We start from the raw sequence: 63,815 nt of genomic DNA on the forward strand, positions 1-63,815 counted from the left end.
GTGGGGGGCAGTCACCCCCCTCCTTTGAAACTGCTGTTCCTCTCCATTTGCTGTCACAGATGCCAACACAATTCTTGCTGCATTAATTTGGCTGGGAAAGTGAGGAGATGGCAGCGGCATTAATTAAAAATGATATGCCACCCAGGAGATCGCTTGAGATCACTCCTTCTCTTCATATTCCTCTCCATTCCTTTCCTTCCAACATAGAGCTGATGCTCTAGAGGTGCCAGGGAGGGGAAAACGTGATGTTCAGTAGAAAGATGACAGAAGCGTGAGAGATTTTAGAGAGGGGGCTTCAAATGTGATGAGAAACTTCAATCTCAGAGGCATCTGTAAGGCAGATTGTTGAAGGCACTGAAGAGAAGAGTAAAGAAAAAAAAAAAAAAAAACATTGGGGAAATGATTGAATTCCTGAAGTTAGAAGGACAATGGAAGGACTCAGAGAAAGTGGTATAAATGGATACTTTTAAAAATAATAAAGAGAAGCCCAGTGGTTAAGACTTTGCCTTCCAATGCAGGGGTGCAGGTTCCATCCCTAATCAGGGAGCTAAACTCCCGCCTGCTTCATGGCCAAAAAACTAAAAACATAAATAAAACAGCAGCAATTTTGTAACAAATTCAATAAAGACTTTAAAAATGACCCACATCAAAAATCTTTAAAAGGAAAAAGAAATCATTTAATATATTATCTGCAGTTAGGTACTTAAAAAATAGTAATAATAAAGAGAAGTTAGTACCACCCTTCAAGAAAAGGGCCACAGTCTCTTTGGAGAAGTGGCTGAGTCTAGGGTTAGGGAAGGAAATACATAACTTCATAAGAAAGTCTTAAGGGGTTGAAAAGTAGGGAAGTGTTCAAAAACAACCAAAAATTCCAATGGCAGCGTGTATGTCCAATGGACCCAAGAGTCAACTTGAAAGAGCTCCCGTGGGCAAAGCTGGGCCAATCTGATCAAGAAAATGAATAATTGTAGTTTCAGATTATAGCCTTAGGGATAAATACCTGTAAGTTCGTACTGATGTAAACAAATGGTTGAATATTTAAAAAAAAAAAAGTAGTGGAGGAGAAAAGACAGATCTCTTGTGTAGAAGAATTCCAAATAATTTCTGTATGTGCACCCCATTCACGGGGTGAAGAGTAAACCTCCATTCCTTTCACATGACCTGCGTAGTGACTTCCTTCAGAAAAGGATGATGTGAAGAGAGAAAAATCTGACGAACGTTCCCTCCGCAGCAGTGATCAAGTCAATGTCATTATAGTTAAAGCATAGTTAATAGCTTGAAGCCTTGATACTGTGAGAATGATGCTTAACCTCGGGGACCTTCCTCCCCCAAACCCATAACTCCAGTCTAACCATGAGAAATATCATCAGACAAACACAAGTAGAAGAACATTCCACAGAATATCTGTCCCAAACTCCCCCAATCTGTCAAGGTCATCAAAGACAATGAACGTCTGAGAAAGTGTCACAGACCAGAGAAGCATAAATAGACATGATGACTAAATGTCATGTGATACCCTGGATGCAATCCTAGAACAGAGAAAAAGGACATTAAGGGAAAAACTAAAGAAATCAAAATCAAGGATGAGCTTTAGTTAAAAACAATGTATTGGTATCATTGCTTAGAACCATCAGCGACCACTACAATGTGAAACTAGGTCCAGACTGAGAAGAAAACTCTTCCAAGTGCCATCCAAGCCCTGAAGTTTCACAACCACTTCCATAACCATGCTTACGTTGTAAAAAATTATGGTGGCTGCAAGCTGTGGTTTTTAAATTTAATGCCATTCTAAATGCCTATAATTTCAGGTAGTCTCCTTTGGAAGTGAAAGCAGTATTTTCAGCATGCCAATTTATTTGTTCTAGGCTTGTTGACAGAGTAGGATGACTGAGCTGTAGCAGGAGACAAGCAAATTTGGGGAAGGATCCATGGAGTTGACACATGTATTATTCAAAATTAAACAGTCCTCATAAACTCACATGTCTCCTGCTGCACCCTACAAAGTGTGTTTATTCTTTTCCTGACTAACGTTTTCCTCTTCAAGTTGATGTTAGTCAGGAAAAGAAAAAACACACTTTGTAGGGTGCAGCAGGAGACATATGAGCTATGAGGGCTTCCCTGATGGCTCAGTTGGTAAAGAATCTGCAATGCAGGAGACTCTGGTTCGATTCCTGGGTCAGGAAGATCCCCTAGAGAAGGGATAGGCTACCCACTCCAGTATTCTGGCCTGGAGAGTCCCACGGACTGTATAGCCCATGGGTTCGCAGAGAGTCGGACACAACTGAGCGACTTTCACTTTCACTTCATGTTGAATTATTGACTATAAAGTTATTTTCATTTCATTATTATGCCTGGATTTCAGGGGAATTTCTAATAAATTCGGTCCTTATCAGTTAGAAGCCACCCTCCATTTCACGGTTTGTCTCCTGCGTGGCCTTTTGTTTCCTAATCAAAATCACAACTTCTAAACAAAGCGAGAGGAGAGGATTTCTGTTGTCGCAAACCCACTTGGCACATGAGCAAATCAGAAGCACGCTGGGACTGCCACCTCTTTATCTGTCATGTTCACCAATTAAAAGGTGTCACTCTCTTGGTAATAAAGTGTACCCTCATCCCTCTGGGTCCTCACTCTGGCCTCTTTTGACCTGGCTCCTTGTTTAACTTGCCAGCTGACATCACTCTGGTCTCAGGCTCCAAAACCATCCAGGGCTCCACTTAGGTCAAAGCCCTTTGCTGTTGGAGGGAAAACGTCGAACCCTTCCACCCTTTATTCCTAGATCACTGTCGCTGGAGCTGGTCACACGGTCAATGCCACATACACAGCTAATTCTGGAAACCTCTTAGAAGAGTCACGGCACAAAGGGCAGCTGTCCTCACAAGGGCTGTGCCCTCAGGAATGTTCATTCACCAGAAGGGAGAGGCAGGACCAGAAAGAAATAGTGGAGCAAGAATATATTATCATATTAGTTCAAATGCTCAGATAATTGACTGAATAAACTGGATAACTGCCACAATGCCTGTGTTCCCCATGCATCCATACACAGAACTAGTGAGGAATTCAGGAAGACTTAAATATCATTAGAGGATATGGATGTGCTTTGAAAACAGCACGTTCCTCGTTGCCAGAACTGGTTTGGTTTGACTTCTGATCCAGCCCTTATGTTTTCCCGTAACTGAAAGATTTGGCAGCATGAGAAAAATGAATGCTTTTATTGAACTTCCGAGTTTCCGATATTTTATCATTTATGATCTCATTGGATCCTCATGACCCTGTGTTGTAAGGAAGGTGAGAATTACCTTCCCTATTTTACTGCAAAAGAAATTGTGCCCCAGGAGGTCACGTACTAGTCACTGATCTGGTAAAAAGTAACCTGAGGACTGGCACTTAGGTCTCCTGAACTTGGTTCTTAGGGTTTTTGTTCTTTACTAATGGTTTTATTTTTCTTCTGGGGTTTGAATTCATTTGACTGTCTGATGAAGTGTCTCCTAAAAATAGTGCACTTGCATGCACATACAAATTTGCTATAATTTCAAGAGGTTCCTCAACACGCCCAGGTGGAGAATCACTGTCCTACTCTGTGTCATCTTCACAAAAATGACAGAGCAAAAAACCAGGAAATTCTGAGATAGGACAATAAGCAACTTGAAGATCAGAAACGAGATCACATTCATAAGTTCTTTTGCCAAATTTTCTTTCTCCTCCTGGAGTATATTATCTCTCAGAGAGACTAGCATGTCTTGAAATTAAATATGTTAAAAAATACCCTGGGGGCATATATGTAGAAATGGGAAGATATTGACGGAAAATAAAAACCTGAGAAGATCTTGAACTGAAACAATAGAGGGAATGGTAAAATGAAAGGGAATAAAAAAAATAATGGTCAATTACGCATTGTCAAACATGAACGTTGTGCAATAAGCATGTTGTGCATGCTTATGAAATCCATTGCTGGGAGTAGTGCTGTGCTGGGAGTAATGGAGGACATTGTTTGCTGTTGTTCAGTCACTCAGTCGTGTCTGACTCTTTTGCAACTCCATGGACTGCAGGATTCTTGTCCAGGCAAGAACACTGGAGTGGGTTGCCATTTGCTTCTCCAGGGGATCTTCTTGACCCAGAGATCAAACCCGAGTCTCCTAGATCTCCTGCACTGGCAGGCAGATTCTTTACCACTAAGACACCTGGGAAGCCCTCTGGGCTGACTGCCTGGTGCTAAATGAACTCTCTGCATCACTCTTCACATGCAATTTCAGAGTTTGTGCTTGTTCTAGAAAGCCTGAGCACAACTCCAGGGCTGAGTGTCTTGGGATTACCCTGGTCCCAGTTTCTCTCTTTGATCTGTACTGTCTACAACCCGGGAGCTGCCTCTGTCACCATCCCAATGCTATCAAGACCTTGTTCAAGGTGACTTTCTCCTATACAAGGCTTTGGAGGGAATTCATCTCCATTCCCTAATCTTGGGCTTCTAGGAGATGGAGTTGGGGCTGGGAGCTGGGAAATGAGGATAAAATGAACAAGCACCATCAGGTGCTGAGCCAGGACTTGAAAAATAATTAGAAAACCAGACCCTCAAGCAAAGGTCAACAAATAGTCATCAGGCTCGCTGGCCAACTGTCCCCAGAAATTCCCCTGCCAAACGTCTCAGGCCAGCCCTCCCTCCTTTAGTTGCTCCCTGGCTCCTGCAGGACCCACCTCCACACTCGTTATGTCTGCAGATGGGATTATTCAATGTCTTGATCGAGACTGAAAAGGTTAGAATGGACCTCTGTCCACAGAAGTCACTCCAGGATCAAGTCAGTAATTTTGAAAATTGACAGGAGTTAACAATAACAAAATTGGTCCTTTCAGCACAGTTACCTCAGTTATTTTAATGATGGCACCCGTCGATTTGGTGATTCACCCTTAATTTGGCACTCGCCCAACAGATGGTCCATCCAGATACCGTCTACATCCTGACACAGAATCAAGAATTGCTGTTTATTCATTTGGCTGTATTAACGACCAATTCGTGCCTAGCCAATTGGATTAGATCAGTGGGTGTGATCCAATTAGTTAATTCAAAAATTTTTTCTCTTTAAAAGAAAAAGCCACACCAACCATTTTTGGTGGGTATTTTTTTTTTTTTAATCACATGTACCTATTCTATTGAAAATATCCCTGTCTATGGCAGGTTTGACTTCCCAGAAGTCAGAAACAGAATTCAAGATGACCCACATGACAACAGACACAAAAGATGTGATCTGAAGGTAGGACACAGAAGCATGAAAAACAGTTTGTACTGACATAGAACACAGGTTGATGAGAACTCTGTGCCAAGAAAATATCACATCTATGTTTAATGCGCTCATAACAGGCCTCCTAGTTTTATAGGGAAATATACTTTTGTAGGTTAATTCATCGTGGTTTTGAATAAAACATCAATAAATTGCAACCGAAGAGAAAAACGGAACAGCGATGCACAGAATCTACACATGAGTATCTTCAAGAGGCCGTAACATGATTATCTTTGGCATTCGCTTGGCAAACTCTTGATTATCACTCTTCTCAGGAAGTGCTAACCCAATGTGCATTTCTTCGAGCTGTAAATCAGTGACTTCTTTCACTAAAAAGCACATAATGACCAATGACGTCAGTGTCCCTTGCAATTCTCACCCTCTTCCTTTCATAAATGTTTCAGTTTGGGGCCATAAAACTGTATAATTGGAACAGAATTCTAAATCCATGTCTACAGAAAGTAACAGAACTATGCCTGAGCCACCCAGACTGTCACCTCTCACTGAGCTGTTAGGCAAATAGGATTTATTTCTTGTACTAATTCCAACGATAGTTAATCCCTGCTGGCTTTTTGGAGCTTTGTGTGTGCAAGGGCTTTCTGAGGCTATGCCTGGTCTCAGCAGGAAAGGGTTCCATAATTGATTAGTGATGTCTGCCATGGGCACAGAGGGAGGGCATCAACTCAGAGATCCCTGTCATAGTCTGTCCTCCTGTAAGGAGTGACTGGATGCAATGCTATGCAGAGAAATCACATTCCGTAGATCCAGCTACATGTGACCTTTGAAAATGGCTCAGTACATGTTTACCAAGGAAATACACAACTAAAATGAGTTGCTTTGTGACTCAATCAATACAGAATGGCTTTGTATACATGGAAAGGGGGAAACCTCAAACTCCTCTCAATCGTTTAGTGCTGTCATCTGATCTTATTCTTAAGACAGTCACAGTAGCCTGACTGATTCTGACTGTAGAGTCCTACATTGGGGAAAAAGTGGAAAAATGTATGCATACTCACCTATTTTTGCTAATAATTTTGCAACAAATGTGGAGAAAACCACATTGGATAGCCCTACATAATCACAGTGGGAAAGCAGCCCCTTAAGGAAAGCCTCTTCTCAAGCGGTGTTAAGACAGAGTTCACAAGCAGCTCACACATTAGACTCTTCGATTGTGTTTCCAGAGCATCTCCGACGTTGCTTTGAATCTGCTAAGGCATCCTCCTGGCTGTGCAGCTCACGGCCTAACTAAAAGAATCTGTGTCCTAGGGAGTTGCTGGACACTCAGCTAAGGGAGAAACATTTCTTTGCTGTTGTTTAGTCACTAACGGTCTAGCTCTTTTGGGACTCCAGGGACTGTAGCCTGCCAAACTCCCCTGTCCATGGGATTTTCCAGGCAAGAATACTGGAGCGGGTTTCCATTTCCTCCTCCAAGGGATCTTTCCGACCCAGGGATTGAACCTGCCTCTCTGGCCTCTCCTGCATTGGCAGGCAGATTGGTACAGTAAGTGATAAAAATTGAATAAATGAATGCAGATGTGAGTTAATCGTGAGCCAAGCTAGCCATGGGGATAATCGTTTTTGCCCTCACTTGTCTGGGCAACTAGAAGTCTGCTTAGAAAAAAGTGTCTAGAGGCTCTGAATTCTTGCAAATTCTGAAATGCTACAATTCTAGAGTTCTAACTACGCAGGATGCAAACTTCCCTAACTCCACCTTTAGGTGGGGACCGCCAGGGGAAGACAGAGCACCCTTTCCCACGCTTCCTATTTGGAATCTCTCTTCTTTCACTACAGCAATTGCTTTCAGTCTTGAAGAGGGTGTGAAAAAGAGTACTCATCTCCAACATGGCCTGAACTGCAATTCTCTAACATCTCTCTACTGAAAGATGGCAAATCTGACTGACCTCTCTTCTTTCCTTCTTCATTTGCACACACATTTTCATCTTGTGTTGTACAGAGCACATCACCCTTCCATTCATCACATGTGTGGGCTGAATGGTGCCTCCCCTCCTCCACCCCCAAATTCATAATTTGAAGTCCCCACCTCCAGTGCCTCAGAATGTGACTTCATTTGGAGACAGGATCTTTACAGAGGTAATAAAGTTAAAATGAAGTAACTGGAGTGGGCCCTAATCCAAAATGATTTATGTCCTCATAAAAAGAGGGGAATTCAGAGACCCACATGCATACAAGAACGTCATGGGTACATGACAGCCATGTACAACCTAGAAAAGATCCTTCCCTCACAGCCCTTAGAAGGAACCAACCCTGCCTGTACCTTAATTTCAGACTTCCAGCTTCCAGGACTGTGAACTCATCATTTTCTGTTCTGCCAGCCACCCAGTTTGTGGTCCTTTGTGAAGGCAGCTCCAGTAAACTCACATAGCAGCTCATGAAAAATAGCTTCAGACATCTAGTGGCCAGAAGTTGCAGCTCATACATTCCTGTTCAGCGTCTATGCTGTGATATGTGAATTGCCTTAGCTGTCTGTTGTGTTGTAATAAACCATCACAACACTTAGTGGCTTCAGACACCTACAACAACACTAATCTGTCACTTCTCATGATTCCGTGGGTTGTCTGGGGCTATGGATGATTCTTCTTCTGGCCTCACTTGGGTCCAGTCCTCTCTTCACTCCACTGGGAGCTCAGTTGTGAATCAGATGCCAAAGGTAGCAAGCATCTCGTCTCCCCAGGGTTTCTCTCTACGTGGTGGCCTCACTCCTCACCACTGAACATAACAGGCAGCCTGTGCTTCTCATACAACGGCTCAACCTCAAGAATGCAAAGGAAGACATGGCCAGGCCTCGTAATGGCTAAATTCAGACTGGCTGAGCATCACTTCCGCCACATGCTGTCAGTCAAGACAAGTCACAAGGCTGGCCTAGCCTCAAAGGGAGGACAAACAGATGCCACATCTTGCGAAGAGAAGTGGCCATTGTTTGTCTGCCATAGCTAGGTGGAAACCCTAAGCCAGAATGGAGACAGAAAATACATGATCTATCCGTTAGGATTACCTTTGCCTGCTTGTAGTAAGAACTCTGGATTCAAAGAGCTTTGACATAGGAAGCTTAATTATCTCATGTTATTGGAAGACTGGCACTGTGAGAGCCCTGGGCAAAACTCCCTGAATGGCTCCATGACGTCCCTTCTGTGAGCTTCAGTGTATCACTCAGGATGTGTTAGGATACACCGCAATGACAGACCCAATTCCAGTGGCTTTAAGAAAAAAATGTGTATTTTCACTTAGGCTGCACGTCTATGGTGGGGCACTATTTTTATTAACTGTGTGGCTCTCCTCACTGACATCATTCCAGGCCAACAAAGCCACTCCCACCTGGAGCATAGCTGTTCGCCACACCAGGAGAAAACGAGAGCTCTACAGTATCTTAAAGCAGTAACCGGATGCTCTGGTTCAGAACTAACATGCACCATCTTTGCTCACGATTTCTTTTTTTTAAATTTATTTACTTTTTATTGAAGGATAATTGCTTTACAGAATTTTGCTGTTTTCTGTCAAATCTCAACATGAATCAGCCATATATATATATATATATATATATATATATATACCCTCCCTTTTGAACCTCCCTCCCATCTCCCTCCCTACCCCACCCCTCTATGCTCATGATTTTTGACCAGTGGTATATTAAGTCACTCTCCCCTCCTACTCACTAAAGGGCCAGGAATTGCAATTCTTACCATCTGCCTGGAAGGGCAGAGATATTTCATAAGTAGTACTAATGACTACCAAACTGAATGGCAATTTCAACTAATGACCGGTTTCTGTCCCTCCTTGGTCCACTCTCTTGCCCCCATAAGGTCATAACATCCATGGAAACAACACTTCAAAAAGCAGAGCAAGAAAAATGTCCCCAGAATCTGCCAACAGTTCCCACACTTCACATTAGCCAGAACTGGATCACATGTCCATTCTTAACCAATCTGGTAACAGGAGTGGGATTATTAGAGTTGGCTCAGCCCAACTGGGATCCACCTTCTAGAGCCAGGGGTTGGGTCACTGTCTCCTGAGCCTACGAGCCATCTGAAGTTGGTACAGGTGTCGAAGAAGATGATGCTTCTCAGGCACTTTTTCGTAAGTCACATACATCCACAAAGGAAAGATGTTTCCATACTATCAATGACTCAGGTGTTGAAATTAGAAGGAGAAAGAGGATAATGAGTATTGGTGGACCATCAGCCTGGTCAACTGCAAAGGGCAAACTGTCAGTAAAATGTAAAGTGTACTGCATACGGTAAGAGTTGGAACTCTTGTTATTGTTTAGTCACCAAGTCATGTCCAACTCTTTTGCATCCCCATGGACTATAGCCTGCCAGGCTCCTCTGTCCATGTGATTTCCAAGGCAAGGATACTGGAGTGAGTTGCCATTTGCTCCTCCAGGGGATCTTCTTGACCCAGGGATCAAACCCATGTCGCCTGCATTGGCAGGTGGATTTTTTACCTCGGAGCCACCCCAAGAGTTGGAACAGATAATCCCTAACATCCTGTTCAATTCTGAGATCTACTATTTTCTGTGAGATTGTTGATGCTACCTACCATCTACAAGTGTAGGGATTCAGAACATATTTGTGAGGGTGGTCTGAAAAGACAAAAGCAATTTTCCTTACTAAGTGCCACGAATCAAATCTTGTTAGAGTCCCACATGAGGAAGGCATATTTCCATCCATTGCTGGGAAGCTCCCAGATACGGAAGAGGCAATTTTGGAATAATGACAGAGAGGTGAAAGCTCTGGGAAGAGAAAAGGAAGTGATTGGCTTTAAAATCGCACATAATCTGAAAGTAAAGAATATGTTTTCATGATTCCCAAATGCACAAGCATATGTTATGATTCTCAAATGTATATACTTTTCTTATCTGCTCTCTTGAGCTTAATCCTTGTGCTGAATTGCAACACTTAGGGCTCTTTAATGGCCCTTAGGGCATATCAACATGGCCATTGCTAAATGCTGTCCTGAACTTGCCCTCTGACCACTAACTACCAGAAACCTACTTCATCCCTTCATCATGTTTTACCTGGATTATCAGAAAGGTTTTCACATCTCTCTTTTCAGAAGAGTCTGAATCGAGTGTTCCTTACTCCAGCAGACTTAGAGATCCAGGGAACACATAAATCTGACAGTCTTCGCTTTGAGTAAAACCCACCAATAGTTCCCCATCGGCTGGAGGATAAATTCAAGTTCTTTGGCAGGGAATACAACCCCCTTCTGCCAGCTTTATTTGGAAGACTCCCTCCAAGTTTATGCTCAGCTGCTGTCTCCCAGGCTCACATACCCTCATTCTTTCCTGTCTGCTGGGTTTTGTGAGCGATGGTCCCTCTGACAGGGAGTGCCCTTTCACTCTTGTTGGCTGTGTTAACTTTCAGTCCTTCTTGAGACTCTGCTCCTTACCTCATGGAGAAAGCTGCCTTTGACCCACCTTTTCTCTCCTGGGGGCCTCCTGGAGCACCCTGTGCCCCCTTTGTCATGGGACATAAGCAGGGATAAGGTCCTCAACCTGTTATCTGCCTGCCCAATGGTTTACAAGCTCCTCCTCCTTGAGGAAACAGGCTGTCTTGTTCATCTTTTATTTCAGCGCTTAGCGCCTGGGTAGAATAAGGATTGACTAAATAAACGCTCCTTGAACGGTCATCAAAAAGAAGGCAGTGGCTGAGTAGAGAGAATTGGGGGTGCGGTGGGTGGCACAGGGTGCGGGGGAAGAGGGAGGAGATGGAGAGATAGTAGCAAGTGGGGGGCTGCCAGGGGAGTTTGTGAAACCCCCCATCCCAGGATCCAGACTTCCCTCTCGTGTCTGGGGATCGGGGTTTCAGACCTGTTGATGCATTCCGGATTGGGGAAAATGTGCTCTGCCTCTCCTGCACTGGGGTCCTTGGTTCGGGTCACACTTGGGACTGTATGGACAGCTTTAGGGACAATCTCTATTGCCCACACGGGGAGGATCTGTCCCCTGCCTTCAACCTAAGTACCTGGGCACTTGCTCACCAGGCTGGGACCGTGGGCAGAATTTTGGACGTTGCTTTTCGTTCTCATTTTCCTTTATGCCCACCGCCCCCCCACCCCCACCCCCAGCCTCCACCCACACACATCACGGTCAGATGATGATTATAACTCCCCCTTGGGTGGCTTCATGGCTTTGAAGTTAGACCCAGGCCTGCTTTCTACAGACCCAACCAGTAACCACGCAGGAACGCCCCCTTCTCCACCACCCCCACCCCCGGCCGCCGGCCCCCAACAGCTAAAGCGAAGGCATTTCAAAGCTGAGTCTCAGAGACTTTTTCTAACTCTGCCCCGATGCTCTGGAGAAAGTCTCAGAAAGAGGAAACGAGGCCTGCCCAGGGCTGCCCGTATGCACGAGGGGGGATGGGGGACCAGTGGGAGAGCAAAGTGCCAAGGCGGGGAGCGCTTAGGCCCCGCTCGCCGGTGGCCGGGTAACCTCAGGCGAGCCACGTGACCCCAGGTCTCAGTTTAGGAACCTGTAGCAATGGGCCTGACCGCGTCCCTCAGCTGCGAGCGTCGCCACTAGGGAGAGGCAAAGGCTCGCAGACACCCCAACACCCGCTCGGGTCGCGCACGCCCGGACCGGGGAGAGGTGGGAGCGGCCACGAGCTCTGGGCCGGGCCGGAGCTGCCGGGCTCCAGAGGGGACGCCCCCCTCCCCACACCCCCCGCTCCCGGGCCCCTCTTCGCCGTGGGAATGAACCGGAGTCCTGGGCTCTGGTGACGCGGAGCTTCGGAGAGGAGCTCGCGCTGCGAGCGGGCAGCCACGGAGAGGAGCGCCCCCTCCCCGGGCGCCCGGGAGCGCAGACGTGGGCGGCGGCGAGCGGCGGCCCCCCTCCGCTCCCCTCCCCTCCCCCGCCGGCCCGGCCGTCCCCTCCCCGCGCGGCGCTCCCGCGTGTGCGGGTGTGTGAGTGCGAATCTCCCTCGCTCCTCTCGCACACGCTCCGGCACTAGTGCAGGCGGCCAGCCGGCGGCTCCGGCTCGCCCGCCCGCCCGCCGCGCCGCCGCCTCTGCAGTCGCAGCCGGGCATGGTGAGTGAGTGAGGTCGGGCCCCGCGCGCTCCCCCGCTCGCCGCCCGACCCCGGCCACGGCCCGCTCCGTCCCTGGGAGCCGGCGGGGGCGCGCGCAAGCGCGGGGCCGGCGGCCGGGGATCGGGCGGCCGGTGCGCCCCGGGGCCGCCGGGCCCCGTCTCGGGAGCGGGCTCCGCGCCCCTCCCGGCCCCAGCCTCGCTCCTCGAGGGCTGCGCGCTCCCTCCCCGCCCGCCGCCCGCCTCCCGGTCTCCCCACCCCGTGACCGGCTCTCCGTCTTGTCCCGCAGGATCCGCCCGGACGGGACCACGCCGCCGCCGCCGCCGCCCGGAGCCGCGCTTCGGGTCCCGCCTGAGCCGAGCCGCGCGCGGGGCCGCCGCTGCCGCCGCCGGCGGGGGATGGGGCTGCCCGGGAGGCACGCCGAGCCCGCGGGGGGAGCGCGGAGCCGGCGCGCAGCCTGAGCCCCGGCCGCCCGCGCTGGGCTGGTCCGTGCGTACCTCGCGCTGCCGCCGCCGCCGCCCGCCCGCCCGCGCCCCGATGGCGCCATCGCCCAGGCGCCGCTGACCGCCCCGCGCCGCCCGCCCGGCCCGCGCGGCCCCCCTCGGAGCCCGGCCGGCCCGGGGAGCGGCCTGCCGCGGAAGCCTCCCGCGCCCTCCCGCCCGGCCCCGCCATGGCGCTGCGGCGCCTCCTGCTGCTGCTGCTGCCGCTGCTCTCGCTCCAGCCCTTGGACCTGCTGCCCGGAGCCTGGGGCGCCCGCGGCCGCGCCGCCAACCGGACCCTGAGCGCCGGCGCCGCGGCCGTCGGGGGCCGGCGGCCCGGGGGCGCTCTGGCCCGGGGCGGCCGCGAGCTGAACGGCACCGTCCGGGCGCCCGGCGGCCCGGAGGCGGGGAGCCGGCGGGGACAGCCAGCAGCGGCGGTGGCGGCGGCCAGCGCGGCCGTCACCTACGAGACGTGCTGGGGCTACTACGACGTGAGCGGCCAATACGACAAGGAGTTCGAGTGCAACAACAGCGAGAGCGGCTACCTGTACTGCTGCGGCACCTGCTACTACCGCTTCTGCTGCAAGAAGCGCCACGAGAAGCTGGATCAGCGCCAGTGCACCAACTACCAGAGCCCGGTGTGGGTGCAGACGCCCAGCACCAAGGTGGTGTCGCCGGGGCCCGAGAACAAGTACGACCCGGAGAAGGACAAGACCAACTTCACCGTCTACATCACCTGCGGGGTGATCGCCTTCGTCATCGTGGCCGGCGTCTTCGCCAAGGTCTCCTATGACAAGGCCCACCGCCCGCCGCGGGAGATGAACATCCACAGGTGAGCGCGGCCGCCCGGCGTGGGTAGGGGGGCCCGCCTGTCTCCCCAGCCTCCCTCCCGGCGGCTCACCCCTCTTCTCAGGCTTCCCTGTCCTCTTGGCATCTCACCCCCCCGCCCTCCTCGGGCTGCCTCCACTCTCTTAAGTCAACTTCTCTCCCCTGCCTCTTTGACAGGCAATAAATCAGAGCCTTCGGCGCCCTCTGCTCCATTTCTTCAGAACCGGACACGCACGCTTTGGTTGGTAGGGGCATTTACAGGGCCAAATAGGTATTGGTGGAATCCCCGAGTTTGAGTGTAGCAATTGTGCACCTTCCCGTAATCCAGGGTGGGGTTCCAGGGTGCAGGTTTCATGGCAGGTGGGCACCTCGCTGTAGGCGCTTATTGCATTTGGTTTTCTGAATCAAGCCGGAGCAGTCATCTTGGATATAGGGAGCTGAACAGTGTTGGAACCTTACTGAAAAGAGTGTGGACTGACTGTTCCCGGGTGTGTAGAGAGATGGGGGTGATAGAGAAAGGGAGCCTCCTGGGTAAGCAGGAATTCAAATCTGTCCATTCCTTCTTGACCAAGGGCAGATGGTTTCTTTTCATTGCATCCTACCCGGCAGCCGGGTAGGATGCTTATCTGCCCTGCTGAGACTGGAGGACTTGTTCTTTTAAGCCCCGTGGGCAGAACTCAGAGTGAATGCTTCTTGTTATGTTCAACGTGGTGGGCATCTTTCACTGCTTACACCAGGGAGGCAGTGGAGGGCTGCCTCCTGCCAAAACTTATGCCAAGGGCTCAAGATATGGTTGTCAGGCTTCCACCCTGACTGCCTCCCACCCTGCCACCCTAGCTTCCGGAGCACCCCTTGGGAGGTCAAAGCTGAGGGAATGGAGAAACCAGTCTCTCTTTACAACTCAGGGAACCATGCACCCAGGGGATGCAAGCTCAGCTCTGATGAATGGCTGGACATGGTTCAGCAGAGTCTTTCAAGGAACGAACCCTGCTCTGGAACGTGCCTCCGTTTCTGGCACAAAATGTGGGCACTGCCCTAGTCATGGAGACCACCCCCTAGACCAGCCCTCCTTCTGAGTTTGCCTGCAGGCTCCCACCCAGAGTCCTAGAGCTTCAGCTCATCTCTGCACTCGGCTTGTTATCCTTTTGGCCTGAAAACCTTCTTCCCTTACTGCTGAGGACATCAATCACCTGCACCTTGATGAAGAGAGAGAAAGGCAGATAGAAATTTCTGGGCATCTCTTTTTCCCCCCCTGGATACTGAGGGTGTTGAGAAAAGATGATGCTCTGTGGCTGATTTTGAGTCAAAATCCACAAAGTATGGGTACTTTAATATTGACAAACTCGAGTGTTGGAACTGAGCTTCCGAAAGGAGATGGGTTTATCGTCATCGCTCATTAACCCTGAAGCACCGTTGCTCTATCCCACCCCCACCTTGTCTCTCAGGGAGTAAGTCAGTGGCTAGAGGGAAAATGATGGAGGAGTTGTGACAAATAGTTTGTGGTCAGTCCTGGCTCTTAAAAGCAGAGGATTGGGGGGTGGAGAGCAAAATAAGGGCAAGGCACTCTGTCCTTTGGGTTTCATCTGGCAAAGAATTCTCTCTCTTGGCTCCCCTTCCTGAAGCAGGTGTGCTGGGTTCTTATTCCTCTGCCTCTGCCTCCAGGTCCCCAGGGTTGTCCACCTTCTCTTTCTTTGACTGTTTTGGCCTCTCATCACCCCTTCCAGGCTGGCTGTGGTCTCCAGCTGGCTGATTCCCATGAAGCTTTCTTTGGGTTTCTCTCGTCCCCAGGCCGTTCCTGTCTGCACCCCATTGGGAAACCTGTCCCTTGCCTTTTCCTCTGCCTCTTACTGAGTTTATTCATCATCCTCTGGGAGGATGCAGGTGGCCTGAGGAGGCTGGCGCTGGCCTCTGTCCTGTGGGCTGTGACCTTGGAGGGAGACGTCCCTGTCACCTCACCACACTGAACCCCCAGCCCACCCCAAACTAGGGTGACTAGTGTGTGTATGGGTGTGCGGCTCAAGGCGATGCCGTGGGGGCCGTTTTCTCTCCGAGCTTGGGGGAGAGAGGTAGCCATCGGAAGGGTGATGAGTTTCGGCCCTCAGACCATTATGTAAATGTGGGCTGTTTCTCCCTCAAATTCACCTCCTGATTTTATTCAGTTCACAGCACCTCTTCCAACAGCTGCAGGCTCGCCTGATCAGTGCTTGGGAAGCCGTCGTGTTGATGCTTCTTAGGTAGGGGACAGAGCCCGTCTCTGTGTTTAAGGGGGTGGGGGAGGGGACAGAGCACAAGCGAGCCATCTAGGACACTCCCCGAGTGACCTTGGGCAGATCAGAGAAACTTATTTTTCAGTTCTGGACCACTTAGGGACATCGCAGCCCACCCCGACCTCTCCCTCACCAGGCGTGGCAGGGTGAGTTTGCACATTAGCAGGAGCTTCCCACTGACTCCCGGGTATGCCCGCGTGGTACCACCACGCTCCCACTTTGCTTGGAGGTTGATGCTTGCTGTCCCAGGGAGTTTGGGGTGCAGATTGTCTTGTTGGGCAGGGGAGAAAGAGAGGGTGCTAGAGAAAGAGATAAATATTCACGCTGTAATGAGTCCTCCCTGGAGAAGGTGAGGGAGAAGGAACGTGTATCCTCAGAGGCCCACGGAGGAGGTGGGACGTGGGCTCTGTTCCGGACTCCTTGAAATAGTTCAGCAAAGGCATTTCCTTTCTGAGACGGCAAAGGTTATTTGACTTGTTCCAGCGTGTGAGCCTCTGTGAAGATGGTAGATGGGCAGACGGGCTGAGCGGGAGGGATGTTTGTGGGAGCGATAGAAGGGTCAAAAGAAGGATGTGCCTCAGGATGGGCCATCTGCCTCCTCAGGTGTCCGAGCCTGGCTGGCCCTCCGCCGGCCCTCTGCGCACCCCTCAGGGTGGGCCTCCCTTTTCCCTCTCCAGCCCCTGCAGGGAGGAACAGATTTAGTCTTTTCCAGAAGCGATTAGACCTTGCCGTCTGTGTGAGCCATCGCCCTGCGCCCCGCATCTGGGGGGAACCCACCAGCTCTCACACCGGAGCACGTGAGCACGGACTCTCAGCTGGACCCCAGGGCGGGGAGAGAGGTGGCCTTGGGGACCAGAGGCAGAGCCGGGCTCTGGTTCTGGAGAGCCCTGACATTGGCTGCCTGCCACCCGGGACCCCACTTCCCATCAGGATCTCAGCCTCATCTGGCCCTTCCTTTGCACCTACCCAGGCTGAGACGCAAGCTGCCAGACCACGGGGCGTCCCCGCCCGGAGCTCAGTGTTCGGAAGAGCTTTGGCAAGGCTTCCCTGGGGCTGTCTGTTCAGTGAGGGCCTGCTGAGGCCCCAGGGGCAGGGGCTCTGCCCAAAACATGGCTTCAGAGAAGGGCTCCTCAGTTCTGAACCAGCCCGCTCACATTCCCACCCGTTCCTTCCTCCTCCTCACCCTGTGTTGATTCATTAGAGTCTTAGAGATGAGAATCATTCTGAGGGAGGAACAGTGTGCCTTTTTTTTTTTTTTTTTTTTAATGGCTAGTGAGGTCAGGAAGCTTTTAGGGTGCTGTAGGCGCAGTGGGTGAGGCCAGAGATGCCCAGGGTCCTCACTCTGCCTGCCCAGGGATGAAGGGTGGAGGAATTTAAGGTGCAGATGGGCGTGGAGAAGTGCTCAGGGCTGTGGGAAGAAAAACCTGAGCTGATGTCATTAGGGAGAAGGAAGCATATTCGTGACCCCAGGTAACCTAATCAAAATGGGCCTACATCTTGAGTTCTTCTGCTTATTTCTAGAAACATCAAGGGAACACTGTGTCCTACCTTTTCCTCCTACAGAAATTAATTACAAACCTGAAGAGCCCTGTTTTGTCCGCATAGGCCACGTAATTGCGGCAGTGGGACCACTCTGCCAACTGATTTAGTGAGTTCTCGTCCCAGGTTCCTGGGCAATGAATTGTCAAATCACTTCAAACACTCCATGTTTTGAAGCACCATGGGCTCACTAGAATGAATTGATCTAAACCGAGAGTCAACTTGTATTTTGGTTTTTTTTTTTAAACTTCAAATATAGCAGTTTGAGGGAAAGGAAAAAAATGCATCTTGCCTTGGACTGAAAGTCTTAGCCTTGCATGTTTTCCATTTTCTTGGAGTAAGAAAAAATGCAGAGAGTGAGAGAAGTGAAATTGTGGAAGAATTTAGGAAGGCTTATGAGGGGAGAGGTCAGGGGAAGGATACCAGGAAGACAGAAAGGAGCAACAATAGGAAAGGGAGGAAGGTGACCAGGTGCCAGCATGGACTGCATTGCCCAGATCCCCAGCGCTTGGTTTCCTCCTGACCCTGCAGCCACGTGTATGTGTGTTCATTCAACAGATGAGCCCTGCCCACCAGCTATTGGCACAGAGCATTTCAAATCATAAAATGTAAGCCTGTTACCTTTGACCTATGAGGCTAAGCAGAGTTCATTCTTAAAAAAAAAAAAAAGATATATATATGTATATATATATCTCAATTCAGTTCAGTCGCTCAGTCATGTCTGACTCTTTGTGACCCCTTAGACTGCAGCATGCCAGTCTTGTATGCTGGATTTTAGTTGCAGCATGTGGGATCTAGTTCCCTGAGCAAGGATCAAACCTGGGCCCCCTGCATTGGGAGCTCAGAGTCTTAGCTACTGGACTGCCAGGGAAGCCCCTAAGCAGAGTTCCTTTTTGATGGAGTGGGTCAGCCATGCAAAAATCCTGGCGCTTGGGGAGTCCTCCCTGGAACGTTGTTTGCTGTCTTCCTGGGTGCTCCACCCCCACCTCAGCCCTGGAAGGCATGCATTTCTGTCCCCTTTCCTGCTCACACTCAGAGCACGTTCATTTGAAGAAACCTTCTGCTGTGGTCCTAAGAGTTGACCCACAGTTTCCAGCTGCTAGGACACAGGAGGAGAAAGAGCCCAGTGCATTGTTTTCAACCTGTTTTAATGAGAGATCAGAGTGAGCATGCAGTCGATCTCAGATCAACTATGCAGGAAGCAGTGGTTTAGAGCTGAAAAAGTGAGCTGACCAAGAGATGATCCCAGATGGACAGGCCCTGGGGCCTGGGAGAGAAGGGAACGACTCAAAAAGAAGCTTCCTCTTCCCAACTCCTCTGCCTGTTTCTCCATGGCCTGAAGGGATGGTCACAAGGTCTTCGGTCTGGCTCCTTCCCTAGAATCAGTGAGAATCCCCAGCGAGTGGTGGAAGGAGCTCCCAGCCCCTGGCTGCTGGGTATCATCACTGGCCTTCTCTGCCACCCCCGTCCCTCCACTCAAAGTCCCGCAGAAGCTTATTTTTGAAATTAGGATGAATTCAAGTGCATTTTTGTCTTACATCCTTTGACAATATATATCTCATGGAGCCACAGAGTTGTGGTTTGAATTTCCTAGTGTCAAGACCATCTCAGATGGGCGATGGGGACAGGGAACTTTAATGGACTTGATGAGGACCTGGGTTGCGTTCATTTCTGTGCGCGTTCTCAGGCGCTCAGTCGTGTCCCATTCTTTGTGACCCCATGGGCTGTAGGCCACCAGGCTTCTCTGTCCTTGGAATTCTCCAGACAAGAATACTGGAATGGGGGTTGCCATTTCCTTCTCCAGGGGATCTTCCCAACCCAGGGATCGAACTCGTGTCTTCAGTATCTCCTGCACTGGCAGGTGGCTTCTTTTACCCCTGAGCCCAAGTTTATGTTTGAAATACATTTAAAAATGTGATCCCCCCGCCCTTTTCTCTATCTTAGGAAACACCTATTTTTTTATTTCTCCCCAGGTCACATTTATGACTCCACACTCCCAGCATCTTCCTTTTCAGTTGCTGCAGACAGGAACGAGGGCTTGGTGGGAAGCTTTATCAGTGACCTCTCAGAAGGTCTCAGTTCTTTGGCCTTGAGCAGGCTTATTTTCCACCTATTCAGGGCACATTGCTAACCTCGTCTATATATATACATTTAAATTTCTGGAAGTAAAACCAAAATGCTCTGAGAAGTCAGAGTAGTACTTTCTTTTATTTTGTCATCCATGGGCACAGAACCATAGAATTTTTATTGCAGTCTAGTCATTTAACTTAGCTCTGTAATTTTGTAAGCCAAGCAGCTGGAGCCCAGGGAGGCCAGATGACAATGCCAAGGGCCCCCAGGGAGGGAATGAGCGATATTGAACTAGAAGCCATGGTGCTGGTGTCCTGGGCCACCAGGTCAAGCCTCGTCTTCTCACCTGGTGGGAAATCTCTCCTATTTTACTTTATGTACATGTGTCTTTGTCATCACCAGATAACTTTCAGATATTTAGAGATGTGAGTGACAGCCTTCTCCCTCCTACTTCCCTATATTTTTATTCAGCCCTTTTCTCATTCATTTTTTCTGTCCACTAAAATGACTTGCGTTTACTTCCTTGGTCCCTGGCAGTTTCTCCGAATTCCTTTGTAAAGGGCAGTACCCTGCTCTGAGGTTATTATTATGATCCTTTAATAATAGCTGAGTAATGCAGACCATTTGAAGAAGGAAAATACAGCACAAGCCACAGAGTTGTGAACGAGAGCAGTGAGTTGTGGATAAAACTGTGGGCAGAAACTTGTAATTAAACACACGGGCTGTGAATGCCTTCTGTCTCTCCCAGCGATGGGTGGGAATGCTGGAACCCACCAGGTAGATGCACGTTTCAGTTTTTGCCAGAGACCAGAGCGCCCCTGATAGCTCAGTTGGTAAAGAATCCCCCTGCAATGCAGGAGACCCCGGTTTGATTCCTGGGTCAGAAAGATCTGCTGGAGAAGGGATAGGCTACCCACTCCAGTATTATTGGACTTCCCTTGTGGTTCAGCTGGTAAAGAATCAGCCTGCAGTGCGGGAGACCCGGGTTCGATCGCTGGGTTAGGAAGATCCCCTGGAGAAGGGAATAGCAACCCACTCCAGTATTCTGGCCTGGAGAATTCTATGGACTGAATAGCCCATGGAGTCGCATAGAGTCAGACACGACTGATTGACTTTCATTTTCAGAGTGCCCCCAGACATCCCTTGGCCCCCAAAGTGGGTGATTTCAGGTCTGTCCTCCAGGATGGCTCCTGCATGTAAGACAGCTCTATGACTCATGGAAGCACCTTCACTGGCGCCCATCTTGCTTTTTCTCAGCTCTGGGCTGAGATATTGCAGGGCCAGGGTGTATACAAATTGAGGGGACCAGAGAAGCTTTGAGGAGGATGACTGATGAAGCTGGAAACTTGGGTTCCATCATTCTGTTGAAATTCACCTCTGTGGCTTGCAGTTTGGGGCTTTCACCCGCAACATGCCCAAGTCCTCCTGGGAAAGAAGCAGGATGTACCTGTCCTTGTGTGTCATCCTTCTCGGTGGTCACCTTGGGAAACCACCTGCTGATTCTCCCCAAGAAATTTTTGCCACGGTTCCTCTCTTGGAAGTGCTTTCAGAGCCCATGTGTGTTGTTTTGACTTTTCATCATGCTAGCATATTTTTATCCTCCTAGGGTAGATGGTTATAAGCTTCGATGTCACGGGGCTGAGGCTGATGAATGAAAGAGGTGTTCAGCTGGTTACTGATCAGAAGGGAGGGAGACCTGCTTGCCCGGAGGCCGCGTCAACTGCCTCCAAAGGCAGGGGCCCAGAGGAGGCATCCTGGTGCTGAATGCATTCGAGTCCTCTGCTCATGATGACCGCTCGGAAGGGGCCCCTCCCTACATGGAAGGGTGATTACTGCCCTTAAGAAAAACAGCTTCGTGCTCTCCCAGTGTGTCTTGGCAGACAGCAGAGGAGCTGGGAGAGGGGGAAAGAAGGGGTTTGGTGTGCAAAAAAGGGCTCAAATAACCCCCTAGAAAAGATTAAATATGGTCCCACATTTCTGCATGAGATAGTAGACAGGTAGCCCAACTTTCCTAGTTTGATTCTGAGGGTAGAGGGACCCAGTTTCTTTGGGATGCATGCGGCCAAGCATGGGGGTCAGAGCCGGGTGTCTGCCATGCCCTGCCTCCCCTCCCCTCCATCAGAACGCCAGCACCTCTGCAGTCTGGCACGCAGATGAGGTCACCGCTTGGGCTACACAGCCACTGATGAAGCAGAAGTGTTTGCAAGCACAGAAAGATGGGGTTTCCGGTGAGCATTGCTGGGAGAGTCCTCGTGTGCTAACTGTGCCTCCCCAGACTCCCAAAAGTACATTCATTCCACGGGGTTGATCACAGAAATGGAGCCAGGATGGGGCAGGCTGAGTTTCAGGGCAGGTGACAAGGAGCCATCAGGTGTAGCAGTTGTGGCCAAGTCCTGTTCCTCTTTGGTGCTGGTGAGGCAGTGGGCTGCGCTGCTGTGCCTTCTTCTCGGGAGCCAGTGGGTGCTGAGGGGCTGGGGCAAAGCCTTTGCTCCCACCAACCCCTCACGGCCACTCTGGAGCACTCTGGGAGAGGTCAGTTCTGCTCTGCCGCTAGCCGTCCCCCTCCCTCTGCTCAGGCGTCCGGAAGTGGAGAACTGTGTCTCCCTGGAGCTTCTGATGCCCGACCCCATCACCTGTCACTCCAGAAAGCCAATGTTTAGGACCTGAGAGCTCAGTTAGGTGAGAACTCAAGGTCACGTGGATGAAGCAGGAGTTGTGGGGAATGGGGAAATACTCAGAAGAGCACCCCTCCTCCAGGACTTCCTTCTGTACCTGGCATCCTGTGTGAGCTCACTGCATCCTTCTACCACCCTGAGTCTGGAGCCGTTTCGCAGAACACAGAATCAACTCAGAGAGGCTTAGTAACTTGCCCAAGATCACACAGCTAGTCCATTGCTGGCCACTGTCTCCTTTGCGGGCCAGCAGGGCACCTGGCTCTCACCTTCCTGAATGTAAACGAGTCAGTGATGCTTAGACTGCTTGAGAAAGCAAAGAAATCATCCCCCGTTGTTGTTATTCAGTCACTCAGCTGTGTCCGATTCTTTGTGACTCCATGGTCAGCAGCACGCCAGGCTCCCCTGTCCTTCACTATCTCTGAATTTGCTCAAACTCGTGTCCGTTGAGCTGATGATGCCATCCAACCATCTCATCCTCTGTCGCCCCCTTCTCTTCCTGCCTTCAATCTTTCCCAGCATCAGGGTCTTGTCCCCTGAGATGTGTCATTTCTGTAAGGGACCGGAGGATGAGTGACCTAAGGACCAGGGTACCTAGATTCTGGGCTGGTGGACCCATTTGCATTGCCTGCAGGCATAAGGTGCCCGAGGCAGTGAAAAGGGCTTCTTTTTGAGAATCATTCGAGCTCATAATCTACTTTTCGAGATTTTACTGGTGGAGGATTGTGAAGACAATACCAAGAAAAGGTAAAAAGTAAAAACACACAAAAACACACTGGTTTTAATTGGAGAAAAAAAAAAAGACCGTCAAACAACTTCCCCCTTAAACCTTTGCAATATTGAAAGGACTCCCCCAGAGCAATTCTGCAGGAGTCCTGGCTCCTGAGAGTAATGGGGCACTAGAGAAAAGAAGCGAGTTGAGGGGTGAGAGGATGGACCTCGTGCCATTCCCAGTTTTAATTACAAAGACGTATGGCTCACAAACAGCTCCATTTATCACAGCTCCCCACTCTGCCCCATTTATAACATCGAGCACAGTGCTCGCCAGACCCAGAATCCCGGCCAGCTCACCCTGCCTCCCCGCTCTACTTCTCTGAGCCCTGCGTTCTCATTCCTCAATCTTCACCAGAGTTTCTCTGCTTTTCCAGGCCTCAAGCCCTCTGTCCCGAAAAGCCCATGAAAAGGAAAGAGCCCTGGGGTTTGCTCTCTAGCTTCAGCCATCTTGACTGCTGGTGGTGGTCCTGCTCACGGTCACAGCTATGGTGGTGGTCCCTGGCAGAGCTTACATTCCCGGGTCTGCAGCTTAGGTCCTTGACCCTCCGATCAAGGCAGGTGTGGGAGCGTGGAGGTTTCTGGGCACTGTTTGCAGCCCCCACCCTGGTCAGAGGGGCAGGAGAACCCTGGACCCTCCTGCCCTGGTCCCACCTCGGGACCCATGGAAGCTGAGTTCCAGCCAGGCTCTGGGTAGCCGCGAGCTTGGCCCCGTTCCCCAGCGTTTGGGAGGGGAGTCACAGCTTTCTGCAGGCTTCACAAACACTCTCATTCTTCCTTGCTTTTTTGGCATTTGGTCTCGTGTACTGTTCCCATTAGCTCCGACATTAAAGTCTCATTACTTAGGACATCTGTCCTCTGGACAGAGTCGCTGTTCCCTCAGCCAAATGTCCTCTTCTGGGAAGGAGGCTTCCCACCCAGACAGTCAACACTTCCCTCTTCCTTCCATCCTGCTGCTCCAGCGAGGAAGGATTTGAACCCTGGGAGTAGGTGCCAGAGTGAGAAGGAGGGGAATATGTCCAGAACCCACCCACCCTGGACTCTGAGGTTCTGGGGTACAGACCCCTGGAATCTGGGGCAGGGAGGGGGCCGGCCCCCATAATAGCAAAGAAGATGTCTCCAGGAGAGCTTTGCTCCCTCAGTCCTCTGATCAGCCTCAGATCCTCTCGGTAGGAACTCTGGCCTCGGTCACCCCCATGTCTGGGCAACTGAAGGTGGCCCTATGTTAACCCACCTCCTGAAGTGACTGGGCAGGAAGCCCAGCCCACGTGCTGAGGCTGCTCCAGAACTTTTGGAAGAATCTGGACTCCAGCCTCCCTCTTGGACCTTCTCTGCCTTTTTATTGTATCCTGAGAAATCTGCCTGAACATTCCCAGGAATGCTGTCCCGTCGGCTCGGAAGGCTCTTCAGGCTGTGGGAACTCACTCAGCTCTTCTGTCCTCAGAGCCTCAACAGCCAGCTTCTTACCCACCTCTGTGCCAGCGCCCCCTCCCCCACCCCCAGCATCTGCGACGAGAACCCGGCTTTCAGCAGAGGATCTGCTGCTTGTCCCTCTGTCTTTTAAGTCACATCATTAAAATGTTGCTTCTTGTTCCTCTCGGTGTCTTTGACCACCGAGGCCTCTGTCTCCATCTGTCCTTCTTTTGATTCCTCCTCTGTTGAGAGTTCTTTTATTCCTTTCCTCACTTCCTCTAGTTCTCCTTCTTAAACTTGTCCTGTCCTGCTGTAACTTCATTAGACTGCATCGATTCAGACTCTGCTAATTCAAAATTTATCCAAATGGGACTTCGGCTAAGTTGCTTTTCTTTTCTCTGTCTGATAAAAAGCTGTGACGAACAGATTAATAGCTCAGACGAGACCGCAGGGATGGTACAGGGTGCGTCCACCAGGCAGAAAGACAGACTGTGTTCAAGCAGGCCCTTCTGCAGACAATCGGCATGCTAATTACAAATCATTCTTATCTGTTCAATAAAGTAGCTCTCCGAAGATCAATTTTTTTCTTTTCTTTTTTTTAGCCTAGTTGGTAATCCTGCGATGGCCCAGGAAGCCGTAAAAATGCATTTCCTTTCAAGTGTGTTATAATTTCCACGTCTGTGTTATTGAGTGGCATTACTAGCCCAACCCCATGTTATTGAGTGGGATTACTAGCCCACCCCATTACTAGCCCACCCCCAATCTGCTGGATTGGTGATGCTTGCCCATCGGGCTGCTTCAGATTCCCTTTTGAATTCCCTCTGGGCGCTCCTACTAATTTCCCTTCTTTTTGTTTTCTGTTCTTTTGTATTTCCCTGAGGTTCTCAATCTGTAAACTCTCTCGCCCTCGGCTTTGATGGATTATGCTACCACGTGGGGTTCCCCTCGCTCCCTTGGGCCACAGGAAGACCAGCTGGGCATGAGAGGCTAGGGACCTAGAAGCTGACAGGACGACTGGCCCTGTCTCTGGGTTTAAGAGGACAGATCTCTGTCTTGCCTCCGTCCGTTCTTCCCCTATTGTCTGTTCCCGCATTGCTGTCCCGACACCACTCTTTGGATTGACCAGGCAGCATTGCACCCACTATAGGACAAGACAGGATGTCCTTTGTTATTGTTCAGCGGCTAAGTCTTGTCCGACTCATTCTGAAACTCCATGGACTGCAGCACGCCAGGCTTCCTTGTCCTTCACTCTCTCCTGGAGTTTGCTCAAACTCGAGTCCATTTAGCACACCACTCCAGTGTTCTTGCCTCGAGAACCCCGTGGACAGTATGATAAAGGATGTCCTTAGAGGCACCCTTACAGGAAAGGACCTTGGCCTCTTTCCCTTGGCCAGCTTCGGTGGCTCTCGAGGGACCCCTAGCTAAGCCCCCTTCCTCTCACTCCTGGAGGTCAGCATCCGTCTTTCTCTGCCTTAGAGCGTTTCCTGAAAACAGGAAGCAGGCTCATGGCAACTTCTGTCACTTTCTGTGCCCGTGACCAGGGCTCAGCCCTGCTCTGGCCTGTTGCCCTGCTCTGGGGTGGGGGACTCTCCAGTTGTGGAGGCGTGTTCTTCTCCGGCCCCTTCTGTTCTCAGCGCACCTGGGAGGCTCAGGTCCACAGAGATAACTCGTATCCTTACACACGCGGCAGCCCCGGGCTGCAGGAGAAAATGCATTTTCCTCGCACACTCCACTCATATAAGAATGCTCTCTGCACGTGGCCTCCTGCGAACGCTTGTCTTTAACATCTTAAACTCATGGACCCTCTTGGTTCCCAGGGGCAGATGATACGTTTTAGTGCCTCTCCCTCTGGGCGCCAGATGTGTCTAGAGCTGGGGTTCCCTCTCCCCCTGGAGGTGGTGTGTTCCCTTCCTCGGACGCAATTCTCGTTCAGTTAATTCTTGTGGGAAGCCAGGATTCACTTTCCTCTGAGGTCTGCCCACTGGAGCATGGGCTTCCCTGGTGGCTCAGCTGGTAAAGAATTCACCTGCAATTCAGGGGACCCTGGTTCGATTCCTGGGTTGGGAAGATCCCCTGGAAAAGGGATAGGCTACCCACTCCAGTGTTCTTGGGCTTTCCTGGAGGCTCAGTCGGTAAAGAATCTGTCTGCAATGCAGGAGACCTGGGTTCGATCCCTGGGTCGGGAAGATCCCCTGGAGGAGGGCCTGGCAACCCACTCCAGTATTCTTCCCTGAAGAATCCCCAAGGACAGAGGAGCCTGGTGGGCTACAGTCCATGGGGTCACAAAGAGTCGGGCATGACTGAGTGACTAAGTACAGTGGAGCAACCTCCACCCTTGGGTACCCCACCCTTTCAATAGTTGCATTGATGTGAAGGTACTTAAACTTGGAAATGACAACAATGTTAAAAAAAATTAAAAAAAAAATTTTTTTTAAAGAAGGAAGGAAAGAAGAAAGAGAAAAAAAGAAAAAGGGATGTAGGAAGAAGAAAAAAAGAATTACTGAATCTTTTGCAGAAAATGTTGCCCTGATCCGTTTAACCCATTTGCCCTTTTAATGCCTGGACAGAATCCTTGTTTTGCTTTTTGCGCCCTAGTGGAAGCCTGACTTGTGCTGGGCTCACAGGGAGGAACGGGCACTCAGCACTTGGCTTGCAGAATCCAAGTTCAGAGTTTGGCAAAGCTGGTGTGTGACCAGATGCATTTCTGACCTCAGGCCTGAGTGGAAAATATGGGCTGTAGGTGGTCCCTTCCAGGATGACCCGTAGCCACAGGCCTGCCATGTGGCTCCCTCTCCACGGCAGGCGTTTTGCCATCTGGCTTGCCTGAGTCAGCTGCCCGGCTCCCCTCTTCCACCTGTATACATGTGCTTTCCTCGTGGTGCTATCGGCTGAGCCTCTGTAGATCCTGGGAGGTTGTATTTGGATTTATTTATTAGTCAAATATTTAGGTAGTGCTTACAAGGTACCGGGTTCTGTTCTAAGTGCTCTACAAGTACAAACTTGTTTAATCCTCGTAATAACCCTAAGAGCTGGACGTTATTTTGAGGCCTTAGCATTTTGGCCTTAGTTTTTCAGCAAGAACACAGAACCTCAGGGCACTTAAGCAGCCACCTCATGATCACCAATATCCTGAAAGTGAAGTGAGAAGTGTTAATCACTCAGTCGTGTCCAGCTCTTTGTGACCCCATGGACTAGAGCTCTCCAGGCTCCTCTGTCCTTGGAATTCTCCAGGCAAAAATACTAGAGTGGGTAGCCATTCCCTTCTCCAGGGGAATCTTCCTGATCCAGGGATCGAACCTGGTTCCCCTGCATTGCAGGCAGATTCTTTACCGTCTGAATCAGCAGGAAAGACCCACCAATATCCTGGGTTGTCAGAATTCTGACCCAGGTACTCTGGCTCCAGACTCCCATATTTAGCTAGTAGGTTATAACCACCTTCCTCTTGCCTCTCCTATAGATTTATGCCTGTGCTTAATAGCAAATCAAGAAGATGACTCCAACAGTATCAACAATAAGAGAGGCGGCAGGTTCATATATTAGCTCATCTATCACCTGGCTGCCCAAGTGGTCTTGCTAACAGATCTTGGTAGCATTTCCATTTTCCCATTTCCAAAGGGTAGCTGCCCTTCACGCATTCAGATCTTTGATGCATGCTCAGACAATCCAAATGTTTCCAAAAAAATCTGCGCTTGATGTAGATGCTACCGCATTTCCTAGGCCTGGGTAGATTTTCACGTGATTTGTGAGACAAGGGGTGGTGCGTGGGGAAGAGACACTATTAGGGATGAATCACGGTTCCCGGGGATGTGCGTCGACTCGGTGCCAGGCCTGAGGCTGACCGTGGGGACAGGTGCCCACGGGGTTGCAGTGATTGCTCTGCTGGCCTGAAGAGCAAAGCCGGCCAGCTGAGCTTTCCCTTGCTAAGTTCGGCCGTGCTTATTGGCCACGATGAATTCCGACTGGGCCGGGGACAACTCGGACCTGGGGAACGGCTGGGCACAGATGCACAAACATTGTTATCACAACAAAAGAGATTCTCGCCATCCATTCGGAGCCTCTGTGTATGTGGAGAGCAGTCTTGTGCGCACACAAAGCTGGCAGCTGTGTTTTTCAAGTGGACTGTGAGAGACCCAGGAAAAGGGAGAACTGAATCAAGCCATTCTCCTTGGTCCGTGTTTATTAAAAATATATTCACTTCAATTGTCTGGAGTGTGTGTTTCAGAGAATAAAAGCACCCTGGCTGCCCAGTAGATAAGAATGAAGCTGAGGGGAGAGAGGATGCTGGCTATTTCCTGAGTGGCAGGGTCAAGTAAAAGCTCAGTCATCCAGGACTCAAATAACCAGGGTATTTCATTTAACCGGAGTAGAACATCTACCCTCTACTTTTAGGAGAAATAGCATAGAAGTAGCAATCAGAATCTTCCATGGTTCATTCCACAGTTTTTATAGGAATTCCATTTCCCAGCTTGTCTCCATTCTACTGAGTTTTCTCTGTGAAGAGAACTAAAGATTAGGTTGGTGGCCCTCTCATGGAAGAACCTTGCATTTTTATAAGTAATTATATTCAGTATACTCTACTTAATTAGGCAGGAATGCTTTTAGAAAATTCTTCAAAAACAAGAGTGTTCTCATTAGTCGTTAGGAATAAAAAAACATTAACCAGAATAGCTTATTCATGGAATAGTTCATCTCTTTGGCCTTTTATCATCCCGATCCAAAAGCATAATTTTTTTTCCTGCTCCTCCGGAAAAGAGAAAGGTCCTGATTAAGAGTCTCAGCTCTCCAGCTTGCCTTGCTCTTGATACTGAAAGATGCAATGAACACCAGCTAGACTGATTTCCTCCCTTCCATGGTATTTATGTGGCCCTGAGAGCCAGAGACTGGCAGAGGCAGAAGGCTGGTTTCCATTTGTTCTGCTTCAGTGAGCAGAAATATACAGGAGATCTTCATGAAAAGTATGTTAATTGAGATCAAAAAGACTTCTGAGATAAACTAAGTGTTCCTAGCTTCCCCACTTCATTTAAGGGGAACCTAAGTTTTCCTTTCTGCTCAATGAGTGGTAATCAGGACAAAACAGTTCCAGGTATTTTATGTGGCACTCTTCTGCCACATTTATTTTAAACTTGGAAATGCCACAAAGTCCTGGGACTTCTGGATGGAGGGCAAGAACTCCATAGAGTAGGGCTTGTGCAGAGCAGGGGTCTAATGAAGTGTATTGGTGTCCTACTCAAGGGTTTCATTTGATGGAAGATTGCCTGCGAGCACAATGTAAAAACTTTTATGGCTGTTGATTTTGATGGTGATGAAGAGAAATGGGCAGTTGGGTGACCACTGAGTTCTGTCTGGGTAGATTTTTCTACTAAAGATTGAACACACTGTACAATGTCATATTCAGAGACCGTTGTAGGAACACAGTAGGTGAAAAAGTAAGTATGATTAAATGATGGAGGATTGGAAGGAAAGATGGATGGATGGGTAGATGAAAGGATGGATGAATGAACTGATGGAAGGATAGGTAGGTTGATGTTTGGGTAGATGGATGGGACAGATGGATGGATGAATAGATAGACAAATGGGTGAATGGATAATTCAGTGGTATAAAGTCAGCCTCTGTAGTTGAATCCACTTACATTTGAAATCAGGATCTACCGCTTATTAGCTGTGTGACCTTGGGCAAGATATCTAACATTTCTTAGTCTTAATTTTCTCATCAGTAAACTACGGTTACCAATAGCATGTACTCTATAGGGTCCTTTTGAAGGTTATACAAGATCACACATCAAAGAGTTTAGCACTATGTCTGGCACATAGTAATTGCTCAGTAAATTAAAGCCTTTAATTTCCTAAGCTGGCAGAACTATGAAGCAGAGTTATAACCAAGGTTTTGTTTACTTTTCTAATGTTGAGGGAATCGTTTGCCATTTTGAGACAGATTTCATGTCTTGAATGCAAGTAGCACACATCAGAATGTTGACTGGGCTTGGTCCCTACAGGGGTTGTGATAACTCAATACTTAGGAAGATGCAAACGCACTTTCATTCCTTGAGACCACTGACAACATTAACCAAGGTGTTAAGCGAATGAATAATTGGTCTTGACCTGAACACTCATTGACTAATTGTTTCTCCACGCCCAAATATTAACTGGCATTTGCTAAATTAGCAGACTCAGCTGGAGAGACTGGGAGAACTCATTCAAGCTGACAATTCCTAGGAAAGGGAGATGTATAAAAAAGGCAGTCGCAGTGAGCAGAAGGACATCAGAACTCCAGCAAAGAAGCCCTGGGTTGAAATTTCAGCTCCATTGATGTTTTGGTTCTAGAATTAGCCTGAGCCTCAGTTTCGTGTTTAAAATTGGGGTAACCATAGCTGCAAAGGTTCCAGGTTTGGTACAGGCACCGTGCTGGACAAGGCAGGTGAGGCCCTTAGAACCTGTTCAGTGTTCTCCACGTGTAAGATGCAACTCAGCTCAGCAGATGGCTAACACACAAACAATGAGTCCTGAAGAACATGAACATTTTCTGGCTTGAGTGATCAGAATGACTGTTTTCCCTGCTCAGATTTGCTGTCCAATTAATTAACTCTCCCCTGCTTGCCACACATTCACGGAAGCCAAGGAATCCATGTGCGGCGAACCAAAACAATTAGGTAGATAATTCAGGCAAAAAGCATCACTTTGTTTCCTGTATCCAGATACTGCAGCGAAGTGGCTCTGGGGGAGGGGGAGGTTGGGGAGTTTGGATGAGCAGGACAAAGAACCAGATTCAAGTTCTTAAATTAGAACCTCTGTAGTCGGCATGGGGGGGTGGGGGGGTGGGGCTGCCCTTGGCTGGGAACCGGCTTCAGTCCTCACTGGCCATTCTCTCTCTCCCCCCCAGATTCTCTTTCCCTGGGAAGGTCTCTCTCTGATCCCTTCTCCCCATCTCTTGCCTTCTGGATCTCTTTCTTTCTCTGAGTTTCTCTTTGACTCTGTGTCCCATTTTCTCTCTGGCTCCATCTGCCTGCCTGTTTCTGACCCTTTGATTCTGTTCCCTGCCCCGCTCCCCGTCTCATCGTCTCTGTTTACTCCATCATCTCTGAATCTTGCCCTCTGCCTCTCTCTGGCTCTGAGGCTCTGACTCTCTTCCCAAATATTTGGCTCCCTTTCTGTCCATCTCTCCCCCACCCCCACTTCCGTTCCCTCTCTTTCTCTACCTCTGTCCCTCTGTCGCTCCCTTGCTGTCTCTCTGTCACTGTCTGACCTATCTCCCCAGTCTCTGCCCCTTCCTCCGATCCCTGAAAGAAACGGCTACTCTATCGCAAAATCCCCTTCATTCTTCCTCAGTGACCAATTTTCTTTCCTACGGTGAGAAAGTAGCTCAGGCCTTAACCCATTTCCTCCGGCGTATCCAAATTAATTAGGTGAGGCTGGGATCGCACATTTCAGAATTAGAGTAATATTTATTGAGCACCCTGGAGAGAAGGGGATGGAAAGTGGAGAGGAACAGGAGTGAGGAGGGAGGTCATTGATTTGAGGAGCTGAGGGAAGGGGGTGTGAGATGATAGAGGGGGACCCAGCACCACCTGGGAACAAGGACCCCATTCCTAGCTGCCTGAGGGCTCCGGGCAAGGGGGAACCCTAGGGGGCGGTGCTCATGGAAGCAGAGAAGCCTGCTGTGGGTGTGGCCTCCTTGGGACCACACAGTGCAGGGTCCCTGCAGCCTAGCTAGCCTGTCTGTTCAGCACGTGTCCTTCCCTTTCAACTGGGCAGCCCAACTCAGCCCTGCCAACAGGGCACCTGGAGAGGGTATCACGCAAGTCATTACCTTCAGGAGGAGACAGCATGGCTGTAACCCAGTTAAAACTCCTTCTCCAGCAGCAAGCAGGGATGCTCTGGGGCACCTGATGTTCTCCAGAGAGGCGTCTTCCCCCTCACTTCTCAGCCCTCCGCATCGGCACAACTTCTCAGGATTGAGTACCGAGAGCCACCCCCTACCGACCCCCAACCAACCCCAAGAGTCCTGATCCTAGGTTGAACATCTCTTCTCTGCCGGGTCCCCCTTGGCCAATAAGCCTGGAGTGAATCTGCTGTGGGCTTGCCATTTACACTGTCCATATGGACCAAAGGGATGCTGGGTTGAAAGCCCTACAAAGGCTGGGATGGAGATACTCTTTGCTCCTTTCTCTCTTTGAGAGAGAAATGGCTGAGCAATGTGCCAAGAAAGACCCAGAGATACACTGACGGGTCAGACACACAAGATCCCCTGAATTTCAAGATGTTCGTCTCAGTGTTGCCAGCCCTACTTGTCCCAGAGCCCAGCCCAGCGTCCCATCTTGGTAGATATTGCAGGAACTAGATTGCATTGCGCGTTAATCAAAGACCTGCTTCACATAGTGCTAGGTACATGTGGCTTAGAGTTTCTCAACCTTGCCAGCACTCTGGGTGGGATAATTCTTTGTGGGGGGTGGGCCGTGTGGGATGTTCAGCAACATCCTTGGCCTCCGACCACCAGTAGCCAGTCGACTTCCCTCCCCAGTTTTGTGGCAACCAGAAAATGTCACCAGCTATTGCCAAATGTTCCCTAAGGGGCGAAATCACTGTCATTCACGTAGATTTAGTCTTGACTTTCCAAAAACATGGACTTAACCACTTGACTCTGTTTTTCCTTCATAGATTTCCTTCATAGATAAGAACTTGAGAGGCAAGATAAAGACAGAAAAAGAATATAAACTTTTTTTTTTTTTGGTAATAGTCACTTTATTGAGATGCAATTCACCTACTATAAAATTCATCCTTAAATTTAAAAGTGTTCAGTTCAGTGATTTTTGTACATTTTCAGAGTTGTCCAACTATCACCACTGTCTGGTTTTAGAATATTTTCATCATTCCCCCAAAGAAAACCCATACCTATTAATAGTCATTCTCCATTAACCCCTCCATTAGCCCCTAGTAGGGCTTCCTTGGTGGCCAAGTGGTAAAGAATCCGCCTGCAAGTGCAGGAGATGCCGGTTTGATCCCTGGTCGGGAAGATCCCTTGGAGAAGGAAATGGCAGCCCACTTCAGTATTCTTGCCTGGAAAGTCATGTGGACAGAGGAGCCTGGCAGGCTACAGTCCACGGGGTCACAAAGAGTTGGACACAACTGAGCAGCTAAACGGCAACAACAGCCCCTGGCAACCACCAGTCTACTTTCTGCCTCTATCGATCTGCCGAATCTGGGTATTTTATATACATAGAATCATAACCCGTGGTTTTTTGTGACTGGTTTCTTTCATGTAGCATGTTGTTTTCAAGGTCATTCATGTTGTAGCATATATCAAAGCATCTTGCTTTTTTAAGGCTGAATAATAATACTTTGTGTGAATACACAATATTTTATTAATCCATTCATCAGAAGATGGGCATTTGGGTTATTTCCACCTTTTGGCTATTGTTAATAATGCTGCTATGAACTTTCATGTACAAAGTTTGTGTAGGCATATGTTTTCATTTCTGTTGGGCATATACCTAGGAGTATTCTAATTGCTGGGCCATATGGAAACTCTATGTTTAATATTTGGAGGAACTGCCAAACTGTTTACCAAAGGGCCTGCACCATTTTGCATTCCCACCAGTAGTGTATGAAAGCTCCAATTTCTCCACATCCGTGCCAGTTTCTTTATGACCAGTGTCTTTTGGTCATAGCTATCCTGGTGGGTGTGAACATGTATCATATTGTGTTTTTGATTTGTACTTTCAAATGTTGAGCTACTTACTTTTCATGCCTGTACCTTGTTTGGAGCAATGTTTAATTATATCTCATCCATTTTTAAATTGTGTTGTTTGTTTTTTATTGCTGAATTATAAGAGTTCTTTAAATATTCTGAATGCATATCTCTTAGCAGAAATGTGATTTGCAAGTATTTTCTCCCATTCTCTGGGTTGTCTTTCATTTTCTTTGTGCTATTTTCTGATGTAGAAATGTTTTTAGTTTTGATGAAGTCGAGTCTGCAAATTTTTTCTTTTGTTCCTTGTGCTTGGGTGTCATATCTAAGAAACCTTTGCCAAGTCTGAGGTTATAGAGACTGACTTCTCAATTTTCTTCTGAGAGCATATAGTGTTAGCTCTAATATTTAGGTTTATGATCCATTTTGAATTAATTGCTACATATGGTGTGAGGTGAGGGTGCAGTTTTAATTCTCTGCGTGTGGACGTCCATTTGTTGAAGAGACTTCTTTTCCAGTGATCATGGCGTCCTTGTCGAAAATCAGTTGAACATAGGTTTATTTCTGGACTCTTCAATTTGATTCCACTGGTCTGTACTTCTGTTGTAACTTTTAACTCGCTGTTTCCTTACCATGGAAAAATGGTAGGAAAGTGTCTTTCATAAATAGGGTGAAGGAGTCTAGGTAATTTGCGTGGATGTATGGTTAAAAAAATATATATAAAATATTGATCACATTTTGGAATTAAAAGGGATCTTCGAGGTCATGTTAGTCTAAACCGTTTGTTTTGCTGCTGGGGAATAAAAAGATTAAATTTCAATTTCAGTGGCTAACAAATCTGTCTGAAGATTCACAGCTCATCAGTGGCAGAGCTGGTATTAGAACCCAGATCTCTCGATTTTGTGGGGCAGTGTTTTTTTCTTATTGCCAGGCCCCAGGTCTGCCCGAAGTTCCTTTACCAAGCTAGCGAGGTTCTGTCTTCGCCTCCTCACTTCTTGGTCCACAGAAGTGAATGAGGTGGTGACGTGTGTGCGCTTTCCCTCCTAGAGCCTGAGGAAAAAAAGCAAGCCAGCATGGGGAAAGCATTCGGAAAATCTGAAATTGCTGTATAAATGCCACTAAATGATAAGATTGCCAGCTTGCTGCTCCTCTCCTAGGAAGGTTCAGCATGTCAGAGGCAGAATAATGAAAGGAAACAATTCACTCTCAGACTCCTTTTTAAACTGCTGTGGTTGTCACTTTTCAAGGAAGGGGGCCGAGTGCGGGGAGCTGGAAGGAAGCCTCGGGGTGGGCTGGGTGTGGCCCGATCTCAGGTGGGCTGGACTGGCTGGGAGAGGGCTGGAAGCACAGTGCCTCACCCACGCGTGAGGGACAGCCCAGGTACATGGAAGAGTCCTTGCCTCGCCCATGCAAAAAACTGGGCACCTGACCCTGAAATGACCGTGTCCGATGGTGGTCCCTTGGGTCTCCTGAGAGCATCCTGTGTGTCCCCGTTTTCTACCAACAGTAGTATCACCTGTGATATTCACCTGCAGAGGGAGTCTTGTTCCAACCAGGTGTGGGAATGATTTCCCCTAAATGCTGAGCCCCTAGATGGTCAGAACTGTGTTCTGTTTACCCTGGTCTCTGCCGTGACTGAGGCACACAGTCCTTAATTAATGCACATTTGGTGTTGGGTGAATGAAACCTGCTCCTGTGGTGCTGGGGCCCTTGCAGAGGGCGTGGACCTCTCTAGCAGCATCTCTGTACATGTCTCTTTCCTCTTGTGTATTTTTCTCTCTCTATGTTTGTGATTGCTCCGTCCTCTAAGCTCCAGCTGCATTCACTGCCTGCACCGTCCTTGTATTCTGATATTTATCATTTTATCTGTACGTCCTGTCTGCAGCTAAAGCACCCCTTTCTGGACCATGGGAGCTGTGTTTTGTACTTATTTAGGTCACCCATATAGATACACTCTCCTCGGTGTGTGTCGTTCGATGGGGAGGTTGATCCCCCTGATATTAATTACTTGCCACTGAACTGGAGGCCAACAGTGACCACCTTTCACTGCAGTGGCATTCCTCACGGCACCTCCTGTAGTATCTGCCTGGCATAGGGGCTTATTTGGGGAACCAGCATTTTGCAAGTGTTCAGAGTTCATTGGTATGAAATGAACCAAAGAAAGAAACCACAATCACAACCTTTTAATACCTGTCCCACCAGGCATGGCAGCCTCTCCCCTATATCCCCACTGGGTCCAACACCAGATGATGCTGTGGCTGTAGCTGAATACTGGGTCTCCATCCATCAAAGGGCCAGTGAAAGTCACCCACCCAGCTTCCTTTGTGGTTGTGCTCACTGGTTTGGTGAATCTCACTGTGTGGTCTCTTTCTCTTTCAGGGCTCTGGCTGACATCCTAAGACAACAGGGACCAATCCCCATAGCACACTGTGAAAGAGAAACTATCTCGGCCATTGATAGCTCTCCCAAAGAGAACACGCCGGTCCGATCGTCCTCCAAAAACCACTACACCCCCGTGCGCACGGCCAAGCAGACTCCAGGTAAGTGAGCGCCGATCACTTTGCGTCTCTGCTGAGGCTGGTGAGAGGGTTCTGTGGTGTTTCTGCTTCAGCCGGGCAGGTCGTGGAGCCCCGACCTGGTGGGCTTGTGGAAGAGTCTGGGGACTGTCCCTCCTGGGGAGAGAGTGGCATGGGAGACCGCCGCCAGTGAGTGTCTGGGCTGGAGGAGAGCTGATTGTTTAGGGCTTCTGTGATCTCGTGAGTGTCTGCATAATTCTCTTCCCTGGAAGGAACTTGCGGCAGCCTTGGGGGTGAGGTATAGTCACCGTCTTGCCCACGTGGTGGGAAGGCAGATCTTTCACAAGAAGTGGCTGCAATCAGAGACTGCTCCACTGTTGGAATCTCAAAAAGCATTTCCTGTGGGTAGGGATTACGCCTGTGTTGTAGGATAACCCTTTCCTGTGCTCTGTGGAATCTCTGAATATGTGAGTTGCTGTGTGATAGCAATATGCTGGTATTCTTCCACTTGGTCATCACTGTAACCCGTATGGAACAATGAACAAAACAAGGCAATAACAATAAATAATGTAACCTCACATGTATGGGGATCTTGCTGTGTGCCAAGTGTTATGCTGATCATTTTACATGAATTGTCTTACTTATTTTTCACAGCAGCCTTTGACGTGCTTATATTATCCTCTTTTTATATATGGAACAGAAAGGCTCAATGATTTTCCCAAGGACATATGGTTAGTATGAAAGCAAGCCTGGATTCAAACTGAGGCATGTAGGTAACAACAGTCAGGTCTAGAAAACCCTAGTATCCTAATCCAGTTTAGGACATTACTTTCTCAGAGTTTCTGAGAGGACTGTCCCCTTACAAGAGTAACTGGGAAGGTCATCTCTCATTGTGAGCATTACCAGACAGCCTACTACTAACCCCAATCTCAGACATGGCTTCTGTGTTGATACTTGGATCTAAAAGTGCCACGTCTGTCACCCTATAGCTCTTCAGAGGCTGTAGGGTCTGAACTAAACCTGCAATAAAGATATGCAGTCACTAGGTGGCAATAGGTATGTTTCGAATTCAAACTGTAGCAGACATGGTATTGAGACCAAATTTATTAAATGAGAAGTCACATACTTGCCTATGAGGTAATAGAGTTAAGTCTTTTGAGACTGTGATAAAAATCAAGGACATTCACCTCCCCCAAATATACACATATGAATATATATTTGATCCAACATGTTGTGTAGGGTTTACAAGGTTCTTCCAAAGTTAAAAGTCTCTGATTTAAAATTAAAGATGAGAAATCCACCCTTGCAAAAATTTTAAGGTGCATTTTTAGCCTGAATATCATAAATGTTTAAAATGTAAGTAATAGAAGGAACTGGCAAAAACCTCGAGACCAGTGATTATCTCCCTTGCTGCATATTAGAATCACCTGGGGAAGCTCTTAAAAATGCTGATGATGCTGGTGTCTGGGTCCCACCAATTAACCAGAGTTTCTGGGGATGCTGCTGGCAGCAGTATTTTAAAAAATCACTCGAAAGTGATTCTAACACACAGACAGAATAAAGAGCCACTTGTCCAGATGGATTCCTTTATTTTATGAATGAAGACACTGAAAGGCTGTGCCAGTCGTCCTCAAATTTGGCTTCACGCTGGAATCACCTTGGGAGCTTTAAAAATTAAGAGTACCTGGGCCTCACCTCCAGAGATTATAATTTAATTGATGTGGGGGTGTGGCCTGAGCAGGAGGTGGGGGGCATGTTTCTTTCTAATAGGTTGTTGTCATTCAGTTATGTCCAACTCTTGGTGACCCGTGAACTGCAGCACTCCAGGCTTTGCTGTCCTTTACTATCAGAGTTTGCTCAAACTCATGTCTGTTGAGTCGATGGTGCCATCCAACCATCTCATCCTCTGTCCCTGCATTTCTCCTCCTACCTTCAATCTTTCCCAGAGTCATGGTCTTTTCCAGTGAGTTGGCTCTTCGTATCAGCTGGCTAAAGTATTAGAGCTTCAGCTTCAGCATCAGTCCTTCCAATGAATATTCAGGGTTGATTTCCTTTAGGATTGACTGGTTTGGTCTCTTTGCAGACCAAGGGACTCTCAAGAGGCTTCTCCGCACCATAGGTGATTTTAATATGGAGCAAAGTTTGGGGAAATCACTGAGCTGTGGAAATTGCAGAAAGGTGCCATTCTAATTTATTGTTGATTGTCTGATTTAAACTTGGTATTGTGACCATCTGCAAGGGGGCATTTCTGTTTCTCCAAAGACTCATGGTTTGAAGTCAGGCTCTTCCAGAATCTTGTCTATGGTTTTGGAACTTCAGGTCACTCTGGTTCCCAAAGCATTCCTGGAAGTTTATCTTCATCCCTGTCTGTTCCGCTTTTCTCTGTCTCATTCACAAACCAGATAGTTGCCAGTCATTGAGTCTAGATGAAGTGTACAGTCTTGATTTGCCCTTAAATGCCTTTCACTGGTCCTGAAGATCTGTCATTTCTTCTGGTTTCTGTATATATCCTTTCCTCTGTTGATCTGAGAAGAGAAGCTTATAGTTAAATGATTCACTCCTTTGTTTTGAGAAATCCCTCCCTGTATTTCTCAATTTGGAACTCTTCACTTGGCTTTTAGAGATGTGAATTGTTCCCTGGCCCAGAATGCATTCTCAATGGTGATACTTAGATTTAAAAGCAATTTCATAACCATCTGCAATGTCTACAACTTCTAATGGATGCAACTGCTTTTCTAAATCCTTTGCCACAGAAGACTGCGTTTTGAGCAGAAGTTTAAATAGAACTTTGTATAAGTGTTCAAAGTAGAGACGTGTTGTGGTTTCACCACTGGTCAAATCAACAGATCACTGATCAGAGGAGTATTGTGGCAAGAGTTTTGTTGGGGGATCTTGAGAAGACATCCAGAAATCTCAGGAGGCATCATAGCCTATGAGTCTGGACCAGCCACATCAGTATCACTTGAAAGTTTTTGAGAAATGCAGAATCTCAGGCTTCCATCTCACCTGCTTGAGGAGAATTTGCATTTTCATGAGGTCACGTAGCAAATAACATTTAAGAAGCCCTGACACAACATGGCCTGTGACATAAATACCTCAGTTTTTTTTCTTTTCTTCCCCTTTCACATGCTGCGTATGTGACTTTGGCAAGTTTCTTTGCCTTTCTAAATTTCTTCATCTGCCTTGAGGCTAATAGTACAGCTGTGTCAGTTCAGTTCAGTTCAGTCACTCAGTCGTGTCTGACTCTTCGCAACCCCACGGACTGCAACATGCCAGGCCTCCCTGTCTATCACCAACTCCCGGAGTTTACTCAAACTCATGTCTATTGAGTTGGTGATGCTATCCAACCAGCTCATCCTCTGTCGTCCCCTTCTCCTCCCACCTTCAATCTTTCCCAGCATCAGGGTCTTTTCAAATGAGTCAGTTCTTCTCATCAGGTGGCCGAAGTATTGGAGTTTCGGCTTCAACCTCAGTCCTTCCAATGAACATCCAGGACTGATTTCCTTTAGGAGGGACTGGTTGGATCTCCTTGCAGTCCAAGAGACTCTCAAGAGTCTTCTCCAACACCACAGTTCAAAAGCATCAATTCTTTGGCACTCAGCTTTCTTTATAGTCCAACTCTCACATCCATACATGACCACTGGAAAAACCATAGCCTTGACTAGACGGACCTTTGTTGGCAAAGTAATGTCTCTGCTTTTCAATATGCTATCTAGGTTGGTTATGACTCTTCTTCCAAGGAGTAAGTGTCTTTTAATTTCATGGCTGCAGTCACCATCTGCAGTGATTTTTGAGCCCCCCAAAATAAAGTCTGTCACTGTTTCCACTGTTTCTGCATCTATTTTCCATGAAGTGATGGGACTGGATGCCATGATCTTAGTTTTCTGAATGTGTAGAGTAGTTTAATGAGTTAAACTAAGGAGATCACTTAAAATAGATCCTGAACGTAGCAAACCTCTATATCAGCCATAGTGGGGCTATGGAAGTATATTCACAACTCAAGGCAAATAAATCAAATTAATGAGAGAAATATAGGCATTGGTGTCCTTAGACCAGGAAGGATCCATGTGGCTGTATCCAGGATGAAAGCCCCTGGCCCTAAGCCTTCTGTGCTTGCCCCTGCCTGCAGCACATCCTCTGAGGATGAAGGGGCTTTGGAGGGCTTTCTGGGGCTCTTGCATGTCGAAAGCACAGGCTTGTTTGGTTTAGGGAGTGGGATGAGGGTCCTGCCTTAATAATAGTAAAAGCAATGATACCACGAATGTGGAGTACCCACTCTTTCTGGCTAGTCTGTTAGTTACTTTATTTATAATGCAAAGGGGATCCTGCAACATTTCATAGCTATAACATCTCTTATTTTCACATTGGCAGAAAATTCCTCTTTCCTTCCAGAAGAGTCCTTTATCTTAACTCTTCTGGAAATCCCTCTCCAGTTTTAAAGGGAGCTTTAATACTGGACAGTTACTTTGGACACGGAAAATCAGTGAAGCCCATCTCCATCTCCCGCCTCTCAAATATGGCTGCCTCTAGACTCTCACTACTCAAAGTGTGGTCCATGGACCAGTAGTGACTGCATCCCATGAGAACTTGTTAGAAGTGTAGACTCTTGGACCCGTCCTCTGACCTAGTGATTCAGAATCTGCATTTTAACAAGATCTTTAGGCAATTTGTACACATATTAAAGTTGGAGAAGATCCCATTAGAACCACGAGCCTCAGCCCTGCTGACACACAGGAATGATGTAAGCAATTCTGGTGACACTAATGCCTGGCCCTTACCTCCCAGGATTCTGATTGAATTGGTCTGGGGTAGAATCTGGATGTTAGTATTTTTCAAAAACTTCCCACATGATTCCATTGTGCAACAAACCAAGAACCAGAGCTAAAGGGAGATTGTCAAATAAGAAAAACGTCCTCAAGGACTGCAGAGTTTGAATTCACATCAAGACTCACAAAGATGGTGCTTGGCTGGTCCTTCTTAGTGAGCTGCAGGGGTAAGTCTTCTCCATGGCAGGTGGGCTGAAGGAGTGGAGGATTTGGGCTCATCTGAAAGAGGGAGGGGTCAGTCTGTAGCTATGAATGGAGACCCCTGGGCAGAAGTAGGTGTGAATAAAAATACAGGAGCACCCCCCTCCCCCCACCCATCCATGGATTCAACCAAGCTCAGATCCTGTACTGTGTTTACCATCCAAGGTTGGCTGAATCCTCGGATGTGGAAGCTGCAGGTACAGAGGGTTGACTATGGGACTTGAGTATCCATGGAATTTGGCTTCCCTTGCAGTTTCTGGAACCATCCCTTGGATACCAGGGGCTGACTGCATCAGAATTGAATGGCAGACCGGGCACAGCTGGGCATCACGATATGTTCTGTATCTGGAACTGCAGGTCCCTGAGCCCAGGATCTCAGAGGCTTGCAGAGGGCTTGCGTGACCTTCAAGAATGGGGAGGAGTGGGGACCTTGCTTGTTCAGCTGGTCTGATTCACTCCTAAAGAACCTGTCTTGGGACAACTCGGGGAGAGTAGGGGTACCCATCCCTCGGATATCATGTGCTGGGGTTCCAAAGTCTTGATAACCAACTTACCATCATCAAGAGTGGCGTCTGCTAGAGGGAATAAATATTTATGCCGCAGCTCCACACCACTGGGAGTTGTGTACGTTAGTTATCAGTCCTCTGCCTCCTGTCAAAGCCGCCTGCATTAATGGCAGACCAAGGGAGCCAAGGGGCATGCCTCCAAGCTTCATGGAGACCAAGAATGGGGCTGGACAGTTGACAGAGGGGCTCTCAGTTACAACGCTGCATAACCCGGCCCCTCAGTGCTTTCTTGAGCTCAGACCCTATTACCTTCTGCCTTTCTCTCTGGGATCTAGACATCTGACCCTCTTCAAGTCAGCATGTTCTTGCCTTGGGGTATTTCCCCTTCTCTTTGGTGGCCAGAAACTATCCAGCATCAGATATTTGTGCTGTGAAAGTTGATGCTCACAAGAGGTTGACGACCTTTCCTAACCTCCTCATCTGCTCCCGTCCCCTGCTTCATTTTCTTCTGGGCACCTACACCATCTAACACCATAGATTGATAAGATCACTAGTTTATTGTCTCTGTCCCTATCAGAATGTAAGCTCCATGTAGGCAAGGGTTCGTCTTATTCTCTGTGGCATATTAGATCCAAGAGCATTCCCTGGAAGCTCATTGTAACAGCTCAGTGAGTATTTGCAGGGACTGTCAAGATGGTCCTTCACTTGGAAAGATGGAGGAGCCAGACCGCAGGCGTTAGTGACCTGCCTGAATGCTGCAGAGATCTCATCACGGTTGTGTGACCCTCTGCTGCCCTGTCTGCAAAATTAGCGTAGAGTTGGCCACACTGACAGCCCACGGGGCTGGTTATACAGTGGGGAGCTGAGCTGGGAGATGCCCAGGCTTCACCCCACAGCCTTTCTCCTCCCATCCTGGGGCTGACCCAAGACTCCAGGTTCAGTGTGGCCAGAGGGTAGGAGCTTTGCTTACTTCCATCTGTAGAATGGGTTAATAGTAGTGCTTCCCTCCTAGGGCTGCTGTGGGGAGTAAAGGAGTGTTAATACCATCAGAGCAGCATCTGATAGAAACACTGTTTCAAGCCTGCACTTCTTCCTCTGGTGGTCACCAGGCCACGTGTGGCTGTTTGTGGAGCGCTTGAAATGTGTTTCAGAGCCTCACAAGATTTCAGAGTCAGTGTGGAAAAAGAAAGAATATTAAAATAGCTTCATAATTTTTTATATTGATTACATTTGAAATGATAATATTTTGGATATATCAGGTTAAATAGAATCTATTATTAAAATTAATTTCATCTATTTTTTTTCATTTTTTAACATGATGACTAAGAAATGTGGACTTAGCTATGTGGGTCATATCTATGATTTGCATCTCATTGACACTGGACGGGGCTGGTTTAAACGTTAGTAGTGTGGGGACCATCCCTAACGGTCCAGTGGTTAAGACTCCATGCTTCCAATGCAGGGGGCATGGGTTGGATCCCTGGTCAGGGAAGTAAGATCCCACTTGCTGCATGGCCAAAGATTAAATAAATAAAGTTTTACAAACGTTAGTGGTGCAGAGTGTCTCTTTGAGTTAAAATTTCGGTCTTGAATAGAAAATCCTGTCGGTTTGGGGAGCTTACACTGTAATGGAGGAGATGTCAATAGGTAAATAATTTCAGAGAGTGCGAAATGCTCTGGGCACAGGCAGGCAGGTGATGTGTTAGAGGAAGGCTGGGGAAAGGGAGGCCTGTTTTTAAAACATTTTTTTTTCTTGAAATATACTTGATTTACAATGTTATGTTAATGTCTGTGGTATAGCAAAGTGACTCAGTTATACCTATGTATGCATTCTTTTTCATATTCTTTTATGTTATGGTTTATCACAGGATATAGAATATAGTCCCCTGTGCTATACAGTAGGACCTTGTTGTTTATCCACCCTACATATAATAGTTTGCATCTGCTCATCCCAAACTCCTAATCCATCCCTCCCCACCCTCTTTCCCTTGGCACTGTGATAGTGTGGTCCTAGGAGGTGGCATTTGAGCTGGTACCTGACTGACAGGGAGGAGCCAGCCATGGGGACATACAGAAGAAGAACATTCTAGGCAGAGGGAGCAGCAAGTCCAAAGGCCTTGAGGCTGGAGCGCACCTGGCTGTTCATGAAACCAAAAGCAGACACAGGTGTTGAGTGTGGTCGGTGAAGGAGTGGCAGGTGCATGTTGAGAATGGAGGGGTAGACATGGGCCAGCTATGCATGGTCTTGGAGGCCATGGTAAGGAACGTGGATCTAATTTAACTATGCTGATCTGATGTCTGGTATAGTAAGATAGCCTTGGTTGCCGAGTAGTAGACGTGGACTCTGTTGAGAACCAGGATAACCTGTTCTTGTAGTTTACTTGCTAAGTCATGTTTGACTCTTTGTGACGGACACAGCGCCTTAGACGGCTCGGCCATCCTGACACATAGGATAACCAGTTAGCATTTCTAATAGAAAGGTGGGTTAATGAGAGAGCTTTCTCTGGCTACTTCTCCTGCATGAAGACGCCCTCACTGTAAAGAAGGCAGGATAATGCAGTGACAGAACTGGACAAGCCAAGACCCAGATCCTGCCTGAACTTGGACCAGCTGATAGACCTTAGTCCAGGGCTGTTCAGCAGGGCTTGGCAGACTTTTTCTGAAAAGGGCCAGGTTGTAAATATTTCAGATTCTATGGCCGTAAGGTCTCCACCGTAGCTACTCAGCTGTACCACAGAGATACGTAAAAGAGTGAGCAGCACTGTGTTCCCATGAAACACTATTTATAACAGTAATAGATGGTGGGCAGGGCTGGGCCCATGGCTGTTGTTTGTCAACCCCTGTTCTTCATTTCTCTCTGAAAGCCCCAGGCACCTTCCAGGCGACCTCTGCTTCCATGTGACATGTCAGTGGGGGAGACACATCCCTCACCAGGATGCTGTGAGCGAGTCAGAGGCCAGCGCAGAACTGTGACCCAGGAGTGCCCCGTAAATGTCAGGCCCCACTTCCCCCCTCCCTTTTCTGCAACTCTGGCCAGGGTTTTGTTGGATCCTAGCTTTGCAGCAGGTACAATGAGGCCTAACGAGAGCTAAGGAATTACCATGTCCCAATAGAGGCTATGGTTTTTCCAGTAGTCATGTATGGATGTGAGAGTTGGACTATAAAGGAAGCTGAGTGCCCAAGAGTTGATGTTTTTGAACTGTGGTGTTGGAGAAGACTCTTGAGAGTCCCTTGGACTGCAAGGAGATCCAACCAGTCCATCCTAAAGGAGATCAGTCCTGGGTGTTCATTGGAAGGACTGATGTTGAAGCTAAAACTCCAATACTTTGGCCACCTGATGCGAAGAGCTGACTCATTTGAAAAGATCCTGATGTTGGGAGAGATTGAGGGCAGGAGAAGGGGACGACAGAGGATGAGATGGTTGGATGGCATCACCGACTCAATGGACATGAGTTTGGGTAAACTCCGGGAGTTGATGATGAACAGGGAGGCCTGGTGTGCTGCGGTTTATAGGGTCTCAAAGAGTTGGACATGACTGACTGAACTGAACTGAATAGAGTTCAGGGTCCCCAGGCGGTTCAGTGGTAAAGAACTCGCCTGCCAATGCAGGAGACACAGGAGAGGTGGGTTCTCTTCCTGGGTTGGGAAGATGCCCTGAAGTAGTAAATGGCAACTCACTCCAGTGAGTTGGATAGAAGATTCTGGAGAGCTACAGTCCATGGGGTCTCCAAGAGTCAGACATGACTGAGTGTCTGAGCATAGGAGGAGGAGACGTGGAGACCAGGGTCCCCAGCCTGACCTTCTTGGTGGTTTTATTCACCATCTGGGTGATGGTGTAGAAAGTGTCCTGACTAAGGTGATGCATCACCAGGAGGGTGCCCGGCACCCCCATGATGGCAGGCTCAGGGTTCCAAATGTCTCCGTGGGTGTGGACACCCCCAGGTTATGTCTACTGCCGGCAGTGCCTCCTTCCATTGTGTCTCAGATCCCGTTTACTTCTGGTCCTCAGATGCCCTGCTCCCAGGATCCACGTTCCCGCCCCGATCTCTACCAGCTCAGTTCCTTTAGGTGTCAATGTGATCCTCCCACCTTAAGGCAGGAGGGGAGCCCTCTCTCCATTTCACCACCGCTTCCCATCCCCTCGCCACCTGCTTTTCTCCTTGACAGCCCGGCAGAAGAGTCGTCTACACCTGCTGCCTCTGCTCCTGGCTTGCTGATTTCCATCCTCGTCCCTGCATCTCGGTGGCCGTGGGGGTCCCAGGAGCAGGCTCTGCTGGGCTCTGTGGCTGGAATGGGCCTCCCACCCCTCCTTCCACCAAAACCAAGGCTCTGGCCACCTGGACCTACTCGGATTTGGGGCATCAAGTCCTCCCTGGCTTCACAGGCTTCCACGATGCTCTGCTCTTCACTCTGTCTGGAACATTCTTTATGTCCACTCTGTCTCAGCCTCCCTGTTCCTCCCGATCTCGGCTCCCCTCTCGCTGTCCTGACTCCTGGATGGGTCAGCCCCTCCCCAGGGCGCCTGGCACTGCAGAGTCGGGGGCGTGGGTGTAGGGAGTCAGCCCCAGTTTGGACCTCTATCCTATGACATTTCCCTAAGACATGACCACTCTCAGCCCAACTCAGGGCCGGGCACACGAGAACTGTGAACAGCACACTGACAGTCTCGTGTTTGGGGTCAGAACCTGTGTGTCCCACGTGGTGGGGAGCAGGTCATACGAGAGAGTCACAGGGGTGTAGTTGACCCTGTGTTTGGTGTGAACAAAAAGAGCAGATCAGTCGGTAGCCTGGAAACAGCAGTTTTCCAATTGCATTGAAAGAACCTTGGGTCCGGATCTAGGGAGGTGACTGGCCTGTCTTCTTAGTGTGTCCTGCTCTTAGACACCCATGCCCTGTGCTCCCCAGGGAGGGATGCAGCTGCCAGGAAGCCTGAAAACCCTGGTCTTTAAAGGATATTCATAATGGATGATGCTTTTAAAATAACTTTTATCATATTTTTATTTTGTATTGAAGTATAGCCAGTTGCCAATGTTGTGATAGTTTCAGGTGAGCAGCGAAGGGACTCAGCCATATACATACACGTGTATCCATTCTCCCCCAAGCTCTCCTCCCATCCAGGCTGCCACATAACATTGAGCAGAATTCCCTGTGCTCTATAGTAGGGCCTTGTTGGTTATCCATTTTAAATAGAGCAGAGTGTACACGCCCACCCCAAACTCCCTAACTATCCCTTCCCCTCATCATCCCCTACAGCTCCGTGGATCCTGTCTCCTGCCCCTGGGTCCATGCCTGGCCCTGGCTGTCCAGTGCATGTACTTGCGGCTACAAGGAGGACTTTAGAGGAGGCTAATGGTCTCAAGACATGAGCCTCTCAGCTCCAGGACGGACCGCCCTGCCACAAAGGGAGCATTCACCCCAGGATGTTTTGAGGAAGGGGACTGGGAGGAGCTACTGGGCATTTTTAGCAGGGAGTCGGTGGGGATGAGGGGTGGGTGCTGGCCTCAGAACCTCTAAGGTTCTCCCTTTCTGAGAACGTAGAGGGTGTAGCTGGCATTTGAGGGCTAACCCTGCTCACAGCCTACTCCTGTGGGTCCTCCCATCCCCCAGCAGGTAGGGGCTCGGGTGGGGGCAGTGGGACAGCCAGTACCCGGGGCCCGGCTGGCATTGGCACATGAGTAGTCAGGAGGCCTGATTCCAAGCTCACTCACCTAGTGGCTGCATGCATGCATGGTCAGTCACTTCATTCGTATCTGACTCTTTGTGACTCTATGGACTGTAGCCCACCAAGCTCCTCTGTCCATGGGATTCTCCAGGCAAGAATACTGGAGTGGGTTATCATGCCCTCCTCCAAAGGATCTTTCTGACCCAGGGATCGAACCCGTGTCTCCTGTGTTGCAGACAGATTCTTTACCCACTGAGCCACTTAGGAAGCCCCGCTTAGTGGCTATACTGACTCATCTTCCTCTTGGGATTCTGTGATCCCTCCCCATCCGCCGTACCCAGACTGGGCTAGATCACCATTCTGTCCTCAAGGCCGGACAGGTCATGAGCAGAAAAGTTCTTTCCTTCTTCAAAATTTAAAGCCATTTAGAAAGTGAGTCCTGAGCTGTGTTGCAGTCCTGGGTGGGGTGTGGGTGATGGCTTTTCCCAGCACAGGGTTGCCTAGAGAAGGGAGGGGGTGCTCCGAAGCAGAGCCCCCCCAAAAGCCCAAGGAACTACCCTCACCCTGGTCAAGCCAGCTGTGCCTAACGCATCCTTCTGGCCCCAGGGTGTGGTTCTGCTCCTGCCTGGGAACTGCACGGGCTTGGGCTGCCTGGCCAGAGAGGCAGCCTGTGTGGGAGGCAGATGAGGCCTGACCTCGCCATATGGCCAGGGAGCAGGGAGGGCCGCTGAGCTGGGCCTCTAATTACTCACTGCGCCCAGAAAGCAGGAGGATTTAAAATACGTTCTGGCTGTTACCAGAGCGAGGTGCAGGGGAGAGGGAAGGCGCTACGGATGGGGTTAGAATTCACAATGACCGCAGTGAGTTGGCAAAACCGAGGCCCGACGGAGCACAGGGCAGAGAGGACACGGGCAAGAAGGTGCGAGGCAGGCAGGGCAGACTGCCGCAGGCCTGGAGGGAGGGGGTGCATGGCCGGGCACTAAGGTTGCAAAGGGTGAGAGCTCCCAGGGCGAGGGGAGCCCAGCCTCTCTCCAGGCAGGTGCCAGGGCTCTTTTCCCCCAAGGAGCTCCAAGTCCATTGAACATATTTAGGACCTAAGAATATTTAGGACTGACGATGGCAGAGGAGATGATATCCAGCCACCCATCCCTAGATGTGAAGCACCCATCATGTGCTGAGCCAGGCAATGGATAAGACACAGACCGGCCTCAGGAGCTTAAATTCAGGAGCAGAAAGACCAGACTAGACAGTAAAAAAGATAACCAGCCATACAGATGCCTCACCAGAACCAGCCATGTGTTCAGAAGCTTCTCAGGGAGGGGCCTGGTAAGGGCCAGTGGCTTGAAGGATGGTGGAATTGAACAGGATGGTGGAGAGTGTTCCTGGTCAGTGAACTGGGGGCAGCAAGAGCCTGGCAGGCAGGGTTGCTTAAGGGTGATCACTGCGTTTGGAATAGTTGGTGTGGCTTTTCTGTAAGCAGGCAGTGGTGATAAGAAACTGGGCCCGAGGCGCCAGAGGAACTGGAACTCTGTGTCCCGTTGGAGCAGGCTGGCTCTGAGCAGGAGTCTCTTCTTTTTCCTTCTCTAAACATAAGGGCTGTGTTCCTGGAGGGCAGGAGGATGTGGGAAGGGGCGGGGGTGCCTGCTGGGGAGGTGCCATATGGCTCAGTTGGGCTAATGATGGGGGATGGAGTGGGGGGGTTGGACCCTGCAAGGGGTCTCGTGAGGGCCTAAGATAAGAGGTTCACAGAGCCAGAGGCATGGGGAGTCACAGCCCCCTGGCAGCGCGTTGGGAGGAAGGAAAGGGGGAGGTCAGGGTGGGACTCAAGATGCTCTGATCCCTTCATTCATACAAAAACAGTTTTAGCCCTTTCCTGGGTACCAGTCACCAGGGATGTGGGAGGGAAGAAAGTCAAGTCCCAAGTCACATAGCACTTACATTCAGATGGAAGAGACAGAAAAGAAACTCATAAACATACAACATAAATGGTAGTGGTAAGTGCTTTGAGAGAAATAGGGCAAGAAAAGGGAGTACTGAGTGATGGGATTTGGGGGGAAAGAAGCCTGATTTGAAGAAGAGACCTCATTACTGGTTGAATTACCGAAGCAGAGACCTGAATGATGGAGGACAAGCCATGTGTGACCGTGAGCTGGGCAGAAGTGAGTGCTGCCAGGTGTGTTTGGGGAGCAGAAGGACCAGAGTGGCTGGGGTGGAGAGAGCCAGGGTTGAGACGAGGTAATGGATAAAGTCAGAGAGGTGGGGCCCCAGAGGCCATGTGAGGATCTTGGGTTTCATTCTGAGTGTGATGGGAGCCATCGTGGGGATTGCAACAGAGGAGTGATGTGATTTGACTTGTGTTTTACAGAATCGCTCTGCTCAGAATAGACCCTGGAAGGGCAGGGATGGAGGGAGGGAGTTGGAGGAGATGAGAAAGAGATGGAGATTTGGACTAAGATGGTGGTAGAGGAGGACCTTTGAAAGACCCAGCTTCATGGCTTATTTATTATTAACATCTTATCTTGAATAATTTTAAACCAGTGGAAAATTTTCAGGTGATTGAATGATTCAGTGAACACCTGTATGCTCTTCACCAGTTGTTAACATCTGCCTCTGTGTCTTTCCCCGTCCTCCTCTTCTCATCTTCACCATCATTATCCTCACCTCCGTCATCATTACCACCATTGTCAGGGTCACTGTCAGCATCACTGTCAGTAGCAGCAGCATCAGAACTGAACTATGTGAGAGTAGGTTGCAGATATGATATCATGACTCTTCATTCCCCACTGTACTTCTATGCCTGGAGCTTCTAAATTCAAGGATGCTCTCCTGTGTCACCATGAAACAACTACTAGATTTATGAAATTCAGCTTTGCCGCAATACTAGGATCCAGTAGGGTGTGTGATGTATTTGAAAGTAGAAATGACAGCAATGCTAACGGATGATATGGAAGGTAGGAGACACAGATGACTTCAGAAGTTTTGGCCAGAGCAAATGAGGATGGCTAGGTCCATGCAAGGACCTGGAATGAGGAGCTGAGAGCTCTTACCCAAAAGAAAGATAGGAAGGATCTGAGTTTTGGCAGATGAACTGAGCTGGGCTGGGCTGACCGGTTCTCCAGTGGATGTTGCCACAACAGTTACAAGGGAAGTCAGAGAATCTGGCTTTCTTTCTCTCTCTCGTATACACACACACACACACACACACACACACTCACACACTCCACAGAACATATATAGATATACATCCATATACAGACTTTTTCTTCTCCCAGGGATCTAGACATGAATTTAGCCCGAGATTTATCTCACCATCCCTGATGGCTCAGATGGTCAAGTATCTGCCTGCAATGAGAAAGACCCAGGTTAAATGCCTGGGTTGGGAAGATCCCCTGGAGAAGAAAATGACAGCCCACTCCAGTATTCTTGCCTGGAGAATCCCATGGACAGAGGAGCTTGACAGGCTATAGTTCATGGGGTTGCAAAGAGTTGGGCACAACTGAGTGACTAACACTTTATCTCACCGTAACTAAGCAGAATCAGTAATGACCCTGACCTTAAGTGCCTCAAGGACAGGAACATGTCTGCTTTGCTTACTCTATTCACAGTGGACATATCTTGGTCCTTAGCAGTCATTCAATAGCTATTTCTTGAATAAATGACAGAACGAATTCTCTTAATACCCTAGACAGGAGGCAGCAATTGTACTTGTATACCTGCAGAATACCTGAAATAACAGTTGCTGATACAAAAGCAACTTTTCTCCTATAAAAGAAGTCAGTTCAATTATAATTTGGCTCTGTTATAAGGGAGCTTCTTTTATCTGATTGCTCTGGCTTTCTAAGCATGTGGCTTCCACATCATAGCCCAAGATGGCTGCACCAGCTCGTGTCATCATGCCTGCATTCTAGGCATCAGGAGAAAGTAAAGGCCAAGAGATCATTTTGCATTTTTTAAAGGATGCTTGCTTGAAGTTGCTATTCCATTCCCACTTACATCACGATAGCCAATGTAGTCTTTATTTTGGGTGGTCACATGATCAGTTAAAATATGGGAATTCTTTTACTAAAGAATGGCTTGTTGGGAGGGGGCAACTAGTGATCAGAGTCATTGCATGGCTTGGATGGCACCTGGGGCTGTGCGATGCTTTCTTCCACAAACCATCGGTATAAAGAGCTATCAGGGGCAGGTAATCACTGTGGTTACCGTCCCTGCTTCCACAGTAACAACAGTTAGTGGGCCCTAAGTGCACAGGACAGGTGAAGCCACTGGGCACCCCTGTAGAAGGGTCTCAAAGCTCTGAAGGGGTTGTGTTTCCTTACTTGAATTCTGGTTAGGAATCCAGAACTTTACCCTGATAGCAAAGCCACCACATTCCAGAAAAGCTCTGCGGAGCGTCCCCACCTCTGTGTCCCCAGCTGTGTGAGCTCCTTGTGGTCCAGGGCAGTGTCCTCTTCACCTTTGGGCTCCCGCACCTTCACCGCCTGGAACTATGGGCTCTCCTGCACCCTGCATCCTAGCCTGTGCCTGCTGAATGAAGAGACAAAAATCAATTTAGATGATTCAGGAGTTTTACCAGATGCAACAAAGCTGATTCTTCCTAAATGGAACATTTGTGGAGGCTTTGCCAGAACTATCTAGAAGAGTGTGTTGATGTGGCCATTGCTCTTGCCCAACCACCTCCCTGTGCAATGAGGCAGGAGCAGTGTCTTCAGGATGGAGACCCCTGAGTGGGAGAGGGAGGTAGCCAGCAGCTGGGTCGGAGCCCACACTCACCCCCCTCTCCCTGGCTTCTCGATTCTGATCTGTATTCAAGCTTTGTATTCCCCTTTGTGTGTGCTTAGCTTAGGGATTTATCACTGCAGCTTAGATCTGTGATGAAATAGATAAGCCTTCACTTTAATAAATGTGGCATTTCTTTCCCCATAAGAATTAGATGAAAGGAAGTGGGGCCTCAGAGGAGGTGGGGTGGGGCGGGGCAGCAGGTGGAGGTGGATGGCCAGGGCTACAGAAGACACTGCGGTCCAAGAGGCTCTGGGATGGGGAGCCTGGGGCACAGGTCGTTTACAGGGAGGTGGTAAGAGAACAGTCCTGTGTGTCCCAAGGAAAGAAACTATAAACGGCAGAGTATTAGGCTTGCTGTGGAGCCCTTTCTAGAGGGAGCAGTTTGGGTCCCCAGCTTGACTCCTCCTTATGGTGCTGCTGCAAAGACACTTCCTGTAACCCTTTGGAAAGGATGTGGGTGTGAGGTCAGGGGTAGCAGAGCTCTATCAGGTGATGGGCTCAGCTTCAGGGCACCCAGAGAAGCATATACCTGTAGTGGGAAGTGTGGGTGAGCTGTGTGGCCTTGAGCAGAGATGTGGCTTAACCTCTCTGGACCCCTGTTTGCTTTTCTATGAGAATATCTCCTGGTGTGATCTTTGTGTACATGCCCTAGTGGCTTACACAGTAAAGAATCTACCTGTGATGCAGGAGACCCAGGTTTGATCCTGGGTCGGGGAGATCCCTGGAGGAGGAAATGGCGACCCACTCCAGTGTTCTTGCCTGGGAATTCCATGGACAGAGGAGCTTGGCAGGCTACAGTCCATGGGGTCGCAGAGTCGGACACGACCAAGCCACTAACGTGATCCTTGTGGAGATAAAAGGCAATGAATATAAGGCCACTAGCACAGTCCAGGTACGATGGTTGGTGAGAAATCGTGGGAGAGCATTGGCATTATTGGTATGGAGTTTGGATCAGTGTCGCCTAATCATTTTAGACTTTTCCTTCCATGACTTTCAGAGCAGGCAACTCTGTGGTTTGGGTCACGTGAACCCACTTTCCTAAGAAGCAATGTGATAGGAATCCTTTGAAGTCAGTGATGTGATTCTTGTCACCTGCAGATAACAAGATTGAAGTTCAGAAAGGCTGACTGACTTGCTCAAGATCACACAGGTTGGACGCAGCTGTGCCCCGAATGGTTCCAAGAGCTCGTAAAGACAGGCTATCCCAACCCTCCTGGGCGAACATTGTGTCCAGCCCTCCTAGTAGTTTTCATTCACAGCCCTAAGGTCACGGAGACCAAGAACATCACAGAACAGAGAGAGAGATGGGGCCAGGGCAGTGACCTGTATTTTCAGTTTTCATTAGCAGGATCATGCTCTCAGGGCTGTTGGGCAAACACCTGACTCCTTAGATTTTCCTGCAAAGGAAGCTCATGGTGACCTTCAGAGCCGTGAAGGTTTGGCTGTGGCTGGTCAGCAGCCTCCGGCTGGTGGGCTCACATGAGTCAGAAGGGCTGGCTGAGCACGCTAAACCTCGTCGTTCGCTAAGAAAGAGTGAGATGTTCTTCTATGTAAACGTTCTTAAGTAGGAGTCACTGAAGACAACAGCCTCGGTAACAATTCTGTTTATGTTGTTGCTGTGTAAAGATTTGCTTAAGCACCTTGCAGGCTTTTGTTTTTTTGGGGGGGAAGCTTGCTCTGAGATGTATGATTGCTTGCTATGATTGAAATGCACTCCAGGTATATCGAGAGATTCATTAATCACACTTACTCGTCTATTATTAATTGAGCCCTGACATGATTCCAGGCACTTTGGAATGAATGATGGAGTACTGTGCCCAGGGAGAACATACAGTCTAAGTAAATAAGATGTGTATCCATGAAGAGTTACATAGCTGTATGAGAGTTTAAAATCTGCACAAAACTATGATTAAAGAAATGTTCACTTGCCATCCTTAGGAATAAGGTGGTGCCCTTAGGCCTATGGAGAGAGAGATTGAAATACAGCATACAAACCAGCATGTGTTGAGGGGTGCACATGAGTCATGTTTGGGCATTCATAGAAAAAGGAGCAGGCTGCAAGTTCATTCATACTCAGGTTTTAGTGAGTGCCTACTGCATACCAGGCCCTGTGCCAAAGACTGAAATGGTCTAAGGAGACAGCGTGAAGGTGGTGGGTACTGACTATGTCCTTGAAGGATAGATAAGACCTGGATGGTCTAAAACCTGGGGAGGGATTGGCCAAGGTAATCCCTTGGGGTGGATTAAGGAAAGGTTCTTATCAGGGTGAAAAGAGTGGGCTTCGTGGGACAGAGATTAGGCCTGCCATGATCATACTGGGAGGAGGGATGGATAGTAAGAAAGCAGATTAGACAAGAGGGTTGGAAACAGAATGTGGAGGCCTTGAATGCCAGTATTTTTTCAAGGGCAATGCCTGAAGGGAACACCATAATGATAGTGGTGTCTGCATTCACATTTAAACTCACATTCTAAAACAGCTGGCTGTTTCTATTTCTGCTTGTTTGTGGCTACTATATAAAAATACTATCGACTTTTATCTAATGCTCTTGTACCCTGCAAACTTGCAAGTTCCCCTGTTAGTTTTATTAGTTTTTTCATAGATGCTGTAGGATTTTCTACATAGATAATTATATCATCTACAATATAGTTTTACTTCTATTTTATTAGATACATTCTATTTCTTTTCTTGCCTTATTGCACTGGCTAGGACTGCTTTTGCAATTTTGAATGAAAGTGGTAAAACTTTGTTCTTGATCATAAGGAGAAAAAAATTCAGCCTTTTGCCTGGTGATGTGTGTGCTACATTTTTCAAAAATGCCCTTTATCAAGGTGAGAAAATTTTCTTTAATTGCTAGGTTGTGGAGAGTTTTTTTTTAGTCAGGGATGGATATTGGTTTGTGTTTATTTCTGTATCTTTTTCTGTATCTATTGAGATGATCATATGGCTTTTTTCTTTGTTAATATGGTGAATTACATTGATTGGTTTTTTGATGTTCAAAAAACCTTGCTTTCCTGGCATGAATCCTACTTGGTCATCATGATTTCTTATCATTTTTATATATTATTGAATTTGACTTGCTGAAATTTGATTAAGAACATTTTGTGTCATTGCTCATGAAAGATATTGATCTGTAGTTTTATTTCCTTGTCATTTTGGTTTGGTTCCAGTGTTAATTCTCATCTCATAGAATGTATTGGGAAGTTTTCCCTCCTTGATTTTATGGAAACATTTTTCTAAAATCCCCTTATGAGGTTATCTGAACCTAAAGTTTTATTTATTTTTTATAGGAAGATTTTAAATTAAAAGTTCAATTTCTTTAATAGATATAGGATAATTATTTCTTTTTGAAACAACCAAGCATGGCTAAAAGACGTTTTAAAACTTGGTTCAAGTGACTGATCCCAGAACATCCTCAAAATAAAATTCATAAAAAGCCAGAGTGACCAGCCAGCTGTCTTGACATGGTGTTAACATTCAAAGAGGCCACAGTCAAATACCTAAACATAATTAAAAAGTAATTAGAACCTTTAGTTGGTCTTTTGGAAGATAAAACAAAGGGATCTATGAAATGATTGTGGTATACAACAAATTTAAAAAATTGAGATAATTAAAAAATTTAAAAACTTTTCTTCATCTTTCTCACTCTTAATTCCTTGTGTATCATCAGAAGCTGCTTTCCCCAGCACTCTCCTTTCCATAACACCCCCAAATTCAGCCAGCTGGCCTCTGCAGGTCTCCCCCTGACTCCTTGATTCTGTAATCAGCTTACGCTGTTGTGTTCTTTGGAATTCTCTTGTTCTCCTTTTACCAAGACTTTGAACATCAGAGTAGAGTTCTAGAAGTGACTCACTGAGGTAGAAAGTAGAAGGTGGGAAGGGGGAGAGGACAGATGGTTTGGACTAGATGCAGTCTTGTTGATTTCCCATCACACTGCATGTTTACCATCGTGACCTAGCGCCAGAAATGGTTGAGCATGTCCCCACCCCCCAAGCTGAGGGACACCCGTCAAGCACAATTGCAAGGAGATGCTGCCTGACTCAGACTCCAAGTCTACAAACTAGAATTTAGACAGTGGCATTTGCTCTGATTTTCCCCAGAGCCACATTCTACAAGCTTATAGAATGGAGAGATCAACACAGATTTTCATTAAAAAGCAGTCCTCTTATTTATATCTGATTTGCTCCAGGACAGTATAATTGATCTAGTGGAGTGCAAAAATCATTGAATTTGAAGCCAAAGATCTGGGGTGTTTTTCCCAACCAGATCTTCAAATTTTTCATTTGATAAAACTTTATACTTCTCAGAGTTATTGAACTCTGTAAGGTGTCCCCACAAAAATGTTAGCTGTTACTTACTGTCCTTTTGGACAAGATATGTAATAAAATTCATTGCATTCATGTTGCACTCTACAAAAACAAATATATAAGTGTGTATGTATAGTTATAAGTATATACATATCAGTTAATCATCTTATCAATCTTTTGAGGAAGAAGTAACTCTTTTCATTTAACAGGTGATTCTGTCTGAGATTCACAAGGTTTAATTAATGTGTCTGTCTTCACACAGCCTATAGGTATTAAAGCCCAAACTTGAACTCAGGTCTTCTGATTGAAGGTCTGTTGTTCTTTCTACTTCTCCATCCTGCCCTGATTATAGCTCAACCACTTATTTGTCTATAACATAATTAAAACCAAGTAAGTCTGAAGCCTCATGCTGGATAAACTCAGGCACATGCTTATTTTTCTTCGGAATCTGAATTAAGGAAAAGAAGCTAGTCACTTTCAAATGGTGTCAGCAGGTACTGCACAAGGTGTGTGACCCTAGCACCACACTTGGGGAACTCAGACCATTTGTTGCATGCAAAGATGTCATATAATAATGTAGCTGCTCAACACTTACATTCTGTTGGAACAAGGAAGGGTTGTATAACGGCAGCAAGGTGCCATTTTGGATTTCAATAGTATAAAACTCTAGCGGCTAATAAGCAAATTCCAATTTTGTCCTTCACTGTGGGGAGACTTATCTCATATTTCTATTGCTCTCAGGGAAGCATAGTGGAAAATAATCTATAGAATTCTATAGCCTGAGCTTTATGTGAGGTTTGCAATTTTGGCTTTATGGATTTTTTTTTGGTGGGTGGCTGTTCCCCAGTTCCTCTTTAGTTCTCCTAAGCTTTCTTCACTCAGAAATTTTTGTGCTTTTGCACAGAAAATCTTCCATTAGAAAACTCTGACTTCCATTTCATCACCTCAGAACGACAACAGCACATACACACACTTTCAAATATACACACCCTTACCTAGTAAAGAGTAGGCAAAGACATTTGTATCTTTAGAGATTATGTTCGGCTTCAGGTAACAGAAAACTGACCAACTGCAGCTGAAACAATAAAAGTCGATTGTCTTCCTAGTCAGAAGTCCAGTGGTAGGCCTTTTCTGGAGTTGGTTCAGCTGTGCAACATGGCCTCCTAAGAACCAGACGCTTCCCGTCTTTCCCTTCCCATTTTTTTGCTTCACCTTATGCTTATGACCTCATGATTGCAAGATGGCTGCCACAGCACCAGCCTTTATATTTACATTCCCAAAAGGGGGAAAGGCCACACCAGTGATGGTTATTTAGCTGTACATATTGCTGCCCTAAATAATGCGTGTTTTGTTACAAGGAAGGAGAGAGGCAAATTGACTACTGAGTCAATTTGTTCCAGTATCTGCCCTGTCTTTTGGATATACTTTCTTCCTTCTTCTTAAAGGCTCAAAAGGGACTTCCTCTTTGAGGAGTGGCTTCTGGTTCTGTGCTCACTTTAACAGATCTCTCTGCAATAAAATAATTTAGACATCTGTTGAAATTCATTTTTTTTATGACTGCAGTATTATTTTTTTTTTTAATTTTTTTATTAGTTGGAGGCTAATTACTTCACAACATTTCAGTGGGTTTTGTCATACATTGATATGAATCAGCCATAGATTTACACTTATTCCCCATCCCGATCCCCCCTCCCATCTCCCTCTCCACCCGATTCCTCTGGGTCTTCCCAGTGTACCAGGCCCGAGCACTTTGTCTCATGCATCCCACCTGGGCTGGTGATCTGTTTCACCATAGATAGTATACATGCTGTTCTTTTGAAACATCCCACCCTCACCTTCTCCCACAGAGTTCAAAAGTCTGTTCTGTATTTCTGTGTCTCTTTTTCTGTTTTGCATATAGGGTTATCGTTACCATCTTTCTAAATTCCATATATATGTGTTAGTATGCTGTAATGTTCTTTATCTTTCTGGCTTACTTCACTCTGTATAATGGGCTCCAGTTTCATCCATCTCATTAGAACTGATTCAAATGAATTCTTTTTAATGGCTGAGTAATATTCCATGGTGTATATGTACCACAGCTTCCTTATCCATTCATCTGCTGATGGGCATCTAGGTTGCTTCCATGTCCTGGCTATTATAAACAGTGCTGCGATGAACATTGGGGTGCACGCTGTCTCTACCACGGTATTTTCACAGAACTAGACCAAAGAATTTCACAATTTGTATGGAAATACAAAAAACCTCGAATAGGCAAAGTAATCTTGAAAAAGAAGAATGGAACTGGAGGAATCAACCTGCCTGACTTCAGACTCTACTAAAGCCACAGTCATCAATGTGGTACTGGCACAAAGACAGAATATAGACCAATGGAACAGAATAAAGCCCAGAGATAAATCCACGAACCTATGGACACCTTATCTTTGACAAAGGAGGCAAGGATATACAATGGAAAAAAGACAACCTCTTTAACAAGTGGTGCTGGGAAAACTGGTCAACCACTTGTAAAAGAATGAAACTAGAACACTTTCTAACACCATACACAAAAATAAACTCAAAATGGATTAAAGATCTAAATGTAAGACCAGAAACTATAAAACTCCTAGAGGAGAACATAGGCAAAACACTCTCCGACATAAATCACAGCAAGATCCTCTATGACCCACCTCCCAGAATATTGGAAATAAAAGCAAAACTAAACAAATGGGATCTAATGAAACTTAAAAGCTTTTGCACTACAAAGAAACTATAAGTAAGGTGAAAAGACAGCCGTCAGATTGGGAGAAAATAATAGCAAATGAAGAAACAGACAAAGGATTAATCTCAAAAAATATACAAGCAACTCCTGCAGCTCAATTCCAGAAAAATAAATGACCCAATCAAAAAATGGGCCAGAGAACTAAACAGACATTTCTCCAAAGAAGACATACAGATGGCTAACAAACACATGAAAAGGTGCTCAACATCACTCATTATTAGAGAAATGCAAATCAAAACCACAATGAGGTACCATTACACACCAGTCAGGATGGCTGCTATCCAAAAGTCTACAAGCAATAAATGCTGGAGAGGATGTGGAGAAAAGGGAACCCTCTTACACTGTTGGTGGGAATGCAAACTAGTACAGCCACTATGGAAAACAGTGTGGAGATTCCTTAAAAAACTGGAAATAGAACTGCCATATGACCCAGCAATACCACTTCTGGGCATACACACTGAGGAAGTATTATTTTTTTTAATGACTGCTGTATTATTCTTCTATCGCACTTTACAGTTTCATTGACATTGTCCCATTTAAACTCAACAAAGGTCATGAGGTAGAATAGCATCACCTGAATCCTTCAAGAGAGGAAACTGAGACCCCATAAATTTAATGATGTGATAGTCCTGGTCCTTCTCATCCAGTGCTCTGTCCCACTGCTCCCCCTCTGCTTCTGTTAACCGCAGTTGGCGTGGTTCTGAGCAGATGCTACCCTGGGTTGACCCACCTGGTTCAGTGGCCTGCCACTCATCTCAGGACACAACTTGGTGCCATTTTGCGAACGCTTGCTCAGTAGCTCAGTCATGTCTGACTGTTCGTGACCCCGTGGACTGTAACCTGCCAGGCTCCTCAGTCCATGGGATTCTCCAGGCAAGGATACTGGAGTAGGGTGCCATTTCCTCCTCCAGTTTTGCAAATGCATGTAGCATTTTGCCAACATGAAATCGACAGGGAAGAAGATCCTGGAAAATATTGCCCAGGTTTCAGGTTTCACGGATCCACACATAGTCCCACACACACAGGCACCTGTAAATCTTCACAGAGAAGGTGCTGCGGCTAAGGCATCTGTTCATTACAGTTTGATCTGAGGAACTTTGGATGCGTTGTTAGAAGTCTGAGGTGGGATGAGGTTTGCACATCCCATTTGATGTGCCAGACAGATGGGGCCAGACTCCGCATCCCGAGACTGGGAGGCAACGGCGTGATGTTTCCACGAGTTGCTGCCATTTTCTCCCTTCCCTTCAGCCTGTTGCAAGTAACTCTATTCGGGGGCAAGGCGGCAATGCTCTATGCACCCCCGACCCCACCACACCCTCTGTGCCCTGAGAAGAGCAGCTCTTCCTTTGTAGTTGGGGAAGCACGTATCTTAACAAGGAGAGAGAGGGATCGTTCCTTTGTCTGAATTAATGATGTGGACGCTTTTTGAAAAATGACTCCGACTGGCAGCTCAGGGGCCTTAGGTGGGGTATTAATTCAGATTGATAAATACACATTTAATGAGAGCTTAACAGAGCAACATGCCAATGGACCAAGAACCTCCCTATCCTTTGTGGGGTGAATGCAGCCCACGGGCCCGGGCTTTCATGGGTCTGTTGTTACTATTTTAAAAAACTGTGGCCAAGATGGAGATGAGGGTGGCTGGAAAGTGGCCCTTTGGTGGTTTGTAGAAGCTGGCAACTGCAGTGACAACATGGAATGAGAGAGAGGGTGGTACACTGCGACCGAGTGTGTATCTTTGTCAGGTTGAGGTGAGGCCGTAGGTGGGGGGTGCATCCTTGAACTTGAGCTGTGCCTCTCAAAGCCTCAGTGGGAACAAGTGCGCCTCAAATAAGGGAGGTCCCTGGTGGTCACCTCTGACCACGCCCCTCACCACACCCCCCCGACCCCACGCTCCGTGGAGCGTGGGGCCTTGTCACTGCCAGGCCTTGTCACCGCCAAGGGGACAAGGCACAAGTGTGCATGCTTCTCTACTGAAAATTCAGGAACAGACACAAAAGGTACACATCCCTGTATCCTGAGCTTACGCAGATCTGTGCTTTTTCCCTGTGCTTGGACGTCCCTTCTCCCACTTGACCACCTGTAGAATCCTTTTTTTTTGTATGTTTTCTCAGTTGTGTCCAGCTCTTCTGCATTTCTTCCTTGCAGGCTTCCCTTATTCACTGCAGTAAGAGAAAGACTCTGAAATCACAGTTTTAGGGTCAAACTCTGACTGTGCCTGATGAAGGAAGTGGGAACCCACTTTGGTATTCTTGCTTGGGAAATCCCATGGAGAGAGGAACCTGGTGGGCTACAGTCCACGGAGTCACAAAGAGTCAGACATGGCTTAGCCACTGAGCATGCGTGCATGCATGGGACTGCGCCAGCTAGTGATTGCTCTTTTTGATGATTTTCCCATCCCCAAATTTTGAAAGGTCTCGGTCAAAACCTGCCCCAGGTATGAGAAGTCATTAGGAAAGCCTGAAAGTGGAGGGAACCAGAATACTAGAGACCTAGGCTGAAGTCTTGGCTCTGACATTCTGACCTTGGGCAGACCACGTAACTTACCCATCTCCCCATCTTTATGGAGTGACGATTGTCCTTTTCAACATTCTCTGAATCTGGGCAGCATCTTTCAAAGCGATAAGTCAGCTAGTATCCCCGCCCTCAATGCTGGGGTATCTGATAGAGCTGGCAGATGCCACATCTGCCAGCCTGTTACCACACCTCCAGGGAGAGAGCTTTAGAGATTCTCACAAAAAACAGATCTTTTTCATTTCTCTGATGAAGAGACTGACTTTAAAGCCAGAAAGAGAGAACTATGTGCAATTTGATGGGACTCAGAACATCAAAGGCAGTTGAGTTGGTGTTTGGAACAATCTCTCAGGTCAAATCTAATTTTATCTGAGCTGATGTTTCCAAGCTTTGGTAATTGCTCCCAGCGTAACTGCCGATTCCTTGTTCTAAGCCTGTGAGCAGGGCCTTCAGCAGGGGGTCCAGCTGATGGCTTTTGCCTCTGTTGCTCTTGGGGTGGGGGTGGTGCAGTCTAGGTCCCAAGACTAGATTTCAGTCCTGGGAGCTGTAGGTAGACAAAGCAGAAAGGATACTGGACTTGAAATCAGGACCTATGTCTGCAAATCTTGGTTTTACAAGAGAGCCCCAGAGAGTCTCCTTCTCAAGGACTTTCCTACTTGAACTTGACAATTTTGTGCACTGGCTTCCAGAAGACTTTGTGCCAGAAGAAGGGTGGGGTTGTGGAGAGTGGGGTGCAACTTAGGGAGGTCAAGGTTGACAGGCAGAGGCTCAAATGGCACAGTGACTGCACACAGTCATCCCCCTGACATAAAGAGCAGGTGTGAGCCTAGAAGCTGGGGTCACTGAGAATTGCAGGAAGCTGCTGGTGCTGGGGGCTTCCCAGGTGGTGCTAGTGGTAAAGAACCAGCCTCCCACTGCAGGAGATTTAAGAGATGCAGTTTCAATCCCTCGATTGGGAAGATACCCTGAAGGGGGCATGGCAGTATTTTTGCCTGGAGAATCCAGTATTTTTGCCTGGAGAATCCCAAGGACAGAGAAGCCTGGCAGGCTATAGCCCATAGTGTTGGAAAGAGTCAGACACGACTGAAGTGACTGAGCAAGCATGTACACTGGTGTTGGGAATGAGAATATAACTTGGGAGAGAGGATCTGAGATGGTTAATTTCATGTGTCATCTTGATATATCACAGGGTGACTGGATATTTTGTCAAACTTTATTCTGGGTGTTTCTATGAGGATGTCTTTGGATGAAATTAACATTTAAATAAGTAGACTGAATAAAGAAGATTGCCCTCCCTAATGTCAGTGGGCTTCGTCCGATCAGTTGAAGGTCTACATAGAACAAAATCTAATCCTTCCCAGAGTGAGAGAGAATTCTCCAGCTGACACTTTTGAACTGAGTCATCTGCTTTTCCTGGTTCTATAGCAGCCTGATGGCCTTTGGACTTAGACTGGGACATCGGCTCTGCAGATTTTGGACTTGTCAGCCTCCATAATGATGTAAGCAATTTTTATTATTCCTTATAATAAATCTTACAAAACAACTTTCTATGGAATTCAATTCTTCCTGACTAAAACAGCACTCTATATCTGGAGCAGACTTTCTTACATTCAATGAGGAAAGTGGGAAGAGAAGTTCAAATGAATGCATTCCAAGTCCAAGGCCACCCTTCACTCGACCATCTGTCTTCAGTCTGACAGACTCTATCTCCAAA

The 63,815-nt window shown here is 47.9% G+C and overlaps 1 protein-coding gene across 1 annotated transcript; it reads left to right on the forward strand.

The window, feature by feature from the left end:
- The first annotated feature begins 12,150 nt into the window (after positions 1-12,150).
- LOC122420286 (protein shisa-6-like) lies at positions 12,151-50,829 on the forward strand. The gene is made up of 5 exons (XM_043435639.1): positions 12,151-12,313; positions 12,600-13,621; positions 36,411-36,571; positions 43,983-43,988; positions 50,801-50,829. The coding sequence occupies exons 2-5, from the start codon at positions 12,981-12,983 to the stop codon at positions 50,827-50,829; spliced, it is 837 nt and encodes a 278-aa protein (XP_043291574.1). The 5' UTR covers positions 12,151-12,313; positions 12,600-12,980.
- Positions 50,830-63,815: the final 12,986 nt, after the last annotated feature.

This window comes from Cervus canadensis, chromosome 1, assembly GCF_019320065.1.
Source record: "Cervus canadensis isolate Bull #8, Minnesota chromosome 1, ASM1932006v1, whole genome shotgun sequence".
Classification (NCBI taxonomy): Eukaryota; Metazoa; Chordata; class Mammalia; order Artiodactyla; family Cervidae; genus Cervus; species Cervus canadensis.

Coding starts and splice junctions, on each gene's coding strand:
- LOC122420286 (XM_043435639.1), top strand. CDS start 12,981: ATGGCGCTGCGGCGCCTCCTGCTGCTGCTGCTGCCGCTGCTCTCGCTC. Junction 13,622..36,410: donor CGGGAGATGAACATCCACAG/GTGAGCGCGGCC, acceptor TTTCTCTTTCAG/GGCTCTGGCTGACATCCTAA.